A 71,045-nucleotide genomic window follows, 5' to 3' on the forward strand; every position below is an offset into this window, starting at 1 on the left:
GCTGAGCATGGTGGCGCGCCTGTAGTCTCAGCTACTTGGGAGGCTGAGGCAGGAGGATCACTTAAGCCTGGGAGGTTGAGTTTGCAGTGAGCTACAATTGTGCCACTGCACTCCAGCCTGGGCAACAGAGTGATACCCTGTCTCAAAAATAAATAAATAAAATTAAATAAAAGGTTTTTAACACCCAGCTAAAGATTGATTCTAACTTCCAGCAGTTTTCTTAGTGTGAAGTCAGTTTCACTGGAGAGGGTAGGTGGTACCTGTCTGGGTGATTTGATGTAGGACTCATAATTCTTTCTTTTCTTTTTTTTTCCTTTTGAGACAGGGTCTCACTATGTTGCCCAGGCTGATCTCACACTCTTGGGCTCAATTGATCTTCCTGACTCGGCCTCCCAAAGTACTGGGATTACAGGTGTGAGCCACCATGCTCAGCTGAACTCATAATTTTATAAGGATTTTAAAATAGTAAATCATTTTAATAGTTTCCTTTTAAAGATAAATGTATATAAATCAAAAAGGCAAGTCGACTTGAAGAAATATATTAAGTAAATAATAAATACAGGTGAAACCCCAGGGCAGACATTTGGCAAATGCTGCTGTGGATGGTGGGAGCCACAGCAAGGACAGAATGAGTGAAGAGGGTGGTGGGGCTGGAGTTGAAGGCCCAACTGGATGGACTGGGGAACGTGCACTAGTCTGGAAGGCATGAGGCCAGGGCCTGTGGGACCTGGAGGAAGGGAGAATCTACAGGCCTGGGAGCCTGATTGGATGTGGGAATGAAGCGGGCCAGGAGTTGAGGGACGCCCTAGTTTGGGGCTTGAAGGTACCAGGCTGCTTCTAACAGGAGGTGTCACAGTTGGCCATGTTACAGAACCTCTTTTCTAAGACTTGGATTCTTATTCACTGCAATGAAACAAAATTTGCAAACCTCTGTGTGACAAAGCGTTCCTTCCTGTGTCCCCAGTCAAATGCTGTAGCAGACGTGGTTGGCACCCTGTCCACACCCTTCCCTTGACCCATCTTGGAATTGACATGCAGAGAGTACCATGCTCACCAGCAGCTTTCTGTGTCTTTCTGCCCAAGGGCATTCTCTGGCCAGGGCCAGCTCAGCCTACACACGTCCCAGACTCACCATGGTCCAGCAGAAGATGGGAGCTGGGTAAATGGCCCAGCCTCTCCTCTCAGTGGCACAGCTCTGAGGTGTGGTCTGCAGTCTCCCAGAGGGACCTCAGCCAAACTGAGCCCCAGCTGTCCACAGCAGGAACCCATTCATTAGCGCCCTGTACTGGCTTCCTTCCCTTCCCTGGATGGCTTCCTGACTCTCAAATTGTGCTTCCTGGAACTACCTCCCAAAGAAACCACCTGCACCCAAATTTTTGCCTCAGGGTCTGCTTTCATGGGAACCCCAAAGCAAAACAAGCAAGAAATGTTAGGGTCACCACTACTTCCCTAGCTTCCTCTGGAGTTGCAGGCGTCATTTTTCCAGTTGATGTGGGTCCTCACAGTCCACCATATGCAGCTGTCTTTGTGGACACAACTGGAGGCACACGATCGGGATGAGGGCAGAGCAGTCCCCCTTTTTAATTGTTTTAATTAAGTCAACAATTGGCAGCCCTTGGGTACATGCCAGAGTCAGAGGTGTTTGAACCAGAGCAACTCCATCTTGAATAGGGGCTGGGTGAAATGAGGCTGAGACCTGCTGGGCTGCATTCCCGGGAGGTTAGGCAGTCTTGGTCACAGGATGAGACAGGAGGTCGGCACAAGATACAGGTCACAAAGACCCTGCTGATAAAACAGGATGCGGTAAAGATGCCGGCCAAATCCCACCAAAACCAAGATGGCGATGAAAGTGCCCTCTGGTCATCCTCACTGCTCATTATACACTAATTATAATATATTAGCATGCTAGACAACATGCCCACCAGCGCCATGACAGTTTACCATTGCTATGGCAATGTCCAGGAGTTACCCTATATGATCTAAAAGGGGGAGGAACTGTGAGTTCCAGGAACTGCCCACCCCTTTCCTGGAAAACTCATGAATAATCCATGTTTAGTATATGATGAAGAAATAACCAAAAAGTAACCACCCGGTAGCTCTCAGGGCTGTTCTGCCTTTGGAGTAACCATTCTTTTATTCCTTTACTTTGTTTTTTTGGGTCTCGCTCTGTCGCCCAGGCTGGAGTGCAGTGGTGCAATCTCAGTTCACTGCAACCTCCACCTCCCAGGTTCAGGTGATCGTCCTGCCTCAGCCTCCAGAGCAGCTGGGACCACAGATGTGCTCCACCACGCCAGGCTAATTTTTTGTATTTTTGGTAGAGACGGGGTTTCACTATGTTGCCCAGGCTGGTTTCAAACTTCTGACCTCAAGTGATCCACCCTCCTTGGCCTCCCAAAGTGCTGGGATTACAGGCGTGAGCCACCATGCCTCCCCTATTCCTTTACTTTCTTAAGAAACTTGCTTTCACTTTATGAATTCGCCTCGAGATCCAAGAGCCCTTTCTTAGGGTCTGGATTGGGACCCCTTTCCGGAGACACCAGCATAACCTTTGTTTCAGTTATTTGGGGCATGGAGGAAGAGGTTTTCTTGCCTCAGGGCCTTTGCAACTGCTGATTCTGCCACCTGGAATGTTTCCCCCTAAGATAGCCCTAACTAAGTCCAGATCCCTCACTTCATTCAGGCTCAAATAGCATCTCCTCAGAGAGGCCTCTCTGACCACATTATCTTAAATATATCCCTTTCTCTTTCATCCTATTGTCATTATAGCTCCTGGCATTATATCTTTTTAAAAATCAACTTTATTGAGGAATAATTCGCCCACAATAAAATACATTCACTTGAAGTGTACAGTTTGGAGTTTTGACAAATACGTGTTTCCTGGTAACCACCATCCAATCAACATTTCCATCACCCCAAAAGGTTCAGTTAGAAGATTCCCTCCCTGCCCCAGCTGTCAGAGGTGTTTGAACCGGAGCGACTCCATTTTGAGTGAGGGCTGGGAAAATGAGGCTGAGACTTGCTGGGCTGCATTCCCAGAAAGTCAGGCATTCCTAGCCTCTAGAGGTTTATGATTAAGGGAACAAATTAATAATGTTCACTAAACAGACCCAGATTGGGAGTGTCCAGATATCCCAATATCTGGACAAAAAAGGCATTTCTTTTTCTTTCTTTTTTTTTTTTTTTTTTTGAGATGGAGTCTTGCTCTGTCACTCAGGCTGGAGTGCAGTGGCGCGATCTCGGCTCACTGCAACCTCCACCTCCTGGGTTCGAGTGATTCTCCTGCTTCAGCCTCCGAGTAGCTGGGATTATAGGCGCCCACCACCACACCTGGCTAATTTTTTTGTATTTTTAGTAGAGACGGGGTTTTACCATGTTAGCCAGGATGGTCTCGATCTCCTGACCTCGTGATCTGCCCGCCTCAGCCTCCCAAAGTGCTGGGTTTACAGGCGTGAGCCACTGCGCCCGGCCGAACAAAGGCATTTCTAATTTTGCTCTAAAGATAATATTGATTCTTGAGCAATATAGTAATTAAGAAAATTAATTCTTTATCACAAACCCTTGTAGCAGAGCACATCTCCCCATATATACGACCATTGTACCTAGGGTGGATGCATTCTTCCACTGACTTTTTTGTTTTGTTTTGTTTTTGAGATGGAGTCTCTCTCTGTCACCCAGGCTGGAGTGCAGCGGCACGATTTCGGCTCACTGCAATCTCTGCCTCCCGGGTTCAAGCGATTCTCCTGCCTCAGCCTCCCGAGTAGCTAGGATTACAGGCATGCACCACCATGCCCTGCTAATTTTTTTATTTTTGGTAGAGACGGGGTTTCACCACGTTGGCCAGGATGGTCTCATCCCTTTACTTTCTTAATAAACTTGTTTTTGCTTTGCACTGTGGACTCGCCCTGAATTCTTTATTGTGCAAGATCCAAGAACCCTCTCTTGGGGTTTGGATCGGGACCCCTTTCCTGTAACACAGGCACTCACTGATCTGCGTTGGATCACTATAGCTTAGCTTTACTTTTCTAGAATTTCACACCCATGGAATAATCTGGCATGTCCTCTTTTGTGTCTGATTTCTTTTGCTCAGCATGATGTTTTTGAGATTCACCTATGTTGTTGCGTGTACCAAGGGTTCATTCTGTTTTATTGCCGAGCTGTATCCCATCGTACAAATGCACCGGGTTGCTTATCCACTCTCCTGTTGATGATGGACAGCTGGGCTGTTTCCAGTTTTCAACTATTAGAAATAAAGCAGCACGCCAGGCACGGTGGCTCATGCCTGTAATCCTAGCACTTTGGGAGGCCTAGGTGGGCGGATCATGAAGTCAGGAGTTCAAGACCAGCCTGGCCAGCATGGTGAAACCCCATCTCTACTAAAAATACAAAAAATTAGCTGGGCAAGGTGGCATGCACCTGTAATCCCAGCTACTTGGGAGGCTGAAGCAGGAGAATTGCTTGAATCCGGGAGGCGGAGGTTTCAGTGAGCGGAGATCACGCCACTGCACTCCAGTCTGGGTGACAGAGCGAGACTCTGTCTAAAAAAAAGAAAGAAAGAAAGAAAGCAGCTATGAACACTCGCATGCAAGTCTTTGTGCAAACATAGGTGTTACAGGAAAGGGGTCCCGATCCAGACCCCAAGAGAGGGTTCTTGGATCGTACACAAGGAAGGATTCAGGGCAAGTCCACAGAGTAAAGTGAAAGCAAGTTTATTAGGAAAGTAAGGGAATAAAAGGATGACCACTCCATAGACAGAACAGCCCTGAGGGCTGCGGGTTGCCCAGTTTTATGGTTATTTCTTGATATGCTAAACAAGGGGTGGATTATTTATGCCTCCCTTTTTTAGACCACATAGGGTAACTTCCTGACGTTGCCAAGGCATTTGTAAACTGTCATGGCGCTGGTGGGAGTGTAGCAGTGAGGATGACCAGAGGTCACTCTTGTCACCATCTTGCTTTTGGCAAGAGCTTCTTTACTGCAACCTCTATTATCAGCAAGGTCTTTATGACCTGAATCTTGTGCTGACCTTCTATCTGATCCTATGACTTAGAATGCCTTAACCGTCTGGGAATGCAGACCAGTAGGTCTCAGCCTGATTTTACCTGGCCCCATTCAAGATAGAGTTGCTCTGGTTTACACACCTCTCATATAGGGACATATCTGTATGTTTTCATGTCTCTTGGGTATACCTAACAGTGGAATTGCTGGATTACCAACTGGCATTATATTACCTATATAATATGAGGTATTATACAGGTAAGCTCCAGGAGGACAGAGACTGCTCATTACAGAATGTGCACAGTGCCCAGCACACACATGGCATGTAGCCAGTGCTGCAAGTCCACCTGAATGAGTAAAAAGCCAGCCAGCCTGATTTCCAAACTTAAGGGCTACACCCAGGAATTTGTTGTTCTGCCTCCTCCCCATCCACAGGCTACTGCTGGGGTTCCTGGCAGGTGTGGGGGCTGGGAGGGGAAGGGAGTTGGGGGAGGGGGCCTGGACACTTTTGTGAACCCTGTTGAGGTTGACAAAGGAGAGGGGTCACCATGGTCATGCCAGGGGTCTCTATCCCACACCTGGAATTTCTCTTAGGGCTTCCTGTGATGCTGAGATGGGGCAGCTGTGTCCCTGGCCCCACTCTTCTCCCTTGATGAAACTGCCTTTGCAGAAATTATAACAGTAAGAAAATTAGGACAGTGAAAGAGACCCATCTAACCAACCCCTATCTTGCCTTTCACCTCTAAACTGCCCTTAGGCATTCCTGGGCTTGGGCCAAGCTAACTTTGGGAGACATTTAGTTTATAGTTTAAACGATAATAGCCCATCTCCCAAACTAAACCGCCTTTGTAAAGATAATGAAAGAGCACTAGGTTAGGAAGATGAGAAGTGCCTACATTCTGCTAAGGTGGAGCTGTAACCGATTATCAGTCATTATTCCAGAGGCCACAAGATTCGCAACTTCTCCGGTTACTCCTGCAAATAACATCACTCTTGGAGAGTCCAAGATTGACTTTTTGAGACAAGTTTTCAGGTTTTTTGGCATTTCTTACTACCAATGGCTGGGGCATGGGGGTGCGGGTGGCACCCCAGTCCTGTGGCCCCACCCAGAAGCGGACTCAGCACCCCAGGACAATTTTCCACACCCCTGGGATTGCATCCCCAGCCAGTCAGCAGCACCCATTTCCTGGCCCGCCAAACTATCCTTGAAAAACTCCAGCCTCAGAATCTTCAGGGAGGCCGATTTGAGTACAAATAAAACTCCCGTGTCCAGCCAGCTCTGAGAAATCTGGCTGTCTCCGGGCAGCGGGCAAGGTGAACCCACGGGGTGGTTACATGGGGACCCAGGCTGTCTCTTGTATGGGGGACTTATGCAGGCCCAGCCCCTCCCCTTCTCCTTCCCACCCTCTGAGCGGCCTCCAGGACGCACTCGCGTGAGGAAACCCGGCCCGCGTGTCCGAGTTCTGTCCACGCCTTCTGCCAACAGCTGTCCTTTGCTCTTCGGGGCTCCTGGGACCGCGGGAAGGGGCCGGGGTTGCCTGGGGAAGGGGTGGGTGCACCTGTGTGCATGGTTTAGGGGTCTGGAGTCTTTGAGGTCGGTGGGTGTTTGTGTCTCTGTGTGTCTGTGAATCTGTCTCGTCTGTGGTTCCAGGCCTGGTGGCGCTGCAGACCCCAAGAGGCCGCCCTCCGCCTTCAGACAGCTCCCGCCGCCTCCCGGCGCCTGGGAGGAGACGGTGGGAAAATCGCGGCGGCGACGAGAGCCCGGCCTGCTCTTTCCGTTCCGCTCCCGCAGGGGGCGCCAGCGCTCCGTGGAGAGCGGCTGCGGCCCCAGAGACCACGCTCGGGCCGCCTGACGCCCAGAGCCCCCAGGAAGGGGAAACTGAGACCCAGGGAGGAGAAGGGAGGCTACTCAGACCTCCTAAATTCTAGTCCCAAATTCCACAGCACCAAGCTTGTCCCTAGACTTAGGAAATGCAGTGGGAGCGCTGTTCTCTACCTGGGCTGCACAGGCTGGCTCAGAGGTGGGGGATTGGACTCAATGACCTCTCAGTCCCCTCAGAGACCCTCGCCAGCTGTGGGGAGGTCCGCCAGCTCAGGGATGAGGTCTGGAGGGTAGGGCTGGGGGGACTTGGCCCTCTGGAAGTTGCTCACTGTGAGGGCTAGGTTGAGGACCCATTTATTCATCTGTAAAATGGGTGTGTAGGGAACAGGCATGTTCAGTTTTCTCCCTTGCTTTCGGCTTCATCCTAGCGCAGGTCAGAAGCTTAAGGGGAGCCTGGGCCAGCGTCCTGGGCATCCCATCCTTGCATTCTCCAGACATGACCACCTCCAGACCCTGCTCATTCCTAGACCTGCCTACTGGACCATGGGATGGTGATCGCGCCTACAGCATCCTTACCTAAGCAGCCCGACTCAAAACGATGAATTGGACCAATCAGTTATTGCCCTCCTGTTCTTCTAGAACTGTATACAGACACCCATTGTCCGTGGCCTTGTGCTGGGTGCCGGGGAGAGAGCAGTAAACAGAAAAGTGAGGCTCTGCCCCTAGAGACCCCACCGTCCAGAGAGAGGAGGCAGCGTGCCAAGCAAGTAAACAACAAACCAACAAACAATTACAAAGTCCTGTGAAGGAAACCAAGAAAGGGCAGACAGAAAGGACGACTGAGGAGGGGGAGGCTGCTCTTAGCTGCAGCTGTCAGGGGAGTTCCCTCCAATGAGGCAGCATTTAAACCAGGAGCTGAAAGATGAGTTGGAGTCAGCCATGCAGAGGCGAGGTCAGTGGAAAGGGTGAGCTAGGGCAAGGAAAACAATCAGACTCATCCTTTTATAAGATCCTCACGCTGCTGGGTGGAGAGTGGGCCTGGGCAGGGCGTGAAGGGCAGTCAGAAGGCCAGAGAGGACGCCGTTGCCATGAATCAGGGGACAGCTGCTGGTGGCTCAGACCAAGGTGGTGGCTGTGGAGGTGGTGGATTCTGGATGTATTTTAAAATAGGATTGGCGGGGCGTGGTGGCTCATGCCTGTAATCCCAGCACTTTGGGAGGTGGAGGTGGGTGGATCAACTGAGGTCAGGAATTCGAGACCAGCCTGGCCAACATGGTGAAACCCTGCCTCTACTAAAAATACAAAAATCAGCCAGGCATCGTGGCATGGATCTGTATTCTCAGCTACTCGAGAGGCTGAGGCAGGAGAATCGCTTAAACCCATGAGGCAGAGGTTGCAGTGAGCCAGGATCATGCCACTGTACTCCAGCCTGGGCAACAGAGTGAAACTGTGTCTCAAAAAAATAAAAATAAATAAATAAAAAAAATAGGGTTTATTTAATTTATTTATCAAATCAAATCAAATTGCCTTGAAGCCTTGGGTAGTTGGAAGTGCCTTTTTCCAAGGTGGGGACAGGTGTGTGAAACGCGGGATGGGCTGTAAGGGATCCCAGGACGGAATCCAGCCCTCCCTACGTATTCCCTGTCTTTGCAGGTAGGTTGTGGTTCTGAACTCAAGGATTAAGGCTTCCAAACTTGGTCCAGCTTCAGTATTGCCTGGGAGCTTCGGTCAATATGATTCTCAGGTCCCAGATCTTTTGACACAGAAGCTCTCAGGTGGCCCCTATGTGGGAGTCCCTGCCCCAGAGCCCAGCAGTTGTTTTCCCACTAGGACTGTGGTGACTCCCGTCTTCCTCTTCTAGGTGGCCAGACCCAGGTGAGGGAAGAGGCAGTGGTGGGAGAGTTTGGAGGGAGCGCCAAGAGACACACATGAGCAGAGGCTGCTGGAGAGTCAGAGATGTCGAGAAATGCCAGGGAAAAACAAGCTACCTTTTAATTTTGACCTCATTTCTAAATGATCACAGCTACCAAGGAAGATATTAATTTGCCTCCTGGGAAGTGGCTGGGGGAAGCACCAAGAGAAACTGGCAAGCAAAACAGGACCCAGAGGCTGAAGTCCTTGCACCGAGCACTTGCCAAGGTGGAGGTGGGGAGGGCTGGGACTCTGAGGGCCCTTTGGGTCCCTAGAATGATGCTAAGATAAGTCAGGCAGCTGCTGGCAGTCCAGTTCATTCTGAATCCATCCCACGAGAGGGGCTCAAATGGCCAAAATGTGTCCCTTGCCTTGACAGGCTTGGGAGGTTCATGGAACATTCTCTCACTGGCCCTCTTCACCTGGGGGTCATCCTGTAGGTCTCCCCACAAGCATCACTTCTTCAGGGGAGGCCTCCCTTGCTCCCCATTACTGGGTCATATCCCCAGTGTGAACACCCACTTGGCCTTCTCTTTCCTCCCGTGGGCATGTTCAATGCATGATGCACTTTCATCCAGCAAGGCAGACCTGCTGTCTCCTTTTACAGGTGAAGGCGCTAAGGTTCAGAGAGTTTAAGCAGTTTGCCCAAGGTCACACAGCTTGCACATGGCCTGGAACTTCTGTGGCTGCCACAGATACAGAAAACATTGCCCCCAAGTCCTTTGTTATAACTGAACACCACTTAACAACAGAAAACTATGGCTACCCAAAAGGATCAGACGAAACCTCTCAAAGGACCAAATAAATATCAGTGCTAGGTCCAGGCACGACGTAGGGATTATGTTTTGGACGCCACATCCACTTGACGACAGGGCCCCCAGAGGCCAACCTTTGCTGAACGGAGCCCTCCCCTTCCCCAAAGTCAGCTGTTTCTCTGTCCCTGGAAATGCCTCTGAAATGTCAATTGTGAGCCACCCCCACCTCCCCTTCCTCCTACGAGCCATGTAGCAGCTCAAATATATTATACATATTAAAAGAATATATTCTCTGGCAGCCCTGAAGGGGATAATGAAACCTATATATATATATCTATATATTTATACACAATGGATTGGCTCGAAATGCTCTGAATATCCCTCCAGCTATGGCAACCCTTTGAAATATGACACTCGAACAACGCCTCCCCCACTGGCGGCTGGCGGGAGACATTAAAGATTTAAAAAAAGGGAAGGAAGGAAGGAGACGAAGGAGAAGAAAAAGGAGGCAGCTGCTGTTGCCTTTGGCTGTGCAGCAACAAACTGTGTTTAAATATTAAAACCACCCATCACCCGGCCCAGCTGTCTGCCCCCTTCAGTGGTCTGGGTTCTTGCCAGGGTCTCCTGTGGCTCAGAATGGCTGGTGGGGGGGGGGTGCCATGCAGATCTAACCCCCCAACCCTGGGGATGTGGCAGAGGCTGGGAGGTTGGAGGGGGAGGCTCTGCTTCTGATCTCAGATTCTGGGCTTGTCTAGGCTCGGCTGGGAAAAGGGATCTGATGTGGGAGTGGGGTTGGGGGGCGTCTGCTGGGTTTGAGGCAGAAGATAAGGGTTTGGATCCTGACTGCTGATTAGGCGCTGTGTGAACTTGACCTTGGGGAAATCACCCCCCAGCTCAAGCTGCAATAACCTCGTCTATACTGTAAGAGATTTAAACTTGATCGTGGGACTTGAGGACTCTATGAATCCTCACAAATTACATGCAAAATTGGGGTGAGGTCAAGGGAGTCACAGTCTCGCTGGAGTGACTGGCCCCCCTCTGAGTGTTCAGACCATGATTTCCATCTCAATGCTGGTATTTTAGGTCTCTGGGTAGGGCCTGATTTCCTCTGCATCCTGGTTCCTGCAGGAGAGGCACTTTGTAAGTGTTTGTTAATGATCAGAGATGGGAAGGTACACCTTGTTCCAACACTGTAATTAAAGGTGACCAGAAGTGGCATGGGTTATCTTGCAAGGTGGTGAGCTCCCTGCCACTGAAGGAATTCAAACAGAGGCTGAATGAACTCTTTTTGGGGATGCTGTAAGGGATACTTAAGCATTTGACAGGGTTTGACTGTGAGATCCCTTCTGATTCCAAATTTCTTATAATTTTAATTTTTTAAAACTTTTAAGTTCAGGGTTGCTTGTTACGTGGTTTGTTCTAAAGGTAAACTTGTGTCACAGGGATTTGTTGTACTGATTATTTCATCACCCGGGTATTAAACCCGTGCCCACTAGTTATTTCTCCCGATCCTCTCCCTCCTCCCAACCTCCACCCTCTGGTAAGCACCAGTGTCTTTTACTCCCCTTGATGTGTCCATGTGTTCTCATCATTTATCTCCCGCTTATAATTGAGAACATGGGGTATTTGGTTTTCTGTTCCTATGTTAGTTTGCTAAGGATAATGACCTCTAGCTCCATCCATGTTCCTGCAAAGGACATGATCTCATTCTTTTTTTACGGCTGCATAGTATTCCATGGTGTATATGTACCACGTTTTCTTTATCCAGTCTACTGTTGGTGGGCAGATAATTTTAATTTGTTATGATTGAAGGCTACACAGAACTTCAACTATGACTGAGGAGAGGAAGAGAGCAGTTTGGGGTTTCTGTATATTCTGCCAGAGTGTAAAGTGGCAGACGTGTGGCTTTGCCTTCCAGGTGCCTCTCATAGTGGTGTGGAGTGATTCCAGGGTTTAAATACACATATTTTACTCTGCCATAGCTCCTAAACTCACACCAAACACTTTTGATCATCTGCTCCACTGAAAACGCAGGGATTTTTTCCTTTCCTTTCCTTTCCTTTCTTTTTCCTTTTCTTTTTGAGATAAGGTCTCCTGTCACCCAGGCTGGATTGCAGCAATGCAATCACGGCTCATTACAGTCTCAACTTCCCGGGCTCAGGTGATCCTCCCACCTCAGCCTCCCTAGTAGCTGGGACCACAGGTGAATGCCACCATGCCCGGCAAATTTTTGTATTTTTTGTAGAGATGGGGTTTTGCCATGTTGCCCAAGCTGTTCTCGATCTCCTGGGCTAAAGTGATCTGCCTGCCTTGGCCTCCCAAGGTGCTAGACTTACAGGTGTGAGCCACCATGCCTGGCTGGATTTGCTTCGTCCCTGGAGGAAAAGCTGACTGAGCTGGACTCACTGACAGCTGAATGGTTTCCAGCATGGAATGTCTCTACAGGATTTGCAAGGGAAATTTTGTCTTTTTTAAAAATTATTTTTTCATTATTCTGGGTACACAATAGGTGTAATATATTTACGGGGTACATGTGATGTTTTGATGCAGGCATACAATGTGTAATAATCACATCAGGGTTATTGAGGTATCTGTCACCTCAACCATTTATTATTTCTTTGTGTAAGGAATATTCCGTTTCTACTTTTTTAGTTATTTTAAAATATACGATAAATTATTTTTGACTATAGTCTTCCTAGTGTGCTACTAGATCTTATTTGAGACAGAGTCCCTCTCTGTCGCCCAGGCTGGAGTGCAGTGGTGCGATCTTGGCTCACTGCAACCTCTGCCTCCCAGGTTCAAGCAATTCTCCTGCCTTAGCTTCCCGTTATTTCTTCTATCTATGTTTTTGTACCCATTAACCAACTTCACTTCCCCTGCCTCCCTGCAACCCTTCCCAGCCTCTGGTAACTGTCACTCTTCTCTCTGTCTCTGTAAGTTCAATTGTTTTCATTTTTAGCTCCCATAAATGAGTGAGAACATGCAAAGTTTGTCTTTCTGTGCCTGGCTTATTTCACTTAACATAATGTCGTTCAGTTCTATCCATGTTGTTGCAAATGACAGGATTTTATTCTTTCTTTATGGCAGAATAATATTCCTTTGCATATATGTACTGGCAAGGGGCATTTTGACTACACCAGACTGGGATATTTGCTCACCCATTAACTCTAGAACCAAATCCCTGAATAAGATGTGACTTCCCTAATTGGGATGCTCCAATTCTAACAGCCAGGAGTCTTAAGGGTTCAGGATTCCAGAATCTAAAGTTTCTATAACTTGAAGATTCCGAAAGTCAATATTTCTAAGACTCTATAAGTCAAGAAATCTTTAAGAGGTAGTTCAAGATAAGACTTTCTATGGGGAATGTATGTTAGGGGTGGAAGTGCTAAGGAATAAATGTGAAACTTTTTTGCTTTTTTTCAATGTGTGAACCACCTACCCATAGAAAATAAATCTATAAAAAGATCATCTGCAAAAGCAAAGTGATTTCACTTAACTTAGAAAAATACAAAATATTTTCTCTGTTAAAAGGACTGAAGCTCAGGTGGGAGTTTGATAAAGGGATGGAGTCTGCTGCATGCTAGTAAACCACCTCTCCAAAGAATGCTGGGGTCTGTAGCATTTGCCAGTTTTCATGGTGTAAATACTTCCACTGCAATCGATTTCAAGTTGCCAGCAGTTTAACAATTGGTTCTCAAAGTTCCCGAAAATCTAACAATCGCCCTTTTATGACCTAGCAAAAGCTGGCTGGCCAGGCTTCTGCAATAGAACCTGGAAGAGTCAGAGGGGTTGTGGCTTTGAGGACAATTGTTCAAGTGAGAAGAGGGCTGTGCAGATCTCAAGATGACATCGGGATCCTGATGTGAAGTTTTCCTGCTTCTGGAGGAGGGAAGCAGAGGGCTGTTTTGCCTCCTCTGGGCCAGGGATGCATGGAATGGCAGAGGTGGGGGCTCCCAGCTATGGTGACTGGGAGGGCAGGTAAGTGATGGGACTGATTAGGAAGAGCCGCAACTGTCCCTTCACCCGGCCCATCCTTCAGTGGAGGTGGACATTCGCCTATTTCCTCACACTTTTTTTTTTTTTTTTTTTGACAGAATCTCGCTCTGTCACCCAGGCTGGAGTGCAGTGGTGTGATCACGACTCACTGCAACCTCCACCTCCCGGGTTCACACAATTCTCCAGCCTCAGCCTCCCGAGTCACTGGGATTACAGGTGTGTGCCACTGCACCTGGCTAATTTTTGTATTTCTTTAATAGAGACGGGTTTCACCATGTTGGCCAGGCTGGTCTGGAATTCCTGACCTCAGGTGATCCATCTGCCTTGGCCTCCCAAAGTGCTGGGATTACAGGCTTGAGCCATCACACCCGGCCCCCTCACGCAGTGATTCCATGAAAATTTATGCAGAGCAGAGATCATGATGCTCATTTTGCTGATGAGAAAATTAAGACCCAGACAGGAAAAGGTATTTGTTTCCAGTCACATAGTTGCCAGGAAATAAAATGATAGTAGCTCAAATAGATTGAGCATTTACTCTGAGCCAGATCTATGCTAAATAGCTTGACTTGTTGCTTAGGTCGGGGTCCCTGGAAGCAGATCCTGAGACAAAGTCCCCTGTGCAAGAGATTTATTTCAAAGGTGTGCCCAGGTAAGGGGGAGAGGGGCTGCAGAACAGGGAAGGGGAGGAAGCCAGGCAAGGGTGTGAGTTCAGACCATGTCCTAGCCTCAGCCTAATGGGGTGTGGGTCTGGAGCACCCCAGAATTTGTCCCAGCTGGAAGCAAAAGATCCGGGCTTTCATACTCCTCTGTTAGTCATTGGCTGGGGGCCATTCTTGGGACACGTTGACTCCCAGGCCCCCAGGTCAAGCCTCCGAATAAGGATTTCTTTCTTTTCTTTTTCTTTCTTTCTTTCTTTCTTTCTTTCTTTCTTTCTTTCTTTCTTTCTTTCTTTCTTTCTTTCTTCTTTCTTTCTTTCTTTCTTTTTCTCTCTCTTTCTTTCTCTCTTTCTTCTCTCTCTCTCCTTCTTTCCTGTCTCTCTCTCTCTCCCTTCCTTCCTTCCCCTTTCTTTCTTTCTTTCTTTCTTTCTTTCTTTCTTTCTTTCTCTCTCTCTCTCTCTCTCTTTTTCTTTCTTTTTTTTTTTTGACACAGTTTCACTCTGTCACCCAGGTTGGAGTGCAGTGGTGCAATCTCAGCTCACTGCAACCTCTGCCTCCCAGGTTCAAGTGATTCTCCTGCCTCAGCCTCCCGAGTAGCTGGGATTACAGGTGCACGCCACCACACCCTGCTAATTTTTGTATTACTAATAGAGATGGGGTTTCACTATATTGGCCAGGCTGGTCTCGAACTCCTGACCTCAAGTGATCCACCCGTCTCGGCCTCCCAAAGTGCTGAGATTACAGGCGTGAGCCAACGTGCCCGGCCTGAATAAGGATTTCTTATTAGCATCCAAACACATCGGAGCTGGGCATCAACAGTGTCCACTCGCTTGTATTAACTCAATTATTCCTCCCAGCAATGCTAAGTGGTATTATTATCACCCCCACTTTGTAGATGGGGAAAATGAGGCACAGAGAGATGGAGCCACCTGCCCAGCATCACACAGCTAGTGACTGTCAGAGCTGGGCGGAGCCTCGGCCAAACCGAGGCCTGTACACAGTTCCCATTGTTCTCTTCTCGGAGGAAGGGACGTTGGTGACTGGAGGAGCAAGAGAAGATGGCCAGAGGCAGGGGAAGCTGTCAGGACCAGGGACAGCAACTCTCAGAAGAAAGGGGAAAGAGAGGCGAGGCTTTAAGAGACCTGTTTGGGCTGGGTGCAGTGGCTCACGCCTGTAATCTCAGCATTTTGGGAGACTGAGTCAGGCGGATCACTTGAGGTCAGGAGTTCGAGACCAGCCTGGCTAACATGGTGAAACCCCGTCTCTACTAAAAATACAAAAATTAGCTGAGTGTGGTGGTAGGCACCTGTAATTACAGTTACTTGGGAGGCTGAGGCAGAAGAATCGCTTGAACCCAAGAGGCAGAGGTTGCAGTGAGCTCAGATCGCACCACTGCACTCTAGCCTGAGTGACAAAGTGAGACTCCGTCTCCGAAAAAGAGAGACCTGTTTGGACAGAGGAAGGTAAATGAGACAGAGAAGGAGTAGGGAGGTGGGGGTATGGAGAAGAGGCTCACACAGCGCTCTCTTCCCCTCCCCCAAACATCCTAGCCCAGCCCTCTGAGCCTTAGTCTTTTTCTCTGTAAAATGGGGTGAATAGAGGTACCTGTTCCCTCATAGTGCTGTTGAGAGAATTAAATAAGAAAGTGCTTGTCAAGTGCATGTTCTGGGTGGCCCACTGTGAGGACTGACAGCCACAGCTCTTCCCTCTGCCTGGCCAAGAGGCACCAGCTGGGGTGCTAGATGTGAGCTGAGCCTCTGGCCTAGGGGACGAGGGGCTGCTGTAGGGCTGAGTGTATGCTGGGGGAGAGGGCTGGGGTGAGCTGAGGTGGGGCAGTGGATTTGCCCCCGAGAGCCTGAGGGGAGCCATCAGTGTGCTTTCAGCCGGGAATGTCGTGACTGCAGTGTGGGGTGTGTGCTGGGTTCAGAGGGGCAGCAGAGAGATGACAGGGTGGGGAGATGGTTGAGGTTGGGCGATGCTAACGTCCAGGCAGGTGGTGCGGCTGGGCTGGCACAGTGGGTGACACACATGGCTTGTGGGTGTGTAGCATAGTGTGCCCTGTGCATGGGCCTGCATGGGCACGTGTGTGTGGTCTATCTGAGTGTGTGTCATGAGTGTCTGTAGGGGCATCTGTGTGTCTGTGTAATGGTGCATGTGTGTCTGGGAGTGAAGTTGAGGGCATGCATTGTACTAGTATGCCTACCATACTTGAGCGTGTTTGCAAATGTGTGTGGGTGTGTGTCTGGCCCAAACCTGGCAGGCTGCGGTGGCAGAGGGGCTGAAGGCCTGGCAGTGGCCTGATGGGCAGCTTTGGAACTCCTTCCACCCCTCTCTCACAGGAGCTGACTCCCAGACCGAGGAGGCCTGCTGGCACTGAGTCCGTCCTGTATCTAGAAGGACTGCCATGGCCCTGGCAGTGGGGGAGGGCTCTTAGGACCTGGGGCAGGCTGGGGAGTCAGGACTGAGAAGGGAGTGGGGTGGGTGAAGGCTGGGTGCAGACCTAGGAGAGGGCCACCTCCCTGGACCTCTGTTTCTGTGTCTGTGAAGTGGGCCTTGAAGAGTGGCCCCAAAAGATACAGCTGGGCAGATCCACCAATGTCTGCTGGCTTGAACCCCACCTTACACAGAGGCCCAAACTGGGCAATAACTTGATGAGTGTTGCCCAGCAAATCAGTGGCTACTTGGAGGGCAGACTCCGGCTTCCCGTGGCCATCTGAGTCAGGGCCCTGGCAGGGATCCTGGAACACCAGCACTGGGCCTCCCTTCTCCAGGCAGCACCCAGCACAATATTCCAGCCTGGGGGACAGGACTGATAGATGCTGTCCCCTCATGTTCTGGCAGATGCCCAGGCATGACTTCAAAGCTGGAAACAACATGGGAATCCCACCATCAGAGCTCACAGCCTCTCCATTCTGCAGGATTTCAAGGCCAAGGAATAGCTTTTCTGCCTGTCATTCCGCCATTAAGGAGTCAGTCATTTGGCTATGTAAATCTTTCAAATGTTTCTTTTTTAAAATGTAGGTAATTTCAGAAAGTATTTTACTTTCCACCTTGGTTGTCAATTAAGATTGGGACCGGGGAGTTGAGTTGGACTCTTTATGGGGCCAGGTTACTGGGGGAGAGGTCCTGAAGTCAAACAAGGACCTTGTACTTGCAGTGATGAGCCCTGCTTTGAGAGAAATGCCAGCACCACCAGCCAATAAGATGGAGAGAGGGAGGAGGGTGGAGTATGTAAACTGAGGCACAAAAGCTGGGGCCAAAGCAAACACTTTATAATTGTTATTATTATTATTATTTGAGATGAAGTTTAGCTCTTGTTGCCCAGGCTGGGTGCAGTGGCACAATCTTGGCTCAGTGCAATCTCCCCCTCCCGGGTTCAAGTGATTCTCCTGCCTCAGCCTCCCAAAAAGCTGGGATTACAAGTGTCTGCCACCACACCAGCTAATTTTTTGTATATTTAGTAGAAATGGGGCTTTATCATGTTGACCAGGCTGGTCTTGAACTCCTGACCTCAGGTGATCCACCCATCTTGGCCTCCCAAAGTGCTGGGATTACAGGCATGAGCCACCACGCCTGGCTGCAAACACCTTATTAACAGATACCTTAGTTGAAGTTAAACACCCTAGTTAATAGCCAGCATCTTCATTAACTGTTAACACCCTAGTTAACTGCAAACACCCTACTTAACAAAAAGCTTACTTGTTGAACACTGTAGTATATAGTTAACAGTGAACACTCTAGTTAACAGCAAACATTGTTTTTAACAGTTAACACCCTGGTAAACTGTGGACATGCTACTTAACACACACTTTTGTTGACAGTGAACATGTTAGTCCACAGTGAACACATCCTAGTTAACAGGTAACACCTTCATTAACAGTTAGCACCCTACCCAACAACAAGCCCTTTAGCTGACAGTGGGTCTTTGGCAGAAAATTAGGTTGAGGCACTCACTGAGGGTTTTGGGAGAGGGAGGAAGCTCAGCCTCTGGCTCTGTCCTTAGGCCTGGCCCACCAGCCCCACAGCGCTACCTCCATGCAGTAGTGCCCTCTGGCTTACAGGGGGAAACAGGAAACCACAGCTGGGATGTGAATTCTCAGCCTGAGTGCCCTGTGCTTCCCTGGAGGGGAACTCAAGTTCCTCTTTTGTGTCAGAGATGAAAGTCTGAGCTACAGTAGGTGGGGAGCTTGGAGTGATTTGTGTGTCTCTCTTTCCTCTCACCCTCCCTTCCTCCTTGCTCTTGGTCTCACTGTTAGCCCCCAGCTGGCTGTGTCTGGGGCTCCCTTTTCTCCTCTACCTTGCACTCCAGCTGACCATCTCGTTTCTGGATCCTTCTCTTTGCTCATCATCTTTCCTCAAACTCTCTCTCTCTCTTTCTTTTTTTTTCTTTTGAGACAGAGCCTCATTCTGTCACCCAGACTGGAGTGCAGTGGCACAATCTCAGCTCACTGCAGCCTCTGCCTCCTGGGTTCAAGTGATTCTCATGCCTCAGCCTCCTGAGTAGCTGGGACTACACGTGTGCACCACCACGCCCGGCTAATTTTTGTATTTTTAGTAGAGATGGGGTTTCGCCATGTTGGTCAGGCTGGTCTCAAACTCCTGGCCTCAGGTGATCCACCTGCCTCGGCCTCCCAGAGTGTTGGGTGTGAGCCACTGCACTGGGTCCTCAAACTCTTCCTCTGACTTTGTCAGTTTCTTCCCCCTACTCTCGTCTTTCCCACTCCTTGTCTCTGTCTCTCCCTCCCTCCTTCTCTTATCATCCTCCAGATCTCTGCCCAAGCACCACCTTTTCCAAGAAGCCCTCCCTGACCCTCCAGGCCTAACTTATGTCCCCGTGTCCTCCTGGAAACCATGCTCCTTGCCTTCAGAGCCCCCACTTCTACTTGCAGTGAGTAATTACAAACCAGAGTCTGTCTCCCCACCAGCATGTGAGTTCCTTGTTTGCCTTGCTCACTGCCATATCCTCAGTGCCTGGCATACAGTGAGTGCTTAATAGATGTTCCTGGTGTAATTGCCTTTCTCTCTGCCCCTTCTAGTCTCTCTGCTTTGTCCTAGCTGCCCGGATGACCTAGCCAGAGGCTTCTCCACTTGTCTCTCATCCTGCTCTTCACTTCCCTGTCTCCACAGCTCTTGGTGGCCCAGGGTGGGCCTTGGCCTTCAGCCTGCTGACCCAGGACCCTCACTCCTTCCATAGTGGGGACCAGTGCCTGTCTGAGCCCCATCATGATCCCACTGGGAGGTACTTGTTATAACTGGTTAGAGGAATGAATGATACAAAGAGAAAGGATTTGCCATTTCAATCCCAGCCATCTCTGCTTGACATACCTTGTGACCCTGCGCAAGTCACCTCATCTTTTGAGTTTCTCTTTCTCCATCTGTGAAACTGACTGGAGATCAGCAAAGACATTCCATGGGAACCTGCTTTGTAACCCATGAAGTGCCTTGTTGGTACCTGTGACTACCAGATGTTAGTATAACGTTTTCCTTCCCTCTCTGGGCACTAAGACACATGAAGTTCAATTTGCAGCCCCCAGGAGCCCAGGCTGGGGTGCTTGGGGTGCTGGGGCTCTTCAATGATGGCAACTAGGGGAAGGACAAAGTTGGTGTTTAAAACCAAATTCATTAATGTGTGTATCATTGAGCAGGGATCCTCAACCCCCAGGCCACATAGCAGGAGGTGAGCGGGGGACAAGCAAGCAAAGCTTCATCTGTATTTACAGCTGCTCCCCATTGCTCACATTACTGCCTGAGCTCCACCTCCTGTCAGATCAGTGGTGGCATTAGATTCTCACAGGAGGGCGAACCCTATTGTGAACTGTGCATGCGAGGGATCTAGGTTGCACACTCCTTATGAGAATCTAACGCCTGATGATCTGTCACTGTCTCCCATCACCCCCAGATGGGACCATCTAGTTGTAGGAAAACAAGCTCAGGGCTCTTACTGATTCTACATTATGGTGAGTTGTATAATTATTTCATTCTATATTACAATGTGATAGAAATAGAGTGCACGATAAATGTAATGTGCTTTAATCATCCGGGAATCATCCTGAAACCTTCCTTCCCCCAACCCCACACCGGTCCTTGGAAAAATTGTCTTCCATGAAAGCTGTCCCTTGTGCCACAAAGATTGGGGACCACTGTTACTGAGCACCTACTATGTGCCAGGCACTGTTTAGGGCTCTAGGGCTATATCAGCAAACAAATTAGAACTCTGCTCCTAGTTCCTAACGCAGTCATTGCACCATCCATGACTTCAACAGATATGCATTGAGCACCTACTGTGTGCTGGGCACAGCGGAGGCCTTGGGATGGAGAAGTGAATGAGACCTGCCCTCACAAGTGCATATTTGGTGCTCCATCTCTGTTCAGTGCTTAGTGCCTTTCCACGCTCCAATATTTTACCTTTGGCCTGCCCAACTAAAGTGATGAGAGCAATTGCAGATTAGGTGACTTGCTGAAGGTCACGTGTGCTGGAAATTGGAAGAGCTGAATCAAAACTCAGATCTGTTTGAGTCTAGGGCCCTAACTCTTTGGGTATCTTGGGTTGTATCTATCCTCTGTTTACAAGTCTCTCTCTCTCTCTTTTTTTTTTTTGAGATGGAGTCTCGCTCTGTTGCCCAGGCTGGAGTGTAGTGGCACCATCTCGGCTCACTGCAACTTCCGCCTTCCAGGTGATTCCAAGTGATTCTCCTGCCTCAGCTTCCCAAGTCGCTGAGATTACAGGCATGTGCCACCAAGCCTAAGTTTTGTATTTTTCGTGGAGACGGGGTTTCACCATGTTGGCCAGGCTGGTCTCAAACTTCTGACCTCAGGTGATCCATCTGGCTTGGCCTCCCAAAGTGCTAGGATTACAGGCATGAGCCATCGCACCTGGCCCCAAGTCTCATTTTCCCTGTCTGTACCCTGAGTAACCTTGGAGACCATCCAGCGACGTGGATCAGTGAGAGGAGTGTTGGGGCCAGTGAAGCCGGGGAAGGGGTGCCCAAACTAACATCCCTTCTCCACCAGCAGCCAGGCCAGCTCAGCCTCTGTGCAACTTTCCCTGCTTCTGAGTCTGGAGGTGGTTCTTATTATTGGCTCCAAATGACTTTTGCATCCATTTATTTGCTGCATTTTGATTTTGCATTCAATCTCTGGTCCATTCATGGTGTCTGCGCTACCTAGGGGATGCAAAATTGAGGCAGCCAGGAGTGCAGTTTGGACACGCCTGACAGCCACCACTCCTTGGAGGGAGGAACGCTTGACTGACTCCACAGTGGAAAGGCTGATGAGCAGGAGGCTGCCCCGCCACTGCCCCCTACTCCAGCCAGAATCTGCCAGATGGGCTTCCCACCCCGAAGCTGGCTTCTCCACTCCCCCGGCTCCAACACACATATCTCAGCTGGAGAGATGGCCACTGGGAACCCAGCCAGTACCTGGGGCCTGTAAGCAGGGCAGGCACTAGACTTCATAAAGGATTTGAAATCCTTCAGGGCTATGCAGGAGCATTTGGGCAGAGAGAGCAGAATATGAGTCCCAACTTGGTCCCGCCAACCTCTCTTCTTCATTCACCTTTAGTGGTGTTGTTTTGTTTCATTTTGTTTTGAGGTGGAGTCTCACTCTCTTACCCAGGCTGGAGTGCAGTGGTGTGATCTTGGCTCACTGCAACCTCCACCTTCTGGGTTCAAGTGATTCTTCTGCCTCAGCCTTCCGAGTAGCTGGGACTACAGGCATGCACCACCACACCTGGCTAATTTTTGTATTTTTAGTAGAGACAGGGTTTGGCCATGTTGGCCAGGCTGATCTCGAACTCCTGACTTCAGGTGATCCACACACCTTGGCCTCCCAAAGTGCTGGGATTACAGGTGTGAGCCACTGAGCCCAACCTAGTGGGGTCTTTCTAATAGACGATTTGACCTGGCCCCTCTCCTGCTCAAGACCCTTCCATTGCTCCCCACTCCCCTCAGGCTTGGGTACAAATTTCTGGCCTTCCAAGCCCTATCCACACCAGCCCCCTCTCTCAGTTCTTCCTAAGCTCCAGCATCTCCCAGTGGCTCCTATTTCCCCATGTTCACACCTTGGCAGAGGCTGTTCCCTTTGCCCAAACCATTTGCCACATTGTCCTTTAGGCAAACTCCTAGACACTCTCTGCAAATTGTGAGGACACCAGCTAGCCCTCTGCACCAGGTATTGCACTTCACACTTTATATGCCTTATTCACTTGGCACTCACAGCCCCTCTAAGAGAAATTCCCATTTGCAGATCTCCTGAAGTCAGCAGAGGCTCAGAGAAGTCAAGCAACTTGCCCTGGGTCACACAGTAGGATGGCAGGGCAGGCAGTGCAACTCCAGAGTCTATGCTCCTAACCTCAGAGCCTCAGAACCAGCTCAGAGCCCACCTCCTCAGAGCTCTCCCAGCCACACAAACGCCAGCCTCCTCCATCCCACCTCACTCCTGCTCTCAGCAGAGAGACCTCCCTCCTCATCTGGGGCTCCCATGGACCCAGGACGTTTTTGGTGATTACATTTCCACACTGCCTTTATTCCCTCATGTCTGGCTCTGTCATGAGATGCTGAGGCTGGTCAAGGACTGTGGCTGTGGGTTCCCAGTTCCCAGCATAAGGCTAGGCAAAAAGGGTAAATGTAACTAAGATTGGTCTCATCAGGAGCCCCGCAGAGATGACAGAAGGAGCAAATGAAGTAAGAGCTGTAAACAGGCTGGGTGCAGGGGCTCATGCCTGTAATCCCATCACTTTGGAAGGTCGAAGTGGGAGGATCACTGAGCCCAGGAGACCAGCTTGGGCAACATAGTGAGACCCACTCCCTCAACAAAAAATAAAAACTTAACCGGGTGTGGTGGCATGTTCCTATAGTCCCAGCTACTTGGGAGGCTGGGGTGGGAGGGTCGCTTGAGCCCAGGAGGTCGAGGCTGTGGTGAGCTGAGATCGTGCCACTGCTCTCAGCCTGGGCGAGACCCTGTCTCAAACAAGCAACAAACAAAAAACCAAGCTGTAAACAGACCTTGTGTGGCTTTTGTGTCCAGGAGGTGGGGAGGTGTTATTATATGCAGAGGTGACAGGCTGCACAGCAATGATCTGCAGTGTCTACACCATCTTTCCTCCACAAAGTCAAGATGGGGCATCATCTCCTAAAGGGTCTCTGAAAGCACACCACCATTAGCTGGTTCAGTATCACTCCATTTCCCCCTGCCCCCTAACCCCCAGCCTTGGGGAGACTGGGGGAGAAGGAGGGTGCTTCTGGGGAGGAGGGGTCTCTGATTGAAGTCATATATCACAGTGGCAGCTGAGGCAGAGAGATGGGAGCGATTTTTCTTCATGGTTTGCAGACAAATGTGGTGGACAGAAAATTGATGGCAACCTTTGGCAGCGAGAGACCTGGGGCCTAGGGAGTGGCCATGCCTGCCCGGGCAATGGGGATCACAGGCAACCACTCCCCGCGGACCCCCGGCTCCCACCTGAATCTATTGTCCTGGGCAGAGGCAAGGGGGCAGCCCAGACTTGGGGAAGACGCATTGAGGGGGCGTGGGAGGAGGGTATGTGTGAGGTGGCCTGGGTTAGTGCTGACTGTGTGACCAGGGCAAAGTCAGGCCCTCTGTAGGCCTCAGTTTCCCCGCTGGTACAGTGAGTTGTCAAGGCCAGCAGAATCTTGGGGAGGGATGTAGGTGGGCTTTTTCCCATATCTCTTATCTTTAGCTGTCTCGTAGGGTCTGGGAGAGTCAGGAAAATGGACGTAACTCTGGCAGAAGTCTCAGGAGCCCCAAAGCTACACATTTCCTGCTTCCAAATTATCCTTGAACCTAGAGGTTTGGGGAGCTTAGAATCTTAGAACCTGGAAAGCTTGTTTTCCTAGAAACCCAGATTCCTCAGCTCTGAATGCATTCAGTGTAACTCTCCACCCACACCCCAGGTGTGCAAGAAATGTAGCTTCCTTTGTTTTTAAATAATGCATCGAACTTGCATTTCAAGCTCCGTTCTGCCAGGATGGAAGAAACCCAGGCGGACCGGGCTTCCCTCTTTCATGGGGCTGGATGATACTTGGGGGACTGCCACAGGTCATGGGAGAGGAGAGGTGACTCCTCAGTTGTCTGCCTATCAAGACATGATGCCCCTTCTGACCCTCAGTGGCTGGTCACCATGGCATGCAACTGTCCACAAGGCTGCTCTGGTCTTTTGAGTCTTTCTGATGCTCCCACACCATGCTGGGCACAGGGGTCTCTGCTGGGCCATATCAGACCTGTGGACCCAGACTGGGGCTCAGCCTGGAGTAGGGCACAGGCCACCGTTGCTCTCAAGTCTTCTAGATGTGGCTGTGGATTCTGACATCACCCTCAGGCCTGGAGATGGGGTAGGACTCCTTTCTCAGAGGCCTGCAGGTTCAAGGGCTCCGGGTTTCCCTTCGACTCCTTTCCTGAAACCCAGCTGAGGGGACTGCACTGGGGATCCTAGGGGTGACTGGGAGCTGGGTCACATCTGTTAGAGAAAAAATTATTCCCACCTGGTCAACGTGGCAAAACCCTGTCTCTACTAAAAATTAGCTGGGTGTGGTGGCACATGCCTGTAATCCCAGCTACTTGGGAGGCTGAGGCTGGAGAATCACTTGAACCTGGCAGGCAGAGGTTGCAGTGAGCCGAGATTGTGCCACTGCATTGCAGCCTGGGAGACAGAGCTATCTAAACAAACAAACAAAAAACAAAACAAAACAACAAGAAAAACAGAAACATTTATTCAACGACACTTGTTGAAGAGTGGTAAGGTGGACTTTTTATTCAGGACCATGGCAACAGGGACCATTGCAACGGGAATTTGCGGTGGGGGAGAAAGAACGGGCTCAACTCCAAATACAGCATGGGCAAGTGGGATTTATGGCTAAGGAGCAGTGCAGGGGTCCAAGGATGGAAAATGACTGAGAGGAAGCATCAGGGGTGAGGGAGAATCTGACTCAACTGATCTAACAGGATTCTTGCTGAAGACAGGCCAGGGGGATCAGGCATAATCTGGGCCGTGGTGGAGGGTGAACAGCCTGATTAGATATGAAGGATGATCAGATATTGAGGATAGGGGGTTCTTGCTAAACTGACTTAGGGTTCTTGCTAAAACTGGATTTTGTAAGAAAGTATGCAGATGGGCTTAGCAGAGTTTCGGGAGCCTGACTAAAGTTTGGTCAAGTGAAGAATCTCTGCTACTCTCTAGAGTTACTCTCAAAAAAATAAAAATAAAAATAAATAAAAATAAACATGATGGGTAGAGAGGCTACACACCCTGTTCCCTGAGAGCATTTGCTTTTTTTTTTTTTTTTTTTTTGAGATGGAGTCTTGCTCTGTCACGCAGGCTGGAGTGCAGTGGTGCAATCTTGGCTCACCGCAACCTCTGCCTCCTGGGTTCAAGCAATTCTGTCATCTCAGCCTCCCGAATAGCTGGGATTACAGGTGCGTGCCACCACATCTGGCTAATTTTTTTTTTTTTTGTATTTTTAGTAGAGATGGAGTTTCACCATGTTGACCAGGCTGGTCTTGAATTCCTGACCTCAAGCGATCTGCCTGCCTTGGCCTCCCAAAGTGCTGAGATTACAGGCGTGAGCCACCACTCCCGGCCAAGCATTTTCTTTTCAGGGGTTGGGAGGAGAAAGAGAAAGGAATTGGGTTGGTGAGTGGTATATACAGGGGTATTCAATTGTATCTGTAACATTTTATTTATATATTTTTATTAGTTATAAATTATATATAAATATACATATACATGTGTTTCTGTATGTAAGTTGTTTATAAGTTTTTAAAAGAGAAGCATGGCCTCTGTATCCTTCCGAAGCTGACTTCTCTCCCTTCCTATTACTTTGCTACGATTCACATTTGTTGTTGCTTGTGGCTGTTGTTCATTCATTTTGACTGCTGGATAGCATTCCATTGTGTAAGGATATCGGAGGATGCAAGTCCCCAAGACCTCCCCGACACTGCTGGTGGAGTGCAAATTGATGCAACCACATTGGAAAACAATTTGGCAGTATCTCATGGAGGTGAATATTCAGCAATTCCACTCCCAGGTAAATACCCAAGAGAAACTCTTGCACACACACAGCAGCAGACATGACAAGAATGCTTATAACAGTTCTGTCCACAATAACAAAAACCTGGAAACAACCCAAATGCTCATCAACCCGAGAAGGAATAAATACGCTTGTTTGCTGACAAAATACATTTTAAAAAATAAATAAAAGGTAAGAACTGAAGCAAGTCAGGCATAATTCTAATATAAGTTAAAACTGGATCATGGGCACATTGGTCTTTATTAATTTATTCTTTGAATGTCTGAAGTAATTCATAACAAAAAGAAATCATGTTTTGAAAAATCTTGAATTGTAGCATCTTGGACTTAGAAGGCCTGTGATCTTTGGTGTCAGAAGGGGTTAGGGATTAGCTAGTCATGTCTGTGACATCCGGGAGCTTACCCAGCGAGCTTCCAGCCTTTGCCTGTGTACTCTCTGCAGTGGAGTGACCCAGAGTGCATGATAAGATTAACTCCAGGGGTGGGGTAGGTCAAGATACAAACATTACTCTCATCTGCAGATATTGTTCATAAGGAAGGGAAATGACCTAGAATGACACAGAAAGGGCTGATAACAAATCAGGGTGACCAAGGATGACACCTCCCCCCCGCCAACTCCACGAGGGGCTGACAAAACTGTGCCCTATCCTAGAGATAGGCTTCCGGAATGACCAGGATGGGTCAGCATAGCTAGAAAAGGGGGTCCCAGAGCAGAATGTGGTGCATGGGTCTGCCTGATAGAGGGAAGCTGGTGGGCCCAGGCCATCAGGCCAGAAAACTGCATCTTCCTCATCCCCTCCCCTCCAGAATCTTGTCCTATTCACCAAGTCCCCTTATGTTTTATAATTCAGTCCCCCAGCCCTTCTGGGACGTCTGTACTACATTTCTCTTTAACTTGAACAGCATGCTGCCGGATGCATGCATGCCCGAACACATGGACCCTGTATTTACATATGCACATGCCTAGACCGGTGTGCACATGGGGTCCTGAGGAGTTAGTAGCTGTGGACATGCGTGTAGCTCCCCCTGGACCAAGTCCATGCCACACCATCACTGCTGCCAGATGACTCCCCAGCCTCTTCTTGGCTTCTCTGCCTTCCATCTCATCCCCTCCAAGCTCCCCATTGCAACCAGGGGTTGGGGAGACTCCTGAAATCCAGAGCTGACCCTGCCACTCCACAGCATGGATGAATGAATGTGTGTTACAGGCACATTTCTATGCTTATGCATGTGGGCTCCTGGATCCTGTGTGTGCACATGGAGATGTGTATGTACCCTATTTCATTTTTAGATTTATTTTATTTTTTGATTTGGTAATACCTGGACATGATAAAAGCTTCACACAATTAAAAAAGATACATAAGAAAAATCCATGTCCCAGTGGCTTTTTGAATGGTGGAGGAAGGACTTCCAAAAATCTGCTCCTTCATAAAAGCAATGAAAATACTGGAGAAACTCTCCAATATAGTTTTTTGAAACACTGGAAATTAAAAGCTTACATTAATCTGAGGAGTGTTGATTTTAAAATAGCTGAATCTTGGTAAGACCATGAGCTTTATGATGTTTTGTTTTCATTTTTCTAAGACAGGGTGTTGCTCTGTCACCCAGGCTAGAGTGCAGTGGCATGATCATGGCACGGCAGCCATAACCTCTTGGGCTCAAGCAATCCTCCCACCTCCCAGTCTCCTGAGTAGCTGGCACCACAGGCATCCACCTCCATGATGTTTTAACCTGCCTTAATCCCATTTCTCTCTCCCTATCTCTGTGATATTTTTGAAAACAGTGGTATTTAGTTTTCTACCTGTTTCTTGGGATATAGCTCCTAAAACTTTTGGAATCTCCAGAGTAATTAGTGTCTTTTGTATGCTAATGACATGACTGATGAGGTAGGTGGGGGGCCCTAGACAGCTTCAGGATGGGATCTGGTCACTGGACCAGTCTGAGAAACAGAAGTGAACTCTAGAGCCTCAGAGACCTGTAGGATACCACCAAGTGTACCAACATGTGCAAAATGGAAGTCTCAGAAAGATGGGAGAGAGAGATGAGGAAGAAAGAATATTTGAAGAAATAATGACCAAAACCTCCACAAGTTTAGTCAACAAACATTAATCTGCACATCCAAGAAGTGCGACAAACTCCAAGAAGGATATACTTAAAGGGGTCTGTATCTAGGCACTTCATTGTCAAACTGTTGAAAGCCCAAAGCAGAGAGAATCTTGAAAGTCTCAAGATAAAAGTGATTTACCAGGTGCAAGCAGTCCTCAAGAAGATTAACAGCTGACTTTATATGAGAAACCACGAAGACCAGAAAGCAGTGGGATGAATATTTGAAGTGCTGAAAGAAAGACTACTAAGTAAGAATTCTTTATCCAGCAAATTATTCTTCAAAATGGGGAATTAAGACATTCCTAGATTTAAAATATTGGAGAATCTATTACTAGAAGGCTTGCCTTACAAGAAATACTAAAGGGAGTCCTTTAGGTTGAAATGAAAGAACAGTAACTGGAATCTGCATGAAGAAACAACAGTTATAGAAGTAAAGTATAGAAATAAGGAGGAACGATAACTACATAGGTAGATATATGGCTACATAAATGTAATTTTGTTTATAACTTTTTTCTTCAATCTTATTTAAAAGATAACTGCACAAAGCAATAATTATAAAGCTATGTTGATGGGCTTATAATGTAATGTATAGAGATGTAATTTGTATGACAACAATAGCATAAAAGAGGAGGGAGGAAATGAAAGTATATTGGAGCAATGTTTTAGTATACTATGGAAATTATATTGGTATTGAACCAAATTAGATTATTTTAAGTTAATATATTGATTGTAATCTACATGGAAGCCACTAAGAAAATAACTCAAAAAATAAAAGAAACAAAACAAGATAATAAAAATGGTATACTAGTAGCCAGGCATGGTGGCTCACACCTGTAATCCCAGTACTCTGGGAGGCTGAAGTGGGTGGATCACTTGAGGTCAGGCATTCAAGACCAGCCTGGCCAACATGGTGAAACCCCGTCTCTACTAAAAATACAAAAATTAGCCAGACATGGTGGCGGGCACCTGTAATCCCAGCTACTCAGGAGACTGAGGCATGAGAATCACTTGAACCCAGGAGGTGGAGGTTGCAGTGAGCCAAGGTTGTGCCATTGCACTCTAGCCTGGGCAACAGACCAACATTCTGTCTCAAAAAAAAAAAAAAAAAAAAGGTATACTAGAAATTATCTGTTTAACACTAAAGAAGGTAGTATTGGAGGTATAGAGGAACAAAAAAATGTAAGACATACACATGGCAAAGTAAAATGGCAGACACGAATTCTACCTTATCAGTTAAGAAAAAAAGGAAAAATACATAACACGAAAACCATAACCAAAAGAGTTCTGGAGAGGCTATGCTAACATTAGACACAGTAATCTTTAAGATAAAGATTAATACTAGAGACAAAAAAGGATGTTTTATAATGATAAAATGGTCAATCCATCAGGTATACATAACAGCTATAAACACATATGCATCTAACAATAAAGCTCCAAAATACATGAAGCAAAAACTGACAGAATTGAAGGCAGAAATAGACAATTCAACAATAATAGATGGAAACTTTAATATTCTACTTTTAATAATGAATACGATACCTATGCAGAAGATCAACAAGGAAATGAAAGACCTGAACAATATTAAAAACTAACTTGACCTAACAGACACCTATGGAATATTCCTCTCAACAGCAGCATTTTTCTTAAGTATGCATAGATCATTCTCTAAAATAGATAATATGTTAGGTCACAGAACTAGTCTCATATGTTCAAAAGGATTTAAATCACACAAAATATGTTTTCTGACCACATAAAATGAAATTAATTATAAAAACATAATGAAAGAACTTTGGGAAAGCACTTTCCAAAAAAATGTGGAAATATAAACAACACACTACTAACTAGCCAATTAGTCAAAAAAGAAATAACAAGGAAAACTAGAAAATATTTTGAGATGAATGAAAATGAAGACACAACATACCACAACTTATGGGATGTTGCTTAGGCAGTGCTTAGAGGAAAGTTTACAGCTACAATCACCTATATTAAAATAAATAAAGATCTCGAATCAGTCACCTAAACTTCCTCCATAAAGAAATTAGAAAAAGAGGGGCAAACTAAATCCACAGTAAGCAGAGACAATTACATAATAAAAATTAAAGAGGAAATAAGTGAATGTACCACTTTATACCTAGTAGGATGGGTATAATAATGAAAAAAGGACAATAACAGGTGTTACTTGGCAAGGATTTGGAGAAATTGAAACCCTCATACATTAATGATGGGAATATAAAATGGAAACATTTTGTCAGTTTCTCAAAAAGTTGGACATAGAGTTACTATAGGACCCAGCAATTTTACTTTTAGGTATACATCCAGTCAAATGAACCTATTTTCAAACAAAAACTTACTAATGTATGTTTATAGCTACATTATTTATAATAGCCAAAAGGTGTAAGCAACCCAAACATCCATTAGCTGATGAATGTGTAAACAAAATGTGGTATATCCATACAACAGGGTATTATTCAGTCATGAAAAGAAAGGTGCTACAACGTAGATGACCCTTGAAAACATTATGCTAAGTGAAAGAAGACACAAAAGGCCACACATTGTATGATTCCATTTATATGAGAGATCTAAAATAAGGAACTCCATGGAGACAGGAAGTAGATTGGTGGTTGCCTAGGGCTGGGAGCAGGGAGAAATGAGGTCTAACTGCTAATGGGTATGGGGTTTCTTTTTGAGGTGTTGGAAATGTTCTGGAATTAAATAGTGATTGTACAACTTTGTGAATATACTAAAGACACTGAATGCGCACTTTAAAAGGATATATTTTATGGCATATGAATTATATCTCAATAAAACTGTCATAAAAGTCAATGTTCTGCCATGCTATTTTCTTCTTGTGTATCTTTCCAGAGATACTCTAGGCATGTGGCAGCATATATATGTATATAGTAAATATTTCTGTTTTTTTTTTGTTTGTTTTTGTTTTGTTGAGATGGAGTCTCGCTCTCTCGCCCAGGCTGGAGTGCAGTGGTGTGATCTCAGCTCACTGCAATCTCCTCCTCTTGGATTCAAGTGATTCTCCCACCTCAGCCTCCAGAGTAGTTGGGATTACAGGCATGTGCCGCAACAACCCAGCTAATTTTGTATTTTTAGTAGAGATGGGGTTTCACCATGTTGGCCAGGCTGGTCTCGAACTCCTGACCTTAAGTAGTCTGCCTGCCTTGGCCTCCCAAAGTGCTGGGATTACAGGTGTGAGCCACCGCGCCCAGCCTATAATAAATATTTCACTAAGTCTGAGATTCTATTAATGAAAACAGTATTTTATGTACTAAAAAGGAAGAAAAAATTAATTTTAATTGTAAGGCATATCTCAATTTCAGGGATGTTAACATGTTTAACATGTGGCTCTTGGAATCAGTGCAAATATTGATCACGTGTTTTGGAGAGCTCATGAATCAGGATATATCCTGGATGTGGTGGATACTTTCAGTGAACCTCATAGGTCCCTTTCAGACAGCTCCTGCACACAGTAATGGTTTTCTGCGTCTTTATCTAAGGGTGCTTCCTGGGTGCGCTTAGCCCAGAAATGCAGAATTAGTGCCCAGGAGCAACCTTCAGTCAGCAAGGAACAGGAGATGTAGAGAAAGCCAGCCATGGTGGCTCACGCCTGTAATCCCAGCACTTTGGGAAGCCGAGGCGGGCAGATCACTTGAGGTCAGGAGTTTGAGACCAGCCTGGCCAACATGGCGAAACCGTGTCACTGCTAAAATACAAAAAAGAAAAAAGAAAAAGAAAACAAAGAAAAAAAATTAGCCGACTGTGGTGGCACATGCCTGTAATCCCAGCTACTTGGGAGACTGAGGCAGGAGAATCGCTTGAACCCGGGAGGTAGAGGTTGCAGTGAGCCAAGATCTTGACACTGCACTCTGGCCTGGGCGACAGAGCAAGACTCCATCTCAAAACAACAACAACAACAAGAAACCAACCAGGAATTTGAAAGAAGCACCAACAACTTCCTTGCCCTTCAGAGACAATTCTGAAGTGCGTCTCACATGGTCTTTCAGAGGATGTCTAGCAGGACGGAGCCCCAGAGACCCCAGGTGTTAACTCACTCAGAATACACATTTGTCTCCTGTCATCCTTGCTGAGATTCCTAGGATCCCACATAAACTATTTGCACCCAAATCCCAGTCTTAGACTTTTCCTTTGAGAGAACCCACATTTAAATACTGTGTGTATGGCTGTGAATGGGGTGTGCACATCTGTGTTCATGAATATATGGGAATCAAAGTATGAATACATGTGTATACCCATGTTTATGTGTGTCTATGGAAGCATTTCTGTTTGGAAATTGGCATGAATGTGTATGTACACATGTGCATGTTTGTGCATGAATTTTTTTTTTTTTTTTTTTGAGACAGGGTCTTGCTCTGTCACCTAGGCTGGAGTGCCATGGTATGAACACAGCTCACTGCAGGCTCAAACTCCCGGGCTCAAATGATCCTCCTGCCTCAGCCTCCTGAATAGCTGGGAACGCAGGTGCCTGTCACCCCATCCAGCTAAATTTTTTTGATTTTTTTGTAGAGATGGGGTTTCACCATGTTGCACAGGCTGGTCTAGAACTTCTGGGCCCAAGTGATCCTCCCGCCTTGGCCTCTCAAAGTGCTGGGATTACAGGCATGTGCCACCACACCCAGCCTTTGTGCGTACTTACACTCCAGTGCAGATGCATCTATGGAATGCTTGTGTGTGCCAGTGTCCATGCACATGTATATATTTGTCATATTGCAATAGATGGGCTCTCAGACCTGTTTAAGGGTGTGTTTGTGTGCCTGCATGAGCCAGACAGGTCGAGGAAGCCCGAGAAAGACCCTCAGAGGGTCTCTGGTGCTTAGGAGCCTCTTGTTGGGTGGTGCCACTGGGGAGATGGGTGGGGAATGCATTATAATAGTGGCCTGTTGCATGCCCTCTCTTTCTCTGCAGATGCCTGTCTGGAGACAACCTCATCAAGTCTGGTCTCAGATGTGTGTTCTCTCTGATGGGAGACAGCTGGAGCGGCTGTCAGGCCTCCCTGGCAATAGCGGTGCCTGCGGCAGCACCTGTCAGCAGCACCTTAACGCTGTCCCAGTGATGGCTGCTGCGAGTGGGAAGGTGACAGGAGGCAGTTGTTCTTGGGGTCTGGGAGGCTCTTTGCTGCACTGCTCCTTGACCCCTCTACATGGAAGGGTGAGCCCCAGTTCCTGTACATCTTCTGGAATTGCAGACCTCCTCCCCACGTCACCTCCAGTGGATTTCCTCGCTGGTCTTGACTCTGGCTGATGCCACCCACACGCCTCCACTCCAGCTGTTTTCCTAAGACAGCGTGTGATGCCATGCCGCCCTGTGTTTCCTGGTCCCTCTGCCTCAAAGACTTTGGTTTCCCACCTCTGTCTGGTGAATTTCCCTTTTCCAAGGCCAGCTTCCAATTCCCTTTTTCAGACATCCTGTCATGCTGTGCCCAGGCAGAGCCTTCCTCCCCAAACCCACACAGCCCTTTGCACGTTTCTCTTCCATTACACATATTGGTTGCCAGGAAGGAGAATTCAGGTGAATGCCTGCCTCTGGCTCCCTATCACAATGTTTGAGTCTCAAGGAGGGCGACCAGGTGGAGTTAGGTGACCTCAACCCAAGGGGACAAGTGTCAGAGTTGGGCAGGGTAAGGTCTGGATCCCAGGAAGATAATTCTGTTGTTCTTAAAATAAGACCCCAGCTGGTGATGAGGAGAGAGACCTGGAGGACATAGAGAAGCGCCCAGAACCCTCCTTCATTCCAAGAGGAGCGGCTGCTGACCACAGGGCAGAGGGCCAAGGTTCTAGGAAAGGGGCACAGAGGTCAGGACCGGACTGCAGTCCAGCAAGAACTGGAGCTCATGCTTCAGCCTTCTGATTGAGCTCACCAGTCTTAAAGGAGACTGGAGCTCCCTGGACCTAGGTTCAAATACCCACTCCTCCGCTTATTTGCTGTGTGACTGTGGGCAAGTCACTTCACCTATCTGAGCCTTGGTTGCCATCAGTGCAACATGAGGTAAAACTGCTCAATTTAAGGAGATAATGTTGGGGAGGGCCTAACCCAGATATGGGCACACAGCAGGCACTGGTCTCCACCTTGGGGAAAAAAAGTCACAGCTGCAGCCACTGGGGCCGCCCGAGACAAGCTTAGGGAAACATTGCCAACTCCGGTTCCTTATTGCTGGGGGTGAAGGCTCTTGGCAGCCCCAGGCTGCACGTGACCCTTGAATCCTTTATGTTCGGTGTGACTTTTATCAAGTCATTTCACCTCTCCACACCTCAGTTTCCTGCCCCATAAACTGGAGACACTAATAAAACCCACCTTATGGGGTTGTTTGTAAGAAAGGATTGCTATTAATTGCCATAGGGAATGAATTAATTGCTTGTTAATTGCTATGAATGTTAAAAATCCATTGTTATACGAGTTAATTGCTTGAAAGTGCCCACCACAGTGCCTGGCACATAGTGAGCATTCAGCGCTCAGCAGCAGCTACTGTCATTGAGACAACGTTTGAACACCTGCTCTGTGCCGAACTTCATGCCAGGCACCCAAAACATCGAGACAGAGGCACAACTTGATCCGTGGATACTCTAAGCCCAGTTGTGGGTGGCCGAGGGGAAGGATGGAAGCACCCAAATGCCTCATGGAGAGTACAAAACATCACAAGACAGAGTCAGAAAAGGAGGTGCAGGAGGGCTTCCTGGAAGAGAAGACTTTTGAATGCTGCTTTAATAGCTGGGAATGTAACAACAATGTAACTAATATTTACTGAGAATTTACTCTGTGCCAGGTACTATAGGTGTTTCACCTATATGGTCTTATTTAAAGATTCTAACAGCAATAGGTAATAGGGACTATTGCACCCATTTCATGGAAGAAGAAAGTGAGACTTAAAGAGATTAAGACACCTGCCCAAGATCACCCAAGCCTGAGTTTGAATTTTCAGATACCTGAGCTCTGAAGCTCCGCATTCTTCGGCACTCCAGGAAGAGGGATGTAAAATTGCAGAATTAGGGGAGGGTGGGTACAAGTGTTAACTGTGCACCAGGGTATACCAGATCCTGGCTGGGACATTTTGCTTGCTTGATCACATACAATCCTTACTACAAGCCATATGAGGTAGACAATATTATCACCTCCATCTTGCAGATGAGGAAACAGGCTCAAAGCAGTTGAGCATTTTGTACAAGGTTAAACAATTGGCAGTGGGATCTGACTCTAGGCGCTCCAATTCCCAAGCCCATGTTATTTCTGATACTGTAGGTGTGTTCTGGAAACAGAAAGGAACTGTCCAGTGTGGCTAAAGGTTAGGGTCCTTGCAGAGAACAAAGTATGGAGCAGTTGGGACTGAATTTCAAAGGGCTAGATGTCCATTCATACAGTAGACAATGGGGAGCCACTGAAGATTGTGGAGTAGGGGCATGGTGGGGCCAGAGCTGCAACTTCCAAAGATGAATCATGTCACAGCACCTAAGATGGATGGGATGGGGATGAGAGAGGCAGCAGGAGCCCCATCAGGAGACAGCACCAGGTGATGGTGACTTTAGATGACAAGGGATATGGACAAACTGGCATTTTGCTGGGGAAGGAAAACCAAGAGCTCAGGGATGAGAAACAGCCAGGGGCAGGGCCATTAGCCTTATCAAAAACCTGATTGCTCTTAACAAAGTATTTAATACAATTTCCTGCTATTAGGGCCAAACCTGGACTAGCAAGATTATTAATTCTAAAGATAATCATTAAGCTGGGCGGACCGTATTTTAATATATGGCAACAGGCGAGCTATTGTCATTTTTTCCCTTCTATCTTGATTGCAGGTCACCCAATTAGAGCTGGCTTCAAGTGCCCCTTCCTGGAGGTAGTGAGATAAGGCTTAATGTCCTCAAACAAGAACTATCGGCTGTGACTAGAGGCCTATAAATATTAATAAATCTATAATTAGTCCTGTGAAAAGGGGGATCAATCCAGGAGAAGTTTCCACCCATTAATACTGGAAATCACTTTTGCTGGGAAAGCGGGCTTTTCTGTTCCAAATGCCAGGCTGTTTGAGGAGGATGCAGCTCTGTCAGGTTTGCCAGACTGATTCACTTCTACTCGGCCATAGTCGTAGTATCGTGGGGGCAGTGAGAATCCCTGCAGGGTCTCACAGGGAGAAAGGCTTCCCAGAGGTGGTGACGGGAGAAGGTTGTGGCCCCCATGATCTTGTCTACAATTATTTTAATTTTTTACTTAAGTTTTTTTTTCTTTTTTTTTGAGATGGAGTCTCGCTCTGTTGCCCAGGCTAGAGTGCAGTGGCGTGATCTCAGCTCACTGCAGCCCTCCACCTCCCGGGTTCAAGTGATTCTCCTGCCTCAGCCTCCCTAGTAGCTGGGATTATAGGTGCTCACCATCCCACCCAGCTAACTTTTGTATTTTTAGTAGAGATGGGGTTTCACCAGGTTGGCCAGGCTGGTCTTGAACTCCTGACCTCAGGTGATCCACCTGCCTCGGCCTCCCAAAGTGCTGGGATTACAGGTGTCAGCCACTGCACCTGGTCGTAAGTTGCTTTGTTTACTTATTTAAAAAAATTTATGTATTCATTTATTTTCAGACAGGTGTCTTGCTGTATTGCTTAGGCTGGTTTTGAACTCCCGGGCGAAGACAGTCTTCCTGCCTCAGCCTCTGTAGTAGCTGGAATTACAGGCATATACCATCAGGCTTGGCAACATAAGTTGTTTTATTGTTATTGTATACCAGAATCCTAATAAAGAAAAAATTTCTTATTCTTCATGTGAAATTTGAGTGGGATAGTGGGCTAAGTGAGGGAGCTTTGTAGAGCTATAAGGTATCCAGAGATATGAATACATGTTATTCTATTCCAAAATTTTTATTGAGGTATAGTACATACTCAGTAAAATATACACTTCTTTAAATACAACCTAATGACATTTTTTTCCTTTTTTTTCTGAGATGGAGTCTTGCTTTGTCACCCAGGCTGGAGTGCAGTGGTGTGATCTCGGCTCATTGCAACCTCCATCTCCTGGGTTCAAGCAATTCTCTTGCCTCAGCCTCCTGAGTAGTTGGGATTACAGGTGCGTGCCACCACGCCCAGCTAATATTTTGCTTTTTTTTTTTTTTGGTAGAGACGGGGTTTCACTCCATGTCTGGCCAGGCTGTTCTTGAACTCCTGACCTCAAGTGATCCGCCTTGGCCTCCCAAAGTGTTGGGATTACAGGCGTGAGCCACTGTGCCTGGCCAATGACTCTTTATATTTGCATATACCTGTGTAACTTTTACCCAGGTAAAGATAATGATTCCATCAACCCTGAGGGCTCCCTTGCACCCTTCCCATTCCACATCCCCCCAGAGGTAACCACCCTTCTGACCTCTGGTACTAATAGACCCAGTTTGCCTGGTCGTGAACCTTGCATGAACAGAAACATACAGCACCTACTTCTGGGACTCATCATTATGTCCCCAAATCATAGGTAAAGTATGTTTTAAAACAATTGCTATTTGGTATCACAAAAGTAATACTTACTGTAGAAATGATATAAAAGCACAAATGAACAGAAAATGGTGGACATCACCTTTGTACCTGAGAGCTTCTAAGAGCATCTCTGTCTATGTGTTTGATAATAATAATTTGATGTGCCCAATGAAGAAATTCTGGAAAGTAAAAGACTCTTGGGCTGGGCGTGGTGGCTCATGTCTGTAATCCCAGCACTTTGGGAGGCTGACGTGGGCAGATTGCTTTAGCTCAGAAGTTTGAGACCAGCCTGAGCAACATGGCAAAACCTTGTCTCTACAAAAAATAGAAAAATTAGCTGGGCATGGTGGTATGTGCCTGTAGTCCCAGCTATTTGGGAGGCTGAGGTGGGAGGATCACTTGAACCTGGGAGGCAGAGGTTGCAGTGACTGGAGATCACACCACTGCACTCTAACCTGGGTGACGGAGACCTTGTCTCAAAACAAACAGGCAAAAGACTCTTGGTTGCAACTGACACAAACCCAACTTCCACTGCCTTGAGCAAGATTCAATTGGTTGTGTCAAGTAACTGAGAGAACCAGGGGCTCAAACAATGTCTCTGTCTCTCTCCCCATCTTTCCCAGGCTTGGCTTCATTTATGCAAACGGGCTCTGTCTATGGCCAATAAAGCGGCCACCAGCAACCCCTGACTCAACCTCCCGCTTCAGCAACCCTAAGAGCGTCTTTCTCTATAGTAATCCCAGGGCAAACTCTGATTGGCTTTGCTGGGGTCACATGTCCATCCTTGGGCCAATCACTTGGCTAGGCTGATGGGGGACTCTAAATGGTCAGCTGCAGTCATGGTGGGGCAGCCTCATGGTTACAGCTGCACCAGAGGCAGGGAGTTGGCGAGGGGAGGTGTTCCAAAGGCACCAGAGAAGGAACACAGAAAGAGTGTTGGGGAGACCTAACTAGGGCAGCTTTGTCCTGCACAGTCAGCAGGATGTTGTCCGGCTAGGCTGGTGGCTCACGCCTGTAATTCCAGCACTTTGGAAGGCCGAGGTTCGCGACCAGCCTGAGCAACTTAGAGAGACACTCCCCACCCCGTGCCCCATCTCCACATAAAAAATAAAAATTAAAATTAATTGGCCGTGGTGGCATGCACCTGTGGACCCAGCTACTCAGGGGGCTGAGGCCAGAGGATCGCTTGAGCCAGGGAGGTGGAGGTTGCAGTGAGCTATGATCGCACCACTGCACTCCAGCCTGGGTGACAGAGTAAGACTCTGTCTCAAAAAAAAAAAAAAAAAAAAAAAATTGACTCTCTGCTCTGCAGAGCAGGGTGTTCCTAAGGATAGGGGCTGGAACTTTTGTCTCCTTAGTGAGCTCAGACCCAAGTGTCTCAATCTTTGGTCCCATCTTCGTGCCTCCATCTCATATTTTACAAGGTCAAAAAAGCATCAGGGCTTGAAAAATGAGGATGTGGAGAAGACAAACCTCAACAATCGATTCAAAACCAGCTGACCATGACCTCCTGTGTGCACCAGGCCAGCCTCCTGGTTGGGTCCCTGGCACGGCATCCAGCCCAGAGCCTGGCACAGAGGTAGTGTTGTAGTAGAAGGCGGCACTAGACTCCAGAGGCCAGGCTTGGACCCTGGGCCAAATTGAGGACTAGCTAAAACAGATCTGGGATGGAAGCTCTTCCCCAAACAAAGCATCACCCTGTAGCATATGCTCACCAGTGCGCCAGGTCAGTTTACCATTGCCATGGCAACAGCTGGAAGTTACTGACCCTTTTTACGGCAACCACTGGACAAACCGGAAGTTATCCTCATCCTAGACATTTTTGCATCAACTGCTCCTTAATTTGCGTATAATTAAAAATGGGTATAAATAAGAGTGTAGAACTGGCTCTAAGCTGCTACTCTGGGCACGCTGCCTATGGGGTAGCCCTGCTCTGCAAGGATCAGTACTGCCTCTGTGGCTGCCTACACTGCGGCTTCAATAAAAGTTACTAACACAACGAGCTCGCCCTTGAATTCTTTCCTGGGTGAAGCCAAGAATCCTTTTAGGCTAAGCCCCAATTTTGGGGCTTGCCTGTCCTGCATCAGTGTCATCAGATGTTTGAATAAATGGAGGGAGGTGATAACAGCATTTACGGTGCACTTACTGTTTGCCAATCCTCCGTAATTCCCTGGACATCTTACTTTAGCCTCATGTGTTTCAGGCACTGGAGAGTCCTCTCTTCCGGGGTATTACTTTGATTCCCATATAATAGGTTTGCTATTGTATTTATCTTACTTTTACTATTAAGTGTTTAGGGTGTACAAGAGAAAAGATACCAATTCTTTCTCCCGGAGTTTACAATCTAGTGGGTGGGGAAACTGAGGCACGCACAGTTGCGCAGAGCAGTGTGGAGCATGGGGAGGTGGGTGGGTGTTTGGTGGGGGAGTCCGTCTGGAATGAGTCCGGAGTATTGATGAGAGGGATGAGAGGGATCCCTTGAGCTCTGAGGTGGGCTAGAGGAGAGAAAGGGGTCTCAGCAGTGGCGTCCCCAGGTCTAGACCGGTTTCAGCCAGTCCAGGGCGGCCAGGGCTGCTCTTATCCAGGCCCTCTCCCCTCCTCCTTCCCCCACCTCCCCTCTGCAGCAGCCGGCGCAGTGATTGACGCGGTAATTGGCGCGCTTAGGCACCGGGCTAATTGAGGTCAGGCTGCAGATTGCAGTGGCTGCTTCGCAGAGGCGGTGGGCGTGGGGGCTGCGCGCGCTCCCTCCCCCTGCAGGGCCTGGTGTGAGGACGTCGTGGAGCGGGGAGGTCCCCCCACCCCGCCCCCCGTCCTTTTTCCCTTGGGAGAACGCTCTCCAGCGGCAGGTGTCGTGGGGAGGTCTCCTGGGCCCTCCCATTTCAAGGGGATGGGAAACTTCAGACAGAGGGAAAGAGAAGGCCAGGGAGCTCTCCAAGGCAGGTTGAACCCATCTTGGAGCCTGAACTCCTGGGGAGGGAGGGGCTCGGGAAAGAGCCCACGGGTGGGGGCGGGGGAGCCTTGGCTTGAGTAATTCCCCCTCTTTGAGCTTACTCTCATTCATTCACACATTCATTCATTCAACACTCACTTATTGAGTGCCCTATGTGTTTGAAGCACTGGAAATAAAGTTGAAATAAAGACAGACATGGTTCCGCCCTCAGGAAGCTAACAGACACTGGGGAGATAAACGAGCTAATAGTTGCTATTGCAAACATATGCTGTAGAGAGACATTATCTGCAGGGAGGCAACTGAAATGGGGTGGTCAGGGAAGGCCTCTCTAGGGAAGGGACATTACGGCTGAGACTTGAGGGACAGAACACTGGGAATGGGCAGAGTGTGAGTGATGGGGGCAGGGGGAACCTCTTCTCTAAGACGGGGGACAGAAAAATCCTGATGAGCAAGGGTCTCGGATGGACCTGTCATTCTGCAACTTGCTTGTTTGGACTTACATAATCCTGAGATGAAGACACGTTGGTACGTGTAGTTCTAGTACATTCATTTTGCCTGTGCTTTTTCTACCATGCACAGCTGGTTCTTAGACAAACAGCAGTTCCAGAATGGTTTCTGAAACCCCTACTGCAGAGGTGGTGTTTAGAGGATTTGGCTCATGTGGTGCGTGGGGGCAAGAAAGCTGACAGGGACTAGAGATTCATTGCAGACAGCTAACATGGGGAGCATAGAGCAAAAAGGGAAATATTTATTTAGCTTTGCAAATACTCCCCAACACTTACCAGCCTAAAGGAGCCAGGGAAAGGGGCTTGGGCTGGAAGACAAGAGGTGGCCTGAGTCCTCATCTCAACTCAAACTCAGTGTAAAACTCTGGGGAGGTCCTTTTCCCTTTTCCATTTGTAAAATGGGTGTATGCGTGAGAATAAGACAAGGTTAGTCATTTCAAAGTGGTTTCCTGTCTGTGTTTTCTTAGATTCTGTTCTTGTCTCTTTGGCATCCATTAATCACAAGGCCAACATTTCCCCTGTGATCCAGAGTCCGTGCTCTGAACCACTTTAAAAAATTTAACTCTCAGGACAGGTGCAGTGGCTCATGCCTGTAATCCCAGCACTTTGGGAGGCTGAGGCGGGAGGATTGCTTGGGCCCAGGAATTTCAGACCAGCTTAGGCAATATGGGAAGACCCAGTCACTATAAATAATTTAAAAATGAGCTAGGTGTGGTGGTACGTACCTGTGGTCCCAGCTACTGAGGAAGCTGAGGCAAGAGGATTGCTTGAGTCTGAGAGGTCGAGGCCGCAGTGAGCTGTGATTGTGTCACTGCATTCTAGCCTGGGCAACAAATCGAGACCGTGTCTCAAAAAAATCAAATCAAATCAAATCAAATCAAATCAAATTCAACTCTTTTGCACCAAGCCATCATTTTCACTGTCCTAAATAAACCCAGGGCCAGGCACCAGACAACTACGGAAATCCCTTATGCTTCCCACCTACCAGAATTATTCAAACTATCCTCAAGCCATTTACCCTGCTTTGCCTTTCCCAAGGAAACCTGTAGGCTGTAGCTGCTCCTGCTCCTGCCTGCTGACCAATCCTGGTGATTCCCATGTGGCCCTGCATGGTGTGGCATGCCCCCTTGTCTTGGGAACTGTAAGGAATTAATTATTTCAATGGTATTAGCCTGTCTGCGTCATTACTCAGTCAACTTCATAAATTTAGATCTGGGCAGACATCGGTTTCTCAGATGGTTTTGTGTATGCCTTTGGGGGCTGTCAAGAGGAATGTGGAGAGGAGGAGCAGGCTGCTCTGAAGGATTTGGATGTGCGTGCCACAGGTCCCCTCCCTGGCCTCACGAGAGCTGTTCTCTGGGACATATATAGCTGTCACTTCTGGGGAAAGAGTTTTGCTGCTCCTTAAACTTCAGAAAACCTTGGTCCTACAGGCTCATCCATCTCAAAGATTTGTTCTGGCGCCCATGTTGGTGCTACAGGGACAGAAATTCATCCACTTCTGTTTTATGGTTTCAAAGGGTTTCTTCAATTATTTGCTTTGTTGACTGAGGACACCTTGTGGACCAATTATTTGCTGATGGCTCTCATGGCTTCCATTCTCTGCAGTTATTGTGGGGGCTAGAAGTCTGCAAACTACATTTGTCAGATGATCTCATCAGCTGGGGCCAGTAGGTTCTGCTAACGGGAGGTTCTAGCAAGAGACGAAACATGGCAGCAGTAGCAGTAGAAATTTCAGTTGACCACAGACAAGTGTGGGTTCCAGCAGGGTCAGTGGTTCCATTGGTGACCATGGGAGTGGCTCCTGCTCAATGGCAGTGGCAGCACCTGCAGCAGCTCAGTAGTGAGTGCTGGCCTGTGGGCCAAGCATGGAGTGTACCAGCTTCTTGATAATTGGGTGCCACCTTCTGTTCCTGTTTGCTCTTCTGCTTCTCCTAGCCAACAATTTTGTAATAAATTTTATGCATTCAGTCCCTCTCTGCTTGAAATATCTTAAGGGCCTTCTATTTCTCCAATGGGACAATGACCGATATACCTATATAACTTGGATAATTAGAAAGGTACAAAAAAGACCGTATGCTCACCTGGACATAAGTGCCATCTTTGGCAGCATTACTAGGAGTATAGTTCCGGGAGACCTAGGTGATATCTGGATTTCCTCTTTGCTGATGAGAGTCAACATGGAGGACAGTACTGGGCTGGACAAGATTCTGGGGTTCTCAGTAATCCTGAGTGGGCAGCTGGGCAGTATTGTAGCTGGTTAGAAGGTGCTATGTTTTAAGTATTTGCCCCCTTAAAACTCATGTTGAAATTTAATTCCAAATGTGGCAGTATTGAGAGGTGGGGCCTTTAAGAGGTGATCGGGTCGTGAGTGCTCTGCCTTCATAAATGGATTAATCCATTTATGGATTAATGGATTGATGGGCTAATGGATTAATGGGTTATCATGGGAGAGGGACTGGTGGCTTTATAAGAAGAAGGAGATCTGAGCTAGCATGCTCAGCCCCTTCTCCCTGTGATGTTCTGTGTCACCTTGGGTCCTTGTGAAGTGTCCCTATCAGCAAGAAGGCCCTCACCAGATGTGGCCCCTCGACCTTGGACTTCTCAGCCTCCATAACTGTAAGAAATAAATTCCTTTTCTTGATAAATTACTCAGTTTCAGGTATTCCGTTATAAGCAAAAGAAAATGGACTAAGATAGAAGGTGAGATTCTAAATCATCTTTTCTTATCTGAATTATGGAACCAGCCTCCTCACTGGTCACCCTGCCTCCAGCCTTGTCCCTTCCAGGTCATTTTCTTTTTGTTTTTTTCAATCTATAGGTATTTTTTTATTAGAAAATAAATTAAGCGTTCTCACTAGAGACTGAAGAAGGAAATTAACAATCTTACAATTCTAGAACAGGCAAACTTCATGATAAGGGATTCTTAGTTTTCAAAGTGTGGGGTGCTCTTTCGCAGATACACTCTTGGGGTGGGGGCTGTAAGTTTTCCTCAGATATTTTACATTTTGTGCTTTAATTCTTGTTGGTACTCTAAATCAAATAAATACACAGTGTTCAGGATTATCTGGATGGTCATCTTAAATAACAGCGTGTCCCACATAATCACAGCCTCTGCAATTATGCCTCTGATCCATGTGATACCAAGACCAACTAAGCTTAACTTTTCATATTTCTCCAATTGGGTCCTGAGACTCTTCACAGAATTGTTGAACATTTCCTATGAGATCTGTGAGAGGACAAGGTGGAGAACACTGGTTCAGAGCAGTGATTCTCAAGGCAGGATGGGATGGGGTGGGGTTGAGTGGAGAGATGCATGTAGTTTGAAAGAGCACATTCAAAATACCCACTAATTTAATAACACCAACTCCATAAAGTCAAGCAGCGAAATTATTTCAGCTAATGGGCAGTAGCAGAAAACCAACTGGATTCATCATTGTGGAGAAGGAGTCTGGATAAACATAGTTGAAAAACACCGGCTTAGAGGTAGGGGCATGCCAACACATGGGGAACAGTAAGAAATGCGTGCCAAAGAGAAAGAACAATTGAGGGTCAGTGAGCGAATCCTAGGCCAGAACTTGTCACAGTCTTTTGAAAACCAAAGAGCGCATCCAGAAGAAAACCAAGATGGTCCGTCAACCTTCTTGGCCCTGTGGTTAAGAACAAGTTGATCAACTTTCAAATACTGAGCCAAAAGAAGAAAAAAAGCTGTTTGTGCCCCCAAATTCATCCACCAAGAAGTGATGTCATCATTTGCAATGCCATCCAGCTCTTGAGGAGAGACATCAGCATGGGGCCTGCTCTGTGGTTACTGCAGGGCTCCAATCTGCTTTAGCCACGTCAGCAGTTCCCTGCTCTGTTACATAGTGACTAGATCACTGCATCCGCCTATACAATCTTTACCAATAAAGACTCGAGGCACCATTCTTGCTCCTGTGAGCTGTTTCAAATAATCTTGAATCTCGTTGGTGTGGTTAGTAAGCTGTGATATTGACAGCTACTACTACTACTTCCAGAAGCCCCTGTTTGATGGGCAATTGACTGAGGATCTCTTGGGTCTTCCAGCAGTATGGGCAGGTGGGGTTGATGAACACAACCAGCTTCCCAGGCTGGATTTTGCAGTTCACAAACTATTGAGCCATGCCAATGGGCTGTGGTCTCCCTGGGAGGAATCCTCAGTTGCAGGCATTGCTTGGGGTATTGAGCTTATTTATTTCCTTCTTTCCTTCCTTCCTTCCTTCCTTCCTTCCTTCCTTCCTTCCTTCCTTCCTTCCTTCCTTCTTTCCTTCCTTCCTCCCTCCCTCCCTCCCTCTCTCTCTTTCTCTCTTTCTTTCTCTTTCTTTCTTTCTTTCTTTCTTTCTTTCTTTCTTTCTTTCTTTCTTTCTTCCTTCCTTTCTTTGTTTCTTCCTTCCTTCCTTCCTTCCTTCCTTCCTTCCTTCCTTTCTTTCTTCTTTCATCTCACTCTGTTACCCAGGCTGGAGTGCGGTGATGCAATCACAGCTCACTGCAGCCTTGAACTTCTGGGCTCAAGCAATCCACCCACCTCAGCCTCCTGAGTAGCTAGGACTACAGGCATCAGCCACCATGCCTGGCCAATTTTTATATTTTTTATAGAGACAGGGTCTTGCCATATTGCCCAGGCTGGTCTTGAACTCCTGGGCCCAGGCAATCCTGTCTTGGCCTCCCAAAATGTTGGGATTACAGGCATGAGCCATCGCGCCTGGCCCCTCCCAGGTCATTTTCCACATATTGAACCGGAGGGTCTTTCAAAACCATTCCAATGAAGCACCCTCCCTGCTAACCCCTGTCCCAAATCAAGACCCGTCAGCAGCTCTCTGGTGCTCAAAATTATAAACTTGCTATTCCAGACCTTTCCTAACCTGGCCCCTATGGAACTCCCCAGCCTCTGCATGATCTCTCCTTGCCTTGCAGGTTATCATCTAGCTGCCCTGAATCACCTGCAGCCCCCTGAACATGCCATGCTCTATTTACTCAACTGATATTTATTAAGCATCCACTGTGTGCCTGACAGTGTTCTAGGCATTGGGGAATTGGCAGACGACAATTCAGGCCAAGTCTCTTCTTTCAAGAATCTCTCCTCCAGGCCTTTGTACATGCTGTTCCCTTTGTTCGGAATGTTCCTTCTGCCCCGTTTCCTATCCCTTTTTCTCCTTTCACCTTGGTATCTGCCATCTTCAGAGCTGAACTGAGGCAGCACCTGCTTAGGGAGTCTCCCTTGACCCCAACCCCAGACTGTTTGGATATTTCCTTTACGCTCCTACAACCCCCCGGCTCCCTGAGCTTCCTCTAACCCAAACATGGATCTCTGAATTGTCACTGTTGGTTTATACTCCTAGAGTATAGAGTTTAGAGCTCCTGGAGAGTGGGACCTTGTCTGATTTGGTGGGACCATGTCTGTGTCCCTAGACTTAACAGCGTCTGGCACGTGAATTTGTTGAATGAATGAACGAATGAATGAATAACCATGGACTACAAAAGCAGGAAACACTTTTTGGAGGGAAATGACCATGCAGGTCTTGAAAGGGGCACCCAAGATGGTTCCAAACAGATATCAGAGGACTCAGGGTCCTTGTTTCCTCTGGCTCCCATTATCCTCACCCTCAGCATCTGGTGCTTCGCGATCTACTCCTACTGGCCTCTCCAGCCCTATTTATGCTTTCTCAACCCAGATCCAGCCCTTTGAGCCAAGTAGGATTTCAGATTTGGGCTCAGCCAGATCCTGGCTGTGTAAACTTGGAAAATAACTCCACCTCTCTGTGACTCAGTTTTCTTACCTTTAAAATCATTTAGATCGGGGTCCCCAACCTTGGGGCCAAGGACTGGTACGGGTCCGTGGCCTGTTAGGAACTGGGCCGCATGGCAGGAGGTGAGTATCACCACCTGAGCTCCACTTCCTGTCACATCAGCAGCAGCATTTCGTTCTCATAGGAGCACGAACCACATCGGGAACTGTGCACGTGAAGGATCTAGGTTCTGTGCTCTTTATGAGAATCCAGTGCCTGATGATCTGAGGTGAAACAGTTTCATCTCAAAACCATTCCCCCACCCGACCACCATTCTGTGGGAAACTTGTCTTCTGTGAAACTGGTCCTTGGTACCAAAAAAAATTGGGGACTGCTGGTTTAGATGATCTCTGCTTCCCAGGGCTTTTGTGAAATCTCCAGGCAATAACCCATGTAAAGCACGAGCCTCAGGGCTGGGGCTGTAGTCAGCACTCAATGAGTGGGTGCTCTTATTGTTATTGCTTATGCTGAGAGCTGTAGGGAGCCATGGCAGCTTTCAGCAGAGGTGGGAGTCATGGGGTTGGATTTGCTCCTCAGATCTCCAGAGGGGGCTCTGGGGAGGACAACCTAGACAGGGCAAGAGAGAAATGGGCTGGTGCAGGCTGGTAATTTACACAGCTCTCAAAATCAGATCATTAATGCTTTTGGCCAACGGCTATTGTAAAAAATTTAGAGTAAAATAAAAAATACAATATAATCTTCAGAGTAAATTATAAAACACAAAGCAGAAACAAATTAGACAGGCAATACAATCTCATTGAAGCAAACCAGTTTTCCCAGGGACAACTCTGGGCTGGGTCAGAAACCACTGCTGCTGGGCCCCCATAGCACTGAACAGGTGACAGGAAGAGTCACAAACATATGTGTGGCTTCTAGGGACTTGAGTTTCCAGATTCACTCTCTCTTTTGTTTAAAAATCGATTAAAAAATTATTGCAATGCAGGGTGCAGTGGCTCACGCCTGTTATCCCAGCACTTTGAGAGGCAGAGGTGGGAGAATCACATGAGGCTAGGAGTTTGAGACCTGCCTAGGCAACAGCAAGACCTCATCTCTACAAAAAGTTTAAAAATTAGCCAGGTATGGTGGTGCATACCTTAGTCCCAACTATTCAGGAGGCTGAGCTGGGAGGATAACTTGAGCCCAGGAGGTCGAGGCTGCAGTGAGCTATGATTGTGCCACTGCACACAATTACATATTCAATTATTGCTAAAGACATAAGATGAAAAATCTCCCTCCCACCCCAGGCTGTCAGTCTCCCTTTCACCAATAATAATGTATTGTTTATTTCACCTGAAAATTCCCATTCCTTTGCAAGTCCAGATATACACAAATAATTCCTTTGTTTCCAATACAGTTAATATTTTACACCCTGCTTTTTTTACTTCATGATGTGTCTAGGAGATCTTTCATGTTAGGGTTTGTTTGTTTGTTTGTTTCTGAGACAGAGTCTCGCTCTGTTGCCCAGGCTGGAGTGCAGTGGCGTGATCTTGGCTCACTGCAGTCTCTGCCTACCGGGTTCAAGTGATTCTCTTGTCGCAGCCTCCTGAGTAGCTGGAATTACAGGTGTGCGACACCCCACATGGCTAATTTTTGTATTTCTAATAGAGACAGGGTTTCCCTATGTTGGCCAGGCTGGTCTCGAACTCCTGGCCTCCAATGATCCACCCCCCCTCGGCCTCCCAAAGTGTTGGGACTACAGGCATGAGCCACCATGCCCGGCCCATATTAGTTCTTTTAACAGCTGTATAATAATCCAGTATGTGAACAGACCATAATTTACTTAACCAGACCCTACTAATGGATATTCAGGCTGTTTCTTCAGTGAGTTTGTAAGAGAAATTTCTGGAAGTGAGGTTGATGGTTAAAGGATACAGGCATTCTTGATGTTGGTAAATGTTTCCAAATTACCCGCTTTTAAGGGGACACTATTGATGCTCTCTCTAGAGCCCATTGGATCTTTTACATTTGGGGTGCTTCCCCCGACCTCTGTGTGCTTTTTTTTTTTTTGAGACAGAGTCTTGCTCTGTTGCCCAGGCTGGAGTGCAGTGGCACGACTTCAGCTCACTGCAACCTCCACCTCCTGGGTTCAAGTGATTCTTGTGCCTCAGCCTCCTGAGTAGCTGGGACCACTGGTGTGGGCCACCATGGTCTGCTAATTTTTGTATTTTTGGTAGAGGTGGGGTTTCCCCATAATGGCTAGGGTGGTCTCGAACCCCTGGCCTCAAGTGATCTGCCTGCCTCAGCCTCCCAAAGTGCTAGGATTACAGGTATGAGCCACCGTGCCTGGCCATGCGTTGTTGTAAGAGAAGAGTTCATGCCTGTGACCTTCGTTGGAGGCCTGTTCTTCAGCTACTGGAGCTGCCTTGTCCATGGAACGAACCTGAAATGCCTGGCTGTTAAGCCCCACCTTGGGGGACTTAGTCAACAACAGACCGGGACAGGAGTGTGAAAGCCCAGTTTCCTTGCCTGGAGACTGTTTTACACTCCAGAGCTCCCTGTGGGATGTGGCTGAGGCTGGGACTTTGCTGAAAGTTTCACTGGGGCAGGCGTACACTCTAAGATGGCCCTAAGGGGCTTGCCTTCTGGCACTCACACCCTTGTGTGATCCCTTCCCTTTGAGTGTAGGCTGTGATGTGATGTCACTTCCAAGATTAAGTGATAAAAAGACCATGGGGGGCTGGGCGCAGTGGCTCATGCCTGTAATCCCAGCACTTTGGGAGGCCAAGGTGGGCAGATCATGAGGTCAGGAGTTCAAGACCAGCCTGGCCAACATGGTGAAACCCCATCTCTACTAAAAATACAAAATTAGCCAGGTGTGGTGGCGGGCACCTGTAATCCCAGCTACTTGGGAGGCTGAGGCAGAGAATTGCTTAAACCCAGGAGGTGGAGTTTGCAGTGAGCCAAGATCGTGCCACTGCACTCCAGCCTGGGCAACAAGAGCAAGACTCCATCTCAAAAAAAGGAAAAAAAAGAGACTATGGCTTTTGTCTTGGGGTGGCCCTCTATTTCTCTCTCTCCCTTTCAGGGCTGTCTCTCTCTAGGGCAATCAAGCTGCCACGATATGATATGATATGATATGATATGATATGATATGATATGATATGATATGACATGATATGATATGATATAGGCTATGATAGGATATTATATGATATGCCATGATACTTCAGCCATCTGAAGTGGCAGGGAACTGATGTCTCTACAGCCAGTGAGGACTGGAGGCCTGTCCACACTCACAAGAGTGAGTTTAGAAGTGGATCTTCCCCAGGTTGAGCCTTTGATTTTTTGAGACAGGGTCTTGCTCTGTTGCCCAGGCTGGAGGGCAGTGGCACAATCTTGGCTCACTGCAACCTCCACCTCACAGGTTCAAGAGATCCTCGTGCCTCAGCCTCCTGAGTAGCAGGGATTACAGGCATGCACCACCACACATGGCTAATTTTTGTATTATTAGTAGAGATGGGGTTTTACCATGTTGGCCGGGCTGGTCTTCAGCTCCTGATCTCAAGCGATCTGCCTGCTTTGGCCTCCCAAAGTGCTGGGATTATGGGAGTGAGTCACCACGCCCGGCCTCCCAGTTGAGCCTTGGGGTGATTGAGCCCCAGCCAACACCTTGACTGCCCACTCCTAAGATACCCTGAGACACAACCATTCAGTGAAGCCACTCCTGGGTTCCTGACCACAGAAACTGAGATGATCACTGCTTGTTGTTTCAGATGCTAAGTCTGGGCTAATTTGTTATGCAGCAATAAATAACCAATGCATCTTACTGGGCTTCCTTCCCTTTCCTGTCCTGCCTCCCGCACTTTCTCACCAGTCTTCACTGGGAGCACTCTTTTTTTTTTTTGAGATGGAGTTTCACTCTTGTCGTCCAGGCTGGAGTGCAATGGGGCAATCTCGGCTCACTGCAACCTCCGCCTCCCAGGTTCAAGTGATTCTCCTGCCTCAGCCTCCTGAGTAGCTGGAATTACAGGCACCTGCCACCACGCCCAGCTAATTTTTTGTATTTTTTTTAGTAGAGATGGGGTTTCTTGGCCAGGCTGGTCTCAAACTCCTGACCTCGTGATCCACCTGCCTTGGCCTCCTGAAGTGCTGGGATTACAGGCGTGAGCCACTGCGCCCGGCCTGGAGCGCTCTGTTAATACACCACCTGCACAGATATCCTTGTCTGCTTCTGGGGAACCCAACTCAACACACTCCTATAGGCTTGTGCTAATATACATTGTTGGCATTTGGAGGGGGATGAGCTGTTTTCCCCATGGCTTCACCTACACCATGCACATCAAACTTTTACACGCAAATATAGCCTTGAACTGGACAAGCCAAGATAACTTTAATCCCAAAGACAGTTCCACAGGGAGGTCTGGGTTTTGGGGCTGCAGTCACTGACCCACTGCCACTGACCCACCTGTAGCACCTCCTGTACATTCCCACCTCTCTGACTTTGCTTAGGCTGGACCTCACCCTCACTTCACCTGCCTATCTTGTCATCCTTCCCATAAGGCCAAGATCCTAAATACCCGTCCTCCAGAGCATCTCCTGACCTCTCCATCTGGAAGTGATGCTTCCCTCCCCTTGAGCTCCCTTCACCCTCTGTGCCTCCTTCTGATGGCTTTCTGATGGGTTTTACCCAACTTATCATTATTTCTGCTCAAGTATTATCTCCCTGCCTGCACAAAGAGCTCTTTTCAGGCTGAGATCCACCTCCCTGGAAAGTGGTTGGTACAGAGAAGTCATGGAGACACTGTGTGAATGAACACCCAGACTCAGGGATGTCCTGGTGGGCCAGATGGCAGCCATCCTGAACCCCCTAGTCTCTGTCTGCCCCACACCCAGCAGCCCTCCTCACTCGTCCTCCTCCCTAGCATCCCTCAACCACTGTATTAGTCTGTTTTCACACTGCTATAAAGAACTACCTGAGACTGGGTAATTTATGAGAAAAAGAGGTTTAATTGACTCACCATTCTGCAGGCTTCACAGGAGACATGACTGGGAGGCCTCAGGAAACATACAGTCACGGCGGAAGGTGAAGGGGAAGCAAGGACCTTCTTCACATGGTGGCTGGAGAGAGAAAGAGCGAAGAGGGCAGTGCTACACATTTTTAAATCATCACATCTTGTGAGAACTCACTCACTATCACGAGAACAGCAAAGGGGAAATCTGCCCCCATGATATGGTCACCTCCCACCAGGCCCCTCTCCCAATTCAAAATGTGATTTGGGCAGGGACACAAATCCAAACCATGTCAACCATGCTCTGGTTGAGACCTCATTACCTGTGCTGACAATCAAGGCCCCCCCGTGACACTGCTGCTCCCACCCCCGCCCACTCTTGCTGCCCCTGCTACCCGCACTGTCTATTCCAGCCATGCAGAGCTACTCATAGTTATCTAGAAACCAAACTAGCTGCCATTTTCGGAGCCATGTCTCAGGCCCTGTGCTAAGCATTTTACATCCTCATGATTGCTGTGTGTGGGGTACCATTTTCAGCCCCATTTTATAGGCAAGAAAACCAAGGCACAGAGAAGCTAAGTGTACACAGCCGGCAAGAAGCTGAGGCAGCTGCTTTTGGTGCTCTGCTGCCTCTTTCATCTTTCCTGGGGGTCACCAGTAGACGGCTCTTGGACATGCCTCACCCGAGGGCATTCTTTGGCCTCCTGAAGGTCGCTCAGCCAGCAGGGGCAGGCCAGAAGTCACGGAGTTCAAACCTCAGGAGCAGCCCTCAATCAATGGGGAGGAGTCCCGCTTCCTCGTCCCTCGCAGGGACAATGTTGCACGTCCTTTCTCTGAGTCCTCAGCCGGATAAGCTCCAGTTACCTGCTCACGAACACACCCGTATTGACCTCTTTCTCTTCCCAGTCTCACCTCCCCACTCTTTCAACGTGCTGGGACCACCTCCCAGATAAACCATGTGCACCCAAATCCTTGTCACAGGATCTGTTTTGAGGAAAACCAACAGGAAGCAACAGCAGAGTGGAATTTGCACCCAGTCTGCCTGCCTGGGGCCACTCTGCTGCCCAGACATCCAGACATGACTGGCTGTGCCAATGGCTTCATGTTCCTGTCCATCTTGCCCCAAACCCCACCCATCTCTGCCCACCCTCCTCTGTTTAAAAGACCCTGCTTACCTAGATTTTTGTGTTTTTTGGAGACAGAGTCTTGCTCTGTCGCCCAGGCTGGAGTGCAGTGGCACGATCTTGGCTCACTGCAACCTCTGCCTCCCGGGTTCAAGTGATTCTCCTATTTCAGCCTCCAGAGTAGCTGGGATTACAATACAATTTTTTTTTTAAATTTTTAGCAGAGATGGGGTTTGGCCATGTTGGCCAGGCTGGTCTCGAACTCCTGACCTCATGCGATCCACCCGCCTTGGCCTCCCAAAGTGCTGGGATTACAGGCATGAACCATCGCACCCGGCCTTACATAGATATTCATAAGAAAATTTCACTGACATCCTTTTTCCCAGTTAGAATTGACCACTCCCTTAGGATCTCAACAGACAGACTTCTCCCCAGCCCCCATCATATCCCAGTGCCCTTATTTGTGGGCTTTGGGCACCACCTACCAACCTGGGATGTCCTACTCATGGAGAACTTGCTCTCGTGTCTTCTTCACTATGGAAATACCCCGGTCCACCCAGGACTAAACACACAGCAGGTGCTAATCCACCTTTGAATCCACTGTGGCCCCAACCACAGATCTCTCCTCCTCTTTCTGCCCCCTCACCTCTTCCCACCCCGCCGCCCACGCATTTTACATCATTTCTGAGAGGTACACCGCTGTTTCCATCTCTTTGCTGGCCTGTTTGGCCACCCTAAGGGTGTCTCGCCCTCTCGTTCTCTGATACATGGTTTCTCTGTCTCTCTTTCTCTCTGCAGACTTCTATCTCACTCCATCGCACTCATTTATTTTCCTATCTGCCTCCCCAACTGGATTGTGAGTCCTTTGAGGCCCTAATGTATCTTGTTTATCGCTATATCCACATTGTGCCCTTCGTGCATTATCTACTACAGACTGCATGCTAATAAATGTTTGTTGAATGGATGAATTAATTAATTACTTAATACACGTATCCCTGGATCCCTCAATGGAAGGACATAGAAACTGATATAAATTCTTAGGATTGTAAGTGACAGAAACCCAACTCAAGCTAGCTTAAGCAAAAGAAGAAATGTATTGACTTAATTATTAGGAAGTCCAAGTAGACTTCAGGCATGGCTGGATCCAGAAACCAAACAAAGTCAACAGTTGACTCTCACTCATCCTCCTTCTCTCTGTGTATATCTCTTTGCCTCTCTGTATCTTTTTTCATGTTGGCTCTGGTTCTCTTTCAGTTTTGACCACATTCTCCTGTATCATAGTCAAGTGCAAATGCAAGACTTAGTCCTCTCTCTCTGGGCCTCAATTTCCCTCATCTGTAAAGCAAAGAGTCAATTCAACCTCTTGCTCTCTAAGCCTCCTTTATAGCAATGTAGTCTTAAAGGGGATCCAAGATAATGTTCTCATTTTCTAGTTAGGAAAAACTGAGGCCCAGAGAAGCAAGTGATTTGTTCAAGGTTACCCAACAAGTTAGGGGCGGGGCTGACACCATAACCCAAGTCTCAAACCTTCATGGAAAAGAAGGACAATATTATTTTTGACACAGAGAACCCCAGAGAGAAGGGCCTTGATACTGAGTCAGAGTCACCCACCTCCTCTCTGCTTCCATTCTATCCTATCCAAATGCTGAGAATCCTGGACCACCGAAGGTTTTGTATCAAGTGCGTTTACCTCCCATAACCCCAGACCTGGATTTGAAAATCAGCTCCACCACTTGGCAGCTGTGGCCCTGGCAAGTCATTTCTCATCTGAGCCTCTGCTTTTTTCATCTGGAGAATGGGACAATGAGCCCTACCTTCTGGGTTGTTGTGAGGACTCCAGGAGGAGATGAGAGTAACTCTCTTAGCAAGGCCTTGCATGAGGTGGTAGGCCATAACTCATCCCAGTTAGGCTGGGATCATCCCAGTTTGGCTGGGATCATCCCAGTTTTAAAACTTAAACTCTTGGCTGGTTGTGGTAGCTCGTGCGTGTAACCCCAGCACTTTGGAAGGCTGAGGCAGGAGGATCACCTGTGTCCGGGAGTTCAAGACCAGCCTGGGCAACATACTGACACCTCATCTCTGCAAATTATTAAAATATTAGCTGGGTATGATGGTGCATGCCTGTAGTCCCAGCCACTCAGGAGGCTGAGGTGGGAGGATCACTTGAGCCTGGGAGGTCAAGGGTGCAGTGAGCCAAGATCTCACTACAGCACTCCAGCCTGGGTGACAGAATGAGACCCCATCTCAGCAAACAAACAAACAAACAGAAAAACAAACTTAAAGTCTTACATCCCAGGAAGCTGTTTGTCCTAGGCCAATCTGATGGTTGGTTACGGATGTCGTTTGGATGTGTGTCCCTTCCCAAATCTCATAGTGAACTGTAATCCCCAATGTTGGAGGTGGGGCCTGGTGGGAGGTGACTGGATCATGGGGGCATATTTCTCATGAATGGTTGAGCGCCATCCCCCTTGGTACTGTCCTTGTGATAGTGAGTGAGTTCTCTTGAGATCTGGTTGTTTAGAAGTGTGTAGTACCTCTCCCCTCACTCTTTTGCTTCTCCTCCCACCATGTAAAGATGCCTGCTTCCACTTTGCCTTCTGCCATGATTGTAAGTTTCCTGAGGTTTCCCAGAAGCCGAGCAGATGCCAGCATCATGCTTCCTGTACAGCTTTCAGAACTGTCAGCCAATTAAACTTTCTTTCTTTATAAATTACCCAGTCTCAGGTATTTCTTTACAGCAATGTGAAAACGGACTAATACAGCTATCCTCTCAGTCAGGCACCTATACTGGGCAGCAGGGAGGAAGCAGTATTCTCAGAAGATCCCATAAATCAGGCCTGAACAAAGCCAGATCTCTCAGAAAGATGGAGGAATCTTGCCCAAGACAATGCTGAGAAGAAACTTTCCGGGCCTTTGGGCCCTTTGAAGTTTGGAGCAATTTGTACAACAAGAAGCCTGAGAGGCTGTTTCTGCCTCCTCCTCCACCTGTCTGTCCCTCCAGCTTCTTGGACATTCAGGGGCTCTCAGAAACTCTGACTCCAAGAACACATAGCTGGAGAAAACCCTGATTCTCACCCAATCTCACTGGGCACTCTCCCACTGTACAGATGGCAAAACCAAGGCCCAGAGAGGGAAGCCCCTTGCCCAAAGTTTCATGGTAGACTGTCTCCAGCATGGCTGACCTTGCAGATATGCTCCTGGATGCTTTCAGTGAAAATTCAGTTTACACCCATGCTGGGAGTAGGGGTTGGGGGAGACAAGTGAGTGATGTCTGTGTGGCAAGGGGAATGAGCACAGGCTCAAAGCCCAGCTCCCCAAGCCACAAACTTGCTGAGTGACTCCCCTGGGCCTCAGTGACCCATCAGTGAAATGAAGGCGATAATCTTGCCTGGGGTGCCCCAGGCGCTGTGGCTAAGTGACAAAGAGCAGTGGGTAGCGTTAGTCCTTGTATGGCTAGCAGAGCAGAAAGAGCCTTCACAGACTGATTTTAGTGTGTCTGGAATCTTGGGCATTCCCAGATCACCCCTTAGCTACCACCTGTACTATTAGTTACTTAATATATTTCTTTAAAATAACTTAAAGTATTTTAAAGGAATATGAAACATTACTTGTTATGATGTACTAGTTTATATATATATATATATATATATATTTTTTTTTTTTTTTTTTTTTTTGAGATGGAGTCTTGCTCTATTGCCCAGGCTGGAGTGCAGTGGTGTGATCTTGGCTCACTGCAACCTCCACCTCCCAGGTCCAAGTGATTCTCCTGCCTCAGCCTGCCGACTAGCTGGGACTACAGGCGTGTGCCACCATGCCTGGCTAATTTTTGTATTTTTAGTACAGACATGGTTTCTCCATTTTGGCCAGGCTGGTCTTGAACTCCTGACTTCAAGTGATCTGCTTGCCTCAGCCTCCCAAAGTGCTGGTATTACAGGCATGAGCCGCCACTCCTGGCCTACTTATATATTTCTTTCTAGCACTACTTAAAGTAAATTCAAAGTATTCAAACAAAAAAGTTGGATCCCGGAATGCCTCCAAACCTAGGGCATATCCCCAGCAGCATGCATGTTGTACTTCGTTAAACATTGATTTCATCCTATCCCTGCTCCCTGCATCCCATTGTAAACTCAGATCCAGAGAGGAACAAGGACAGAACTGAAGTCACAGAGAGAGTTAGCCACAGGGTGGGCGCTAGAGTCTAGACCCCTCCACTGTTCCCACCATTCCAAGGTAGGAGCCCTTGCTGAAAGGAGGAGCCAGGGCTTTTCCTGCTTCCAGATATTTTCACGTCCTGTGTCCCCACCTGGAAAGCCCTTTCCCCTCAATTGTCCCAGGCCAACTCCCAGATTAACTCCCGTTCATCCTTTGAAACTCTGGGGAGCTTCCCTGGCAAGCAGAGCAAGTCTGTCTCCCTCATGTGACACCCCATCCCAGATTATAATGACCTGTTTGGGAATCTTTCTCCACACTGAGACAGGGAGGCCCAGTTCTGATTATCTCCACCCTGAATGTGCTCCCTGGGGCTGGACACCCAGGAGGCTCCGGGCAGCACTGATTAATTAGGGAAATCTGAAAACAGTGGAGCCCAGAGCCCTGGATCAGTCCTGTCTGGGTCCCAAGAGGGACAGGGCCACCAGGCTGGCAGCTTGTCCCAAGTGATGAACTAGTTCAGCCAGGGCCCCCATCACTCCACTAGATACATTTCAGCTGCTGAGAAAAAAGTTCAGGGGCTCACCTGGGTCTGTTGCTTAGCAACAGGAGGCTGTAAATGACATCGCTCCTGACACTTTAACTAACCCCTCCATGGCAGGTGGAGGATAATGAAGGCAAAGGCAGACAGTGAGACGGAATTGAAAGCCAGACTCAGGAGTGAACAGAGGCAGGTTCTGGGAAATATGGAAGCCTGCAGCAGGCAGTTGTGGGCCTGGGTATATGGGAGGGGTCCTTGAGACAGTTGGTGGCTGCTCTGTTCCTGGGAGTTCTGTTCAGGTGTCCTGGGCTTATGTGTGCCAGCCTTTAAAGGGGATTTGCTAGGCTTGGTCCCTAGTAACAGGTTGGTAATTCCCTGGGCACTATGTCTGTAATTCCAGCAGTTGCCGCTAGGAGGACAGCAGCAACTTCAAAGGTAGACGACTCAGGGTAGACATAACTATACACCTATCAAATCTATGAGTTGGCAGGGAACCTAGTTTAGAAGGGAGCATTTAATAAGCACCGCCTTACTTTTATTAACTCACAAGATCCTCATAATACCTCTCCATGATTACAGAGGTATTTCCACGTTAAAGATGAAGAAACTGAAAGCTATTCATTCAACAAGTATTTGTTGAGCTCCTCTTGTAAGGCAGTTACTGCTGTAGGGTCTGCATAGACAGCAGTGAGCAAGACAGATGGAAATCCCTGCCCTATGGCATTCTAATCAAGGGATAGATAATAAAGAAGAGAAATGAGTAAAATATATGGTATATTAGAAGATGACAAGGGCTGTGGAGAAAAATAAAGCAGAAAAAGATATTGAAAGGGACCCAGGGGGAATGGGTACATGGAGTAGTCAGAAAAAGCCTTAGGGAGGGGCATTTGAGCAAAGGCCAGAAAGAAGTGAGGAGGAAGTCATATGACTATTCAGGGGATGTGCATGCCAGGCAAAGGTCCTGCGGTAGGTGTAAGCTTGGTATATTTCAGGTTTGGAAGGAGGCCAGCATGGCTGCTGCTGGGTTAGAAAGGAGGAAAGCAGAAAGACATGAAGTAGGCCATTGTAAGAACTCTGGGTATTTCTCTGCATGAGATGGGAGCCACAGGAGTATGAGTGTTGAATTTGCCAAATAAAAATACAGGATGACGACTAGGCGAGGTGGCTCATGCCTGTAATTGCAGATCTTTGGGAGGCTGAGGTGGGCAGATTGCCTGAGCCCAGGAGTTCAAGATCAGCCTTAGCAACATGGCAAAACTCCACCCCTACAAAAAATATGAATGTGGTCGCATGTGCCTGTAGTCCCAGCTACTCAGGAGGCTGCGATGAGAGAATCACCTGAGCCTGGGAAGTTGAGGCTGCAGTGAGTCTTGATTGCACCACTGCACTCCAGCCTGGGCAATGATGTGAGACCTAATCTCAAAAAAAAAAAAAAATCCATAAAAGGGTGCCCAGTTAAATTTGAATTTCAGATAAAGCACACAAAAAAATTTTCGTCTAAGTATGTCCCCAATGTCGCATGGGATATGCTTATAATAAAAATTATGTGCTGTTTATCTGAACTTCAAATTTAACTGGGCATCTTGTATTTTATCTGACAAACTAACATGGGAGGGTCTTGAGCAGAGGAGTGACATGGTCTGACTTGGATTTCAAGTGGATCTCTCTGGCCAGTGTGTGGTAGACAGTCTGAGGGGTGTTATGGTGGAAGCTAGAGGCCCCATGAAGAGGTCGTTACAAATGACCCAGGTAAGAGATGATGGAGATTTGGAGCAGGGTGGTTGTGAGAAGAAGTCAGGTTCTAGACACATTTTACAGGTAGAACAAGCAATGCTTCCTGTTGGATTAAACGTGGAGTGTGAAAGAAAGAGGGGTCAAAGCTGACTCTGAGGTTTTGGGCCTGAATGGCTGGAAGGATGAAGGAGTCATTTACTGAGATAAAGAAGGGTAAGGATGAGTGGATTAGTGGGGAAGAAAGGGGAAAATCAGGGGTTCAGGTTTGGGTATTTTAAGTTTGAAATGTTATGAGGCATTCCACAGGGAGATGTGAGATGGGATGCTGTACAGGTTAAATAGTGTCCCTCCAAAATTTGTGTTTACCCAGAACCTGTGAAGGTTTTTGCAGATATAATAAAGTTAACATGAGGTCAGACTGGATTAGGGTGGGTCCTAATCCAATGACTGGTGTCCTTATAAGAAGAGGGAAATTTGAGCATAGAGAAATACACAGAGGGAAGATGCTGTGAAGACATTAACACCATGTGAAGATGGAGGCGAAGACTGGAGGGAAACATCAAGCCTAGGGATGCCATGGGTCGCTGGGATCTGCTAGGACAGATCTAGAGGTCTGCAGGAGGGGCTCTGGGTGGGGCTATGATTTAGGACACATCAGGGCACAGATGATATTAATATATTATTTTTTAATTTAAAAATTTTTTTTTGAGACAGAGTTGCGCTGTGTCACCCAGGCTAGAGTGCAGTGGCACGATCTCGGCTCACTGCAACCTCCGCCTCCTGGGTTCAAGCGATTTGCCTGCCTCAGCCTCCCAAGTAGCTGGGATTACAAGCACATGCCACCACGCTCAGCTAATTTTTTATATTTTTAGTAGAGATGTGGCTTCACCATATTGGCCAGCTGGTCTTGAACTCCTGGCCTCAAGTGATCCACCCTCCTCAGCCTCCCAAAGTGTTGGGATTACAGGCATGAGCCACTGCACCCGGCCTGACATTAATATTTGAAGTCATAGATTAGATAATATCACCAAAGCAGTGAAAGTAGATGAAGAGGAGAGGAGGACCAAGGACTGAGTCCTGGGGCCCCAGACTGAACAGGTGGGAAGTTAAGGGGTAGCCAAGGAAGGGTACAGAGAAGAAGCTGCTGGTGAGGTGGGAGGAGCACCAGGCAAAGGCATGTGGAGAAAGTGTTTCCAGAAGAACATGATCAATTGTATCTATTGCTGCTTTAGGGGCCAGTAAGATGAAAACAGAGGAGTCACCATCGGGTGAGCAGCCTGGAGGTCATTGGGGATTTCGGCCAAGTCAGTTTTTGAGGGGTGGTAGGGGATTAAGCCTGATTGGAGTGGGCTCAAGAGAGAATGGAGGCTAATGCAGGCAGATCACTTGAGTCCAGGAGTTTGAGACCAGCATGGATGACATGGTGAAACCCCATCTCTACAGAAAATACAAAAATTAGCAGGTATGGCGGTGCGTGTCTGTACTCCCAGCTACTCAGGATGCTGAGGTAGGAGGATCACTTGAGCCCAGGAGTTGGAGGTTGCAGTGAGCCGAGATTGTGTCACTGCACTCCAGCCTGGACAACAGAGTGAGACCCCATCTCAAAATAATAAAAAAGAGAGAAAATGGAAGATTCTTCCTCTTCTTTTTCTTATTCCTCTTATCCTCTTCTCCCCTCTCCTCTCCCTTTCTCCTTTCCCTTTCCTTCCCCTCTCTTGGAGGTGCCAGAATTACCAGGGACTGAGGAGGCAGCAGGACCAAGAAGGCAGCAGCCTGGCTGGAGACCATGGATGTAGGGGAGCCATGGTCATGGTCATCATGGTTGGGGTATTGTTTGCATATAGGAAGCTGAGCAAACATTGAGGGTAATGGGAGCCAGCTCTCCCTCCCCATCTAATCAGCACCCCATTCCTGCCAATTGCCCCTCCATAATCTTGTGATCCTCACGCAGTGTGCCTCTGCACACATATTTACTGCAGTTCTATTCATTCATTGATTTAACAAATAGTTTTGAGCCTGCTACTGGCTGCTGGATGGAGATCTTAGGATATAGCAGTGAACAACACACAGTCCCTGCCGTCTTGGGACTCACATCCTAGAGAAAAAGATAGACATTAATCCAAGAATCACACAAAGAAATGTCAAATTTCAACAATGATAAGTGCCTTACAGAAGAGGTCCCTTGGGCTTTTAGCACATAATAATGGGAGTTTGACTTGCATTGACCTGAGAAGATAACTTTTGAGTGGAGACCTAGTGGTGGAGGTGGTAGGAGATAACTAGGCAAAGAGCCAGAGAGAGTGGTCTAGGCAGGGGACATAGGTGGCCAAGGTCTACTGGGTGTGGGGGGTTGGGGGTTCAGGGCACATGTGAGCAGGGCAAGGAGGAGTGGTGAAGATGAGGCCATGTGTTGGGTGCAGTGGTTCACGTCTGTACTCCCAGCTACTTGGGAGGCCAAGACAGGAGGATTGTGTGAGGCCAGGAGTTTGAGACTAGCCTGAGCAACACAGCGAGACCCTGTCTCTACAAAAATAAATCAATAAATAAGGCCAAAGGATGAGCAGAGCCCAGAACATGCAGGACCTCGTAGGCCATGATAAGGAGTTTAGTTTCTTTCTAAGAGCACTAGAAAGCCAGCATAGGGGTTTAATCAGGTGCAACATGATCTGGTTTGTATTCTTTAAACAATTTTTTTAAACTGACACATAGTAATTGTGCATATTTATGGGGCATTAGTGATGTTTTGATACATATAATGTATAGCAATCAGATCAGAGTAATTAGCATATCTGTCATCTCAAATATTTATCATTTCTTTGTGTTGGGAACATTCAATATCCTTCTTGCAGTTATTTGAAACTAATACATTATTGTTAACCCTAGTCATCCTACACTGGTATAGAACACTAGAACTTGTTCCTGGTATCTAGCTGTAATTTTGTATCCTTTAACAAAACTCTCCCTATCCCCACTCCCTTAACCCTGCCCAGCCTCTGCTAGCCTGTGTTCTAATTTTTACTTCTATGAGATTAGCATTTTTTAGCTTCCACATATGAGTGATAACACATGGTGTTTAATTTTCTGTTTCTGGCTTATTTCACTTAACATAACGTTTGTATTCTTAAAAGATTATTTGGCTGATGTCTGGAAAATGGATTGTAAGAGTGCGAGAGTGGAAGCGGGGAGACCACAGAGGTGGTTTTTGTCTTGTAGGAGAGAGAGGATGGCAGCTGGACTAGGGCATCGGACATGGTGATAGAGAGGAAGTAGGAGACAGAAGTGCTGGGATGAGTGGGATGAATGGTATCTTGACTGGTGGGGAGGGTGTGTTGAGGAGTCAGGCTTTGGACTTAGTAGGAGGGTGGATAGTGGGGCTGATCCCCAAGAGCCCAGAAAACAGGGAGAGCAACAGGCTTTGAGGGCTGATGGGGCATTTTGTTTGAGACTTGCTGCAAAATGTCCACAAGGAACATTTGAGCAAGCTGTTGGTTGTGCAGATCAGAGTTCAGACTAAGGCAGTGACTTCAGCCTCAACTTATCAGCGACAAGCATTTGAACAAGCCTAACTTTTACTTATCTCAATGCGCAGATGAGAATGAACTGTCCAGGAGAAATGATCTCAGGCTGGATCAATCAGAGAAGGTGTCATGGAGGAGGTGGGACTGGAGCTGGGTCTTGAATGATGGGTAGGATTTAAGGAAGGGAAGGGAGGGTGTACCAGGCAGCATGAACAAAGGTACTGAGGTGAGAATAAGCATGGGGCATGCCGAGGGTCACAGAAAATGACGAACAGCCCATTTTGGGTGATGGCCACTTCTGTGGAGGCAGGGAAGGAGGAATGAGGTCCAGGAGGGGAGATCAGGAGCCCTCAGAGTTCCTCATAATGTTTTAGTGCTTAAGCTGTGTGCTGGGAAGATGAGCATTTGTTATGTGATTAACTCTATTTTCTTGTTCTTAGATATAGTCTGTCACCCAGGCAGACTCATTGCAACCTTTCCCTTCCAGGCTCAAGCTATCCTCCCACCTCAGCGTCCTGAGTAGCTGGTACTACAGGTGCATGCCACCATGGCTGGCTAATTAAAAAAATTTTTTTTGTACAGATGAGGTCTCACTATGTTGCCCAGGCTGCTCTCAAACTCCTGGACTCCCTTCTCCTTCAGCCCCCCAAAGTGCTGGGATTACAGGCATGAGCCACTGTGGCTGGCCTGATTGACTTTCTCTCTCTCTATATATATTTTTTGTTTGTTTGTTTGTTTGTTTTGTTTTGTTTTTGAGATGGTCTATCACCCAGGCTGGAGTGCAGTGGCATGATCTTGGCTCACTGCAACCTCCGCCTCCTGGGTTCAAATGATTCTCCTGCCTCAGCCTCCTGAGTAGCTGGGATTACAGGCGTGCACCATCATGCCCGGCTAATTTTTGCATTTTTAGTAGAGACGGGGTTTCACCATGTTGGTCAGGCTGGTCTCGAACTCCTGACCTTGTGATCCACCCACCTTGGCCTCCCAAAGTGTTGAAATTACAGGCGAGAGCCACCGCACCCGGCTGATTGACTATGTTTTGTATGGTTAAGATCATTTTTTATAATTCGTGGTCTAGAGGGGCGAATAGAGGGGAGAGTAGAGAGGGGTCTCTTAGGCTTGAGTTTACATTGCAGCTTCCTAATGGTGTGACTGTGGGCCTATGGATAAGGGACTTCATGCATTTGAACCTCTTTTCATCTGTAAAATGGGCATGAAGAACTCTTACCTCATCATCTCTCCTTCCCTCTCTCCTTCCATTTCTTCCTTCTTCCCTCCCTCTCTTTCTCTTCCTTCCTTCTGATAAATATTTACTATGTGTCTACAGTGTGGAAGGCCCTGCACAAGGTCCGAGAGATATGTTCCCTTATGGTACTTACAGTCTTTAGAGAGAGATATGAATCAAACATATACATGAATGCACCACTGCAGACAGTGATAAGAGCTATGAAGACAACAAACAAGAGCTTCCGTGGTGAAGAATAAAAAGATACTGAGACAGGGTGGCCAGGGAAGGTATTTCAGAGGAGATGTGAAGGAGTTTGCCTTGGAGGGGGTGAAGAGAGAGGGGAATGTGTCGGTCAGAGAGCACAGCATGAGCAAAGGTCCTGAGGTGCGAAGCACACAGGGAGCTTTGAATGTTGGTGTTAGCAGTCCAGCCAGAGAGTGCCAGGCAAGGGGGAGAGAGGCATGGCAGGAGAGGTTGGGAAGACATGTGCATTCAGGAACATGGGCTTGCAGAGCACGTAGCACGGTGCTTGGTGTGCGTGCTCAGGAAATGCTGGTGGCCTTTCTTCCCACCCCTTCTTGGGGGCCATGGCTAGGGTGACAAATGGACTTCTGAGGGCAGAAAGGGGGCCTGGAGGCCTGGGAAGCCTCTAAAGAGCACCTATGGTAGCTATGACGATGAATCCAACTCCTTACTTCCTCCCCAGCATGCCCCCAATTGTATGTTCCCACTCTTTACCATGTTATTTTGCAGTGCCCTCCCATTGCAACTTGAGTGGACGTTGCTCAGCCATGGGACTTGCTCTGGCCAATGGGATGAGAGCAGAGGTGCATCGAGCAGGGGCTTGATAAGCACTTCCGTGGTTGGGCTTGCCTGCTTGTGCCTCAGCTACTGCCACAAGAACATGCCCAGCCTAGCCTGCTGGTCCTGGGAGGAGGAGGGGGCAGAGCTGAGCTACCCCAGCCAAGCCAACCCAGCTGACCCACAGACTTACAAGTTAATTAAATGCTGCTTGTTGTTTACCACGGGGATTTTTCTGGCTGTTCTGTGTGTAGCACTCATTTCTTTGCTCCAGTGGGGTCCCTGGATCTGGGTCTTTTCTGCCTTCACCCAAGCCCAGGAATACTAGAAGAGAGATGGTTGGGCCAAGCCCAGGATTCTGACCTCGGACCTGCTGAAGCCTCAATTTAGGCACCAGGAAAGCCCTTCTCCATATGGGGTCTCAGTTTTACCATCCACTTAATGAAACATCTGGCCCTGATTGCCAAAGCCTTCATAGGGACTAAGAGCTCAGGTTGTCCAAATATGACTATGTCCCTCCCTTACTTAAAACACTCAGTGGCTCTCCATAGCTTTCAGAGAGAAGTCGAAGCTCCCTAGGCTGGCATTCAAGGCTCTGCATGGCTTTCCTCCTGTCCACACTTGCAGTACAGCTCCTACCACTCACTCTTTGCTTCAGCCATGCCTTATTGGCTCCAGTCTTATCATGTTGTGCCTGTTCATGCCTCCGAGTCTTTGCACCTGCTATTCCCTCTGTTTGCAAAGCCTGCCACTGCATTTCTCTGCTTTGTGAATTCCTATGCATGGGCTGTGGCTTGTTTTTAACTAACTTTCATTTCCTAACATTCACTGAGCTCTTACACTATGCCAGGCACCTTGCTAAGCTCTGTGTTCTAGTTTAGTCTTCCTGGCAACTCTATGAGGTAGGTATTATTATCATCTCTTTTAAATATGAATAAACAGAAAAGTAAACTGACTGATACAAGTCACAGCTAGTAACTGGTGAAGCTAGGATACAAATTCAGGCATCAACAACAGATTTGAACCTAGGTCTCTCTGTTTCCAGAGCCTATGTCCTGTGGAGTCACCTCTCCATGATGCTTCTTGCAGAATTCTCATGCAAGTGCATGAACTATATTCATTCAACTCACAGATATTTTCTTGAGTGCCAGGCACTGTGCCAACCTCTTCATGAGCAATGACTTCCTTAATCTTCATACCAGCCCTAGGAGATGATGATTCTTACCAATCCCATTTTGCAGATGAGAACAACCGAGGCCCAGAGAGGTAAAGGGACTGGTCTAAGGCCGTGAAACCAGTAAGTGGTGAAGTTGGGACACATACCCAGGCAATCACATAGATGCCCAGACCCAAACTAGACCTCCTGGCCACAGTGACTTTCAATTTGCCATAAACTTCAAGATCCAGTTTGGGCACCAACTCCAGGATGCTGAATGGCTAATTCATGGCTCTGGGGAGCCAGAAGATTCATGGCTCTGGCCTGTCCAGCCTCCCTCCCCACCCCCAAGGACTTCAGAGCTGACAACCCAGGATGCAGTATGGTTTGGACAGAAGTCAGATGCTTCACAACACTGTTGGGCATCCCCCATCTCCCCAGTTTTCAGCCCGATGCACTGACCCAGCCCCCACCCTTCCCCTTGGGCCTCAGGCTCTGAATCCAAACAAACACAAAAAGCCAAATGACTTTCACTCTGTCCCTTCCAATTCAGTGATTTTGGAGGAGAATAAATACTGAAGCCACTGGCATGAATAGAAAGTAATATAAAACTGTGCTAACTGCACAGGGATGTTTTTTAAAAAGAAAAAAATTCTCAATTTAAAATCTCTACACAAATAGACTCTTCTAAGGTCAAATGAAAGATAAATGCCTCAGGAAAGCAAAGAAGTCATCATTTAGGTTGAATTTTTTCTCTCTCTCTTTCATTTCCTCTCTCTCTCTTTCATTCTGTCCCCTACCAATATTTCTTTCTATCCCTGTCTTTGCCTCTCTTATCTGCCACTCGCTCTTCCTGTCTGCATGTTTGTATGTGTCAATCTGTCACTTTTATTTAAGTGGCAGAATTGCAACTGCAGGTGAGTAGTATGACCTTGGTCAAGTCGTTTCCCAGCTCTGTGCTTCTGTTTTCCTATCTTTACATAGGAAGTACAATTACTTTTTGCAGAGGGGTATGAAGCAAAGCAGGACCTCATAAAGTAAAATGATGCTTCTAACCAGAGCTGGGAAGTCTCACCCACCCTCTAGGTTTGGGCCTGGAAGATGGAAAAGATTAGGAGCAGGCACCATCTGGTCACCAAGTTATGCCAATGAACCAATGGAGTGAATGGCCTTCTGACCTTGGCCTCTTTACTGTCCACCTGATTCAAACTAAAGTTGTCTTAAGAAAATGATTCTGGTTTGAAAAAAGGAGAAGCTGAGAAACATGTAAGGCCAGAGAAGTAGAAACCATTTTAAAGGTGAGATAAGAGCCACCTTGAATGGGAAAACAACCATATGATGAATTTAAATCAAAGCCAGAGGGATTGTGATTAGTAGAAGGAAGATCTCCTTGACAACTGAGGGGGAATAAAACACTAGGGAAAACCTACCGGAATGGGAGGCGCCAGGCTGTGATCTTTTTAGGGCAGAGATCACATCTTTCTTGGTTACCATTATCTCCACAGGGCACAATAGAGGGTCTGGGTCCATAAGTATTAGTTGAGTGGCTGACTAAATGAGTGAGAGTTTCTATTCCTGGAGCCCCCTAAGACAAGACTAGATACCATTTCCCCAGAACACAGAGCCTTGCTCACCAATGAGCAATACAGTATTGCTCACCAACCACTGAATGAATGTTGAATATGTGAGTTTGCTAGCGGCAAGTATTGCGTGTCCAGTATTGCTGCTACAGCACACGCATCTCTTGAGGACTGAGTGGATATTGAAGGGGAGGGGGCATCTCCAGGGTGGAGCAGGAATCGGGGGTGGGGAGGATTACCTGAATGACACTTTGTCAAGTAGCCTATGAATTTCTGCCTTGTTAGTTTGAAGTATTCTGCTACCTAGAGGCAGAGTATTGGACTAAAAAACTTCTGACAGCCCAAGTATCATCTCCTTCTGAGAGGGACTAAGCCAGCAGATGAAGAGGAGAGACTAGGGCCATGGAAAGACTGGAAGGAATAGCTTTTTGTCCTGGGAAAACCCTTGATTGGGAGTCAGAAGTCCTGGTTTCTAAACTCAAATCAATGTAAAGCAAGAACACCAGGAAGACACCCCAGAGCCTTCTAACTAGCAGGAACTGCTCTAGTCATATAGCACAGATTGGATTTCCTGGGAGGTGGACTTGGAGATGGAGACTAGCATGTGGGGTGCTTATCATGGCATGCTGTTAGTCGCAATACCTGCGGATGAGAGGGAAGGAAGTGGGACTGAGCAAAGGGAGAAGTAGAGTTGTGATACAAGCTCAATAGAGACCTTAGCTATCCCTATAGATGGTTCTGAAGCTGGGATACTTCAGAGTTGTCCAGAGTTGGAGTGGGCCTTTACATTGCCATATCAATCAGTTGTTGGATACAGGCTACCGCAGGAAGAGGTGTTACCTTGAATCAAGCAACTCTCTTCAGCTGAGGCAACTCCTGTAGGGGACTGACAGCTGATGGCTTCCTGCCAGTGATGCTACCAGTAGATGGTGGAATAAACCCTTCTATTATGAAGGGGGATCTGGGTGTACATTGCAGTTCCCACCATAGCATGCTACTCCCATTAACACTAATCCTTATCGCAGTCCTACAAGCTAGATATTATTATCACAGTCAAAAACTGAATTTTGGAGTGTATCAACTTACCCCAAGCAAGTTGTGGAGCTAATTCAAACCCATGTCTTCCTGGCTCTTAATTCCTTCATTTTTTAACTACACCTCATTGCCTTTGATATCTTCACCCCTTCCCCCAACCCAAATTCCACCTATCACTCTCAAGATCTTGACAAATAGCTCCCCTCCCTGAGGCTCAGACTCTCCATCTGTTAAAGAAGGAGATTAAGTTATATCTGAGATTCTTAACCAGGGGTCCATGAACCCCATGAAATAGAGGGCTAATTTTGGTATTTATGAGCAAAATTTTGAGTTTTAAATATTTTTCTTGGTAAAAGACCCATGAGATTGTTTATATCCTAAAAGGTTTATGACTCGCCTAAGAGGCTGAGATATAACCGGACCAGATGGTCTAAGGTCCTCTTCAGCACACACATGCTGTGATTCTGCACCCTTAGAGCAGAAGCACCACAGACAGCGCCAATACCATTCAGCACCACGGACAGAGCCACGCTCTGACGTCTTCTGCAGAAAAGTCCCATCAACTATTACACTGACCCAAAGAATGAACGAGGCAAGACCACTGAGTGCCCAAAATCAGTGGGATAGGAAGTCAGAATCTGCAACAGACACAGATGGCTTTCCCTCTCCCCCCTGCCTTTTCTGTAAAAGAGTCCCAAATGTTGCAATTGTCCTCACAGTGACATTTCCCCTATCCTGGGGGCCTCCCGTCCCTCTCCCCACAACAGTGAAGAAGAGGGTATCGAGCCGGGCAGTGGAGTACCCTGGTGACAGATTAGCACTGCCAACCACCGACACAAAACCATTTGGTGTGGGGAAATGATAGATGTTAACACTCATTTTAAACACAGGCAACTGAATTCCTGCAGACAGGCGCCACGGCTGGAATTTAGGGCACAGCTGCTAGGTTCAGATAAGGTGCAGAATCAGCCCAGCATACCGCGATGTTACTTAATAATGAAAATGTGGTGATTGATGCTGCTGTCTCGAGAATATAACCTCCCCATTTGGAGGTTTTCAGCTCCCAAATCATCCATTCCACCTTTTTTTTTTTCCCCCTTTCTTTCTTTTTTTGGAAAGGCAATGTGTGTGTGGTGGGGGTGTGGATACAGGGTTGATGGGGCCTGGCAACATGAAGCTCATGATGCTAAATAATTTTTTTAAAAGTCCAAAGAGCTTAGTTTGAAAGAATTCAATTCTAGCAAGCTCACCTGGGACAGCAAGTTCAACATGAAAAACTGGTTTGGACAAGTTACCTTCCATATTTTTATGGTCAAAGGCTTCTTTTACTACACTACTCCCCATTTCTATGATGTCACAAAGAGCCAATCAGAGTTTTTGATTCAGGACCTCAACTCCCACCTCTTCCTGAGCCCCAGGAAAGCTGGACCATTTATCTACTGCCTCCTGAAGAGCATCCCCTGGAGAAAACCTCAGATTCTGCATGTCCAAAATTAGTCTAGGTTAGAATATCCAAGCAAGCCCTTTTTGCTCTCTATGGCAAGTGACACCACTCAAGGCAAACACCTGGGCATTATCCAAGACTCCTCCTTCCCCCTCATCTCCCAAGTCCAGCATCTCACACCTGCTATTTTTATCTCCTAAACCACTCTCTCTTAAATTCACAATTCACCTACTTTTTTTTTTTTTAGCCCTATAGCGTTAAAATACAACCTCACCCCCTTCCCCTAAATAGCCACCTGGGCTCCAGCCTTTTTCTCCAGTTCATCTTTCATCCTGCTCATCAGAATAATTTTCCTAAATGGAAATATATCATGCCACTCTTCTGCTTAAAACCCAACATCCTGTAGGCATTCAATGTCCTGTAGGACAAAGTCCAGTTTCCTTACCATAGCATCAAAATCTTTAAGGATCTGGTTTCAGTGTATCCCTCAATGTTACTCACAATCTTTACCAAAAGCACCTGAAATAAATGCTTATTTCTGCCTCCTTGCATTTGCACATGCTGTTCCTTCTGTCTTGCAGGACCTTCCTCTCCTTTTTCTGCCTGAAAGGCATTCATTCTTCAAGATTCAAGGCTCAAATTGTTTCTCCTTTGAAGAGTCTTCCTTACCATCTTCCCCACTCCTGACAATGTCAATTTCACTTTCTTCTGTGCTGTTACAATTATAGTCACCCTGTATTACAGTGACAGGTTGCCATCATTCCCTCACTCGCTAG

General features: G+C 47.5%; 2 long non-coding RNA genes and 1 pseudogene across 2 annotated transcripts, besides 4 other annotated features; 1 reads left to right on the forward strand and 2 right to left on the reverse strand.

Moving 5' to 3' along the window:
* Nucleotides 10,184–10,684: an enhancer, noted in NCBI's record as "H3K4me1 hESC enhancer chr20:36196423-36196923 (GRCh37/hg19 assembly coordinates)". NCBI's record gives its function as "activates a minimal SCP1, AML or CMV promoter by ChIP-STARR-seq in naive H9 embryonic stem cells {active_cell/tissue: H9 hESC(naive)}" and the evidence as "EXISTENCE:reporter gene assay evidence [ECO:0000049][PMID:30033119]".
* LINC01746 (long intergenic non-protein coding RNA 1746) lies at nucleotides 13,263–34,617 on the forward strand. Its single transcript, NR_184035.1, has 4 exons — nucleotides 13,263–13,461; nucleotides 14,057–14,128; nucleotides 26,030–26,173; nucleotides 33,217–34,617. It is a non-coding gene; the product is annotated as a long intergenic non-protein coding RNA 1746 (long non-coding RNA).
* Nucleotides 18,411–18,460: an enhancer, noted in NCBI's record as "active region_17848". NCBI's record gives its function as "activates an Ori minimal core promoter by ATAC-STARR-seq in GM12878 lymphoblastoid cells {active_cell/tissue: GM12878}" and the evidence as "EXISTENCE:reporter gene assay evidence [ECO:0000049][PMID:35858748]".
* Nucleotides 33,402–33,901: an enhancer, noted in NCBI's record as "H3K4me1 hESC enhancer chr20:36219641-36220140 (GRCh37/hg19 assembly coordinates)". NCBI's record gives its function as "activates a minimal SCP1, AML or CMV promoter by ChIP-STARR-seq in naive H9 embryonic stem cells {active_cell/tissue: H9 hESC(naive)}" and the evidence as "EXISTENCE:reporter gene assay evidence [ECO:0000049][PMID:30033119]".
* A 9,898-nt stretch (nucleotides 34,618–44,515) lies between the features above and the next one.
* On the reverse strand, nucleotides 44,516–45,412 carry GLRXP1 (glutaredoxin pseudogene 1; annotated as a pseudogene).
* Nucleotides 61,461–65,282, reverse strand: LINC00489 (long intergenic non-protein coding RNA 489). The gene is made up of 3 exons (NR_047461.1): nucleotides 64,992–65,282; nucleotides 64,254–64,363; nucleotides 61,461–61,602 (listed from the first exon to the last, which is right to left on the reverse strand). It is a non-coding gene; the product is annotated as a long intergenic non-protein coding RNA 489 (long non-coding RNA).
* Nucleotides 69,345–69,444: an enhancer, noted in NCBI's record as "active region_17849". NCBI's record gives its function as "activates an Ori minimal core promoter by ATAC-STARR-seq in GM12878 lymphoblastoid cells {active_cell/tissue: GM12878}" and the evidence as "EXISTENCE:reporter gene assay evidence [ECO:0000049][PMID:35858748]".

Source organism: Homo sapiens, chromosome 20 (assembly GCF_000001405.40).
Source record: "Homo sapiens chromosome 20, GRCh38.p14 Primary Assembly".
Lineage (NCBI taxonomy): Eukaryota > Metazoa > Chordata > Mammalia > Primates > Hominidae > Homo > Homo sapiens.